Below are 65,278 nucleotides of genomic sequence, written 5' to 3'. Positions count from 1 at the left end.
TAACATCTCAGTTAGGTTTTATAGTGATACGAGACAAGCTGAATATAGAGATCTCCCCCTTTTCAAGAGATTTCTCCCCATTTTGTGAACTGCCAGCTGGCTGCCAGCTGACATGGGCGGCAGCTCATAGATGCCACCCATTGGGCGACAGTTTGTCTTCATGCACAAGCTTGCATGCACAGCCTTCCAAATTAAGGGGGGTGAGGAGGAGAAAGAGCAGTCAGGTTAGGTTGGGGCTGTTTTTAATTCCATTTCAGCAGAAATTATTAGAGGGAACTCTGGTGCTAGTGTCTATGGGAGCTGCAAATGTGGCGGTTCAGCCAGTAGGGGAATGATGGCTAGTTCATGGATTTGCCTAAACTCATCCTTCTGGCTTCAAATGGATCTGTGTTTATCCAAATAACCATTTTCAACGAAATATTGCGCTGCAATATTTTGTTCCAACAATTCACTGACATAATGCATTTGTGCAGATTTATCGCCTTCATGCATTAAGAAAGGTTTGCTTGGAAATTTAGGCCAATGAAGGCAGATAAAGCGGAGTAAATAAAAACACAGGAGCGTCTGAAGCCACAAGCGCAAAGGTCAGACAAATCCATGTAGTACTAAGCATCCTTCCCATGGCAGCTGAACAATGATAGTGCCTGAGTGCTCTCTAGTAATTTTAGTAGGAAACTATGGTTAATAGCATGTTTGCTTGTCACACCTTTGTACTTCTCAGATAGTTTCATCAGATGACCCACCTCAAAATTTACTTGCAAACTTAATTGTTCCCAGGCATGACCCCTAAACCGAGTCTCTGTGAAAGCATGCTATATGTTGGCAGCTGCCGAGCTCCTCTCCAAACACTGTGTGCAACTAGCAACAATCTACAGTAGAGGTTACTATTTGCACACCACAGAAAAAAAAAGTAGGAGTTAGGTGATGTAGATGTGACAGGAGAGGCATTGTTACTGGTGTAACCTTGGCAAAGGGGAAAGCGAAAAGTACACTGCATTCCTAATATATCTCTACATATGAAGTATTGAACGAGAAGAAAGGGAACCGAGGGGCCCGATTTTTATTAATCATATCATAAGAAGCTAACGAACATCAACACCATGAACAACATGGTGTTAAGACGTTTGTTCCCCACCTGCGGACAGTTGTTTTTTCATCCATCTTCATTTCCATTAATTTATCATTTCTTAATTCAATTAGTAAAGTACAAGTAATTTCCCCGTGTTGTTCATGGTGTTAATGTTTGTTGGCTTCTTATGATACATATTAAGGTGGAGGTATCACTGTCTCCATCTTGCGTGTAGTTCAGATTCTCTCACCAGGCGACGCCACTCAGTCATGTTTGGAAAAAGCGAAAAAAAATCTGCTCTTCGCCGCCACAGCATGCCCCAGGATGGCCCTCTTGCGACGCGGCAGGTGATCCGCCGAATTGAGGAAAAGTCCCCTCCCCCCTTCTGTTCACGAGTTGTGCCTCGCACCATTATTGTTTTGTTGCTGCGCATGGTGGCTTTCTCCCCACTGATACTTTCAACAATAGCTCGGTCAAACTTTGTAAAATCGTCAGTGCCGATGATGGTGGCAATTAGTGGTTCGCCACTGCCACTTTTGATGTGGCTGTCAGGTGAGTGCGGGTCGCTGCTTCGAAAGCCGTCCCGGCAGATGGCCTGCAGACCAGCTGAACAGCGGTCAGCAGTGGAGGAGAGGTGGCGGTAAAAGAGTAGGGGTAAAGGTTAGTATAGAGTAACAACGAAATATTTACAACAGAGTCGACTAAGTAAAAAGAAAAAAAGACCGTTTGTGAAGTAATTTTCTCGAAAGTTTGTCACCGGCCCCGCAAACCGGCACTGTTAAGTTGCGTGAAACAGCCGAGTGTCGAGGCCCTACTATTCGAAGAAGTAGCAGTGCTTTCGTAAGCTACCCCCTGTCCACGGGCATGGCTGACACCAGTTTTGTTTCGATGGCATGTGCTGCTTGACCTGATGCCTATTTGATGACCTGATGCCTTGACCTGAAGCCCCCCAGCAAGCTCGCTAACAATACATAGAACCCCTATTGCGCGCCTTGCAGAGGGCCAAAAAGGTTTTTTTTTTACATACGCGACGCATAGGCTTTGAGTGTAGCCAACTAAAGCACTATTAGCCTCATGTATACCAAAACAAATGTCTTAATTTTTTTCGCGCTGTTTGCAAATTGCATGAGCATGAATGGGGGAATGTAATGGGCTGGCGAAACTATTCCTAGGGCGTCGGTCATGTTATGGTGCCAGAGTACCGGTTCTTGCAATTGCCAAAGCTATGGAGCGTTGATATAAGCTTAGTATACCAGGAGACCACTTCCAGGAACGCCGACTGATGATAGCTCCGCCTGTCATGGAATAGTTCAAATCTACACCTTGTGCGATACAGTAGAGCGGATTAGTGGGTTAGTTGGTGAATGTTCATCTTGTAAAAGAGGGATACTGCGCTATAAAAACAGGGGCGACATAAATATAAGTGGACAGGACGCGCGCATACTCAACTGAATTTTATTGGGTGAAAGACGAGATATATGCAATGAACAAGAAACACCTCATCATGCTCAGTGGCCATCCAAAACGCTGTAGTCACATTCTTGCGTCCAGAAATTGCACCTCACAATCAGCAAGTATCACGGAAGGATCGCTAACACATACTTTTTTTTTTATATGCCTCGAACTTTTTGTTCATTGTATATATCTAATGTCATTATATATGTCAATCTCCAGCAACCGAAATACAAGCTGGCTGCAACAGTTCATGACGGTACTGGCAGCAGTCGTGTTCTTTTATTCTGTCCGTGTCTGCGGTTGCGCTACCCACATGAATGAAACTGCCTGTCACTTCAGGACCCATTCAAGTGGGAACAAATTTTTCCAACCACAGGTAACTGTTTTGAAATTTGATGATCCAGTTACGTTCAATAATTTTTCTCGTTCACTAAGGTGCATATTTATTGTTCTGTTCAATATAATTTGAAACACTTCGGAAAACCTTGTTTTTTTAGGCGTTCGCTTTGCCAGGCGTCTGAAAACCTTGGTACGTGCACCAACTTTTGTCAGTAATTCGCGCAAAACACGAAACAGCACTTAGTCCGAAGAGCAGAATGCCATCGGAACGTGGGCGTGGGACCTGGGCCGTAAGACAAAGAAGTTGCATGATCCTGTCCCAACTATCACCACCAGCCCATCCACATACCCCCCCCCCCCCTCCCCACCCCCAACCGTTTTCTCTAATGATGTCTTGCAGTCGCGGCCACAAGGAGGGGAACGGGTCGCCTCTGCATTCAGGTCGGGCAGCACCCTTCTTTTGTCGCGTGCATTTCTCGCGGTCTTATGGAAACTGCCAGTTGCGCCGCCAATTGAGATAACTGGAAGAGCGCCGGCCCCCGGGGAGTCGTTTCTCTCCTCCACTATCCCCCAAGCCCGCACCTTTCGAGATAGTATAGTGCGGTGCGCTATAATTACGCTACGGCATATATTATATATTTTTTTCCTTAGCATTTTGTGATCACCGGCCAATGAAACCATTACCGTGACTTACCGACATTCTGATTGAAGTTCAAACCGTTCTTTGCGGAATTTCCAAGGACATATATATATATATATATATATACATATATATATATTGTGTGTGTGTGTGTGTGTGTGTGTGTGTGTGTGTGTGTGTGTGTGTGTGTGTGTGTGTGTGTGTGTGTGTGTGTGTGTGTTCGAACACTGCCTGCAGTCCTGACGCCAGAGTGGCCTCAAGCAATCGAGAAGGCAGAGAGATGGAGATAATGTCAAGAAACGCAACATACATACTTGAAGGGCACACACAGACGAAGTCACTACTGACCTTCAGCGAAACACTATGGGAGGCAGTTTTTATTGCGATAGCATATGGTCACTCCAAGCGCATTTCTGCCGCCACCACCGACGTGATGTTCAGTGCGATAACACCGTCGCCGCGCGCCATATGTGCGGGTGAAAGCGCGCGAGGGGAGCCGACGATCACGGCTCAATCTGGCGTCCGCAAAAGAGGGAAGAGAGCTGGAGATAATAGTTTTGGAGATCACGTCATTCGAGTTCCAGAGCCGCGATGCAGTGGAATGGTAAATGAAGCGGTTGCACAGAACGTTTGTTTGCTTTAGGAAATTCACACGCGCTCACCGCTGCTAGCGCTCATCACGCCAGCATTATGATTACGATGTCCATCGCAAGCACTCGCGCACACACTTGCGCGCAGCCCTCAAAAGTTGTGCATGTTTCGCTGACGGCCGTTTTCGTGACACAGGTGTCCAATACCAAGTCCTCACATTAGCCTATGGCATAAGATCACATGATCTACACAAGCAGGGACTGCACAAATTATTTATGAGAAGTACTTCTTCTAATAGTCATCAATCTATATAGTGTAAATTGTGCACGTGTTGTCTGCCTTTTTCGCGCTGTCCATGCTTTCATTTTTCTCTCTCTCTCTCAACTTTTGTCTGCTGAATTCGGAGACTTTCGAACGTATGTGAGACTGTATTCTGTTGTGCACACTGTTGTGCATGCGATAGCGGAAAAGAATGGCAGAAAACTCTGCTCGGTCGGCTGCCATGCACCACAACAAGCAAACTGCAGTCACTACAGTGATTTTCAAGGGTACGATGATCACGCAAAAAAGTAAGTGGGGGTGGGACCATTATGCGAGTGTGATGATTACGCGGATAAATACGATATATCTTCCAACGAGAAAAGCACCTACTGGAAATCACGTGTTTCAAAACCTCACTGGGCATCGGAACACGTGACATTTGCTTAGTAGCACGCGGCTTGAAATGCAGTAGGTCACGCACCCATCAGCACTTTTCGCTGCAGTCTGTAAGGCTTGCTCATTGTTTGCTGCTAATCCTATCGTTCCACCGGCATCGCGTACAATAGTCAAACACAGTACCCTGCCACACACGTCGCACCTCATCGCATGGGGAAAGCAAGTTTCCCGATATCGTCGTACAAGCCTGCAAAATAGAGGGGGCGAGGGCAATTTGCAATTCTCCTTGGCACAATGGCCTAACCTGCTGGCGATCTGGCGTGCACTCATGATGTACCGTGCACGGCGCTTTCTTTCTTTATTTTTCTCCCCGCAGCCACAAGTTAGTGAACTCATGGAGGACTACATTGAAGGCGTGGTTGCAGACATGTGTGCTTGAAGGAAGTGGGGGAGGCGCCATGACTAGACTGAGCCAAACACTCAAACCAGGAGAAAGAATTCCCTCTGCGTTTTGCCCGCTTTGTAATGTTTAATGGTGCCACATTTGACAAATGTTGGAACTGACGTGAAACAGCTTGATGTCTTTTTGCACAGATGGCGCCACCACCGAAAATCACCTGTCAGATTTATTATTTATTTAAAATCTTCTGTTTCAAGCACTGCTTAGTAAAACTCGTGAGTGCTAGTAGTTACATGACACTCTATGGTTATAGTAATGTGCAACAATTGTTGTGAATTAGCGTGTACATGAAAAAGAATGTCAATTTGCACGGACCTGGTAAGCAGATAAATTAGCTAAATTCACTACTCCCCTGTAGATTCCCTAATTAATATAAGCCAATTTTCTCTTCATAGAATTTGAGATAAGGGCTTGCTGCTTGATTATTGAAAATTTCAGAGTTTCAGCTCGAATAGTTTTGTCCCGTCACCGGTAATGCGTGACCAAGTATAGTCATAAATTGCCAAATGTAAGTAATAATACCTCACGAACTGTTCATTAGAACACAAAACAACTTTGCATAGATAAGTACACTGTAGCCTAGAAAACCACTAAATATTGTTGTCCCGAGTTTAAAAGGAAAAAAGATATTCATTCATAAACTTTGTAGTTTTGCCCATTTTTATTGGTGCCTATATAAATTTCTAATTGCTTTACACACGATTTGTATTCATAGAAACCTTGTGTAACATTTCATTTAAAGACACAGCAAATTTCATTTTGTTATGTTGAACAGTTTAGTCGGAATGGCAGTACAGCGGAGGCTAGTACAGCAAAAACGCCGTTTTTTGCTCCCACTGTTTTGACTGCCGTTAGGTAACGCTTCAGGCTAGGCGATAATACTAGGTATCATTGGAAAGCGCAAAAAGTAAGCTTTCTAACGCAATAAAGTTCGCATTTGTCCAATGAGCGCAGGAAGCACAGTGCGTCCGCAAACAATGACTAAAATGCCGAGCGCGTGCCGCCGGAGTGGGGCCGCCACCTTAAGTACTTGTAAAAAAAATTATTCAGGAATATATTACATGAAAGGCTCAGCATTTTGCTCAGGTTTTATAAAAACTATTTCAGGGCCTCTTTTACAACGTTTGATTAAGAAGCTTTCTGAGGAACTCATATGGGGTTTCCTTGAGCTACTGGGTAACAATTTTCTCTTTCATAAAGATTTCTTCCCCTTGCAGGTTATTGCTAAACTTATTTAGCACATACTGTAAAGCAGAGACAAGAGCTAAATGAAAAAAGAAATGTAGTACATCAAGACCAGATTAATTCTAAAACACATCAAAAAAAAAAAAAAAAACATTGTTCCAGGCATCTCACCTTGTAAAAGATTTGCAAGTGCTCATTTTTGGTTTCCGCTTGGAGTAACGAGGCTCGGTTGATGTATGCCTCAGCCTGAACAGGGTCCTCATCCTCCAGGTAAAGGCGAGTAATTTTCAGGTATGTCTCCAGTTTGTAGTCGACAGAGTATTGCCTGCCATTCAAGGAGTTTGACATAAGCAAGGATATTGAGAATATGCCTCATCAATGCAATAAAAAGTATACTCATCAATGGTTTACATCTATGGTTCTCAAAATTTCACATCTCGTCCGCATTTCGATGGGGGCGAAATGCGAAAACACCCGTGTACTTAGATTTAGGTGCACGTTAAAGAACCCCAGGTGGTCCAAATTTCCGGAGTCCCCCACTACGGCGTGCCTCATAATCAGAACTGGTTTTGGCACGTAAAACCCCATAATAAAAAAAAAAAAAAAAAAAATTCACATCTCGTGGACCCTTGCCACTCATGGATAATTCAGAGACCTTTTTGAATTCCTCCCCCCTCCCTCCTTTTTTTTCCCTGCAAGAGCACACAAAGAAGACTGGAGACAAAAGCCACAAATAAATAAAAAAATGTGTTGCATTTTTGCTGCTGCCAGGATTAAACACTTTTTTTTTGTCTGTCAGTTGCAGCCTATGATCTATCATTTAAGGCAGTGGTGGTGGTGCATACTGAAAAGTAGGATGCTGACATCTGGGGCAACACAAGTTCCAAGTCTTATTCAACATCAACCTTGTTTTCAGAGTAAAACACAGCTTCAAAATTTTCACCACAAATTTCTCGTCAGATTACCTCTGGCTCCTTCAATGGACAGAATCTGCCAAAGGTGTGTCCACCATAAAGTGTCGTCAAAGACACCCTTGAGCCCTATATTAACTAGGGTCCTTCATCTCTGGTTTTCATATTTTTTAAAACTCGGGGGTTAAAATGGGAATTATATTTATAAAGTAAAATCGGGAAGAAATCGGGGTTTTTTTTTTGTTACTGGCCAAAGTTCGGTATTTTCCTGGTAACTTTCAGATTATTAACACGGGCAGGGGTCTCCTTTTGGACACTTTTATTTTTAAAGGAGAGATGACTCACAGGAACATATAACTACATGAGCTGCTCGCAAATCATGTGACTATCTCTACAAACTTTGGCGGCACTTTTTAAAGAAATCACATAAAAAAAATGTGGTTGATCCCTCTTATATAGGAATCGGTATAGAACACGAAAGTGAAACGTGTCTTCACAGAAGTAGTGTAATGTTTATTGCACATTGATATATAATGTCTATTGGTGTTTTGTGGCTAAAGCGCCCTTAGGCGTTGATGCACCCACGCTGACGCCTGGTGGCACGTCTCCTCCATCACGACTACCAACGTCGATGACCATGAGCAACCGTCGTGCATATGGAAGCTGCACTACGCTGCACACGCTAGCACAACGCGAAAGACGAAGCACGTAACTGACACACTAATACAACGCGCAAGACAAAGCACGTAACTGAATCGTCACCGAGTCAAATCAGCGCGTACAGCGCGTCGTAATTGCAGCCTCCGCGATCAACTTCAGAAACATTTTCAGAGCTAATTGCGGAGGCCACGCTCCGCTGTGCTGAGTACAGTGAACGCCACCTAGGTGGCGTTGGTAGTGCTTCTTGATGCCAGCGTCCCTTCGAATGCTGGCATCGAGGCGTCGTAGTGCTGAGACCACCGAAGCGTTCACTGTCAGTGCGCGTTAGTGTCATAATGCAGTACTTCTCTTTTCTGCTCGTAGGCGGCGGCACCGCCCCGAGCAAGAGCGCGGGTACACGGAGGAGTGTTAGATATATAAGGCGCGTCTGTGTAGCTCTCTGCAAATGCGTTTGTGGCGCAATGGGTTAAACGCTCGGCGATCTATCGTCGCGGACCGAGAGGTCGTGGGTTCGATTTCCAAATTTTGCATGTTTGTGGAACTTTTTCTTCTGGTTTCTTTCTTTGTATTATGTTCGTGTACATTGTAAGCTGACGTATTTCCGTGACGGAAATACGTCAGTGAAGTCTTGGTGAACCCCGGCATAAAACACTTTCGTGTTAAAAAACTACAAATCGAGATGTGATAGACAATCCCTTGTTTACTACGCATCGCACTTTTTTTTTTACAAAGGAGCATGCTTCACACAAAGTACGATTTTTTTCCTTGCCTTACCAAGTCTTTGTTTACTACATTATTTAATTTTGAGCATTTCTGTGTATATCCTAGACCTGTCAGGCCTTGTAATGTACCTTAGTTGTACTCAATTGAGAGTTGCGTACTTTGTTGAGACAGAGCCTATGCGGCGTGCCACTCCATCCCTAACTATTCAACACCCATTATCAGATACGGTAGTTGTTCGCAGACGCACCCTTAAGGGACCCTGAACCACCCCTCGGGCTTGGTGAAAAACAGTCCACGGATAGCATATGCTGCTGTGAACATCTCGGCCAAATTTTGAAGTCGTGCGTGGCTCGTGGATCTCGCAAGCAGAGCGATAAGTCACCTTTCTCTCGAATGCTCTCTTTTCAACAGAAGCCTGCTCCTCACTCTTTTCTGGACACTATATTTTGTAATATAGCAGATTCCCATACATGGCTGCTATCAATCAAGAAGGGTGTTTGAATCAGTGTGCTTCTTGCTACTGTTAGTCTGTATATTTATTGAGGCTGTTTAATAAACAGGCTGAAGTAAGCGAAAATCTGCTTTCAAATTTTCATAATAATACTAAGCCAACTATCATCTCGTCATGCTCGGCCGCCTACGTAGGAATTAAACTTTGGCCACCCTGCTTATCGGTGTCGTAGCCATTCGCTAATTTTCACTAGTTTTGAACACTCAACTAGCCTCGAACCACGCAAAACTTAAGGTCAGACCACACGCATGCTTGCCAGCACACACTCTCCTGGCCGCTCCTGGTTAGACGCTTTGGCAGACTACGCTTCGTAATGAGCTATTGATAGTGCTTCAATATGTGCAAGTAGGATATAGCTACTATCTGTCGATCAGGCTGGTGCAGGACAAAGCTGGTTTGCACCCTATAGCACAGCCAGAGAGGAGCATATGAGTGCAATTGTGCACTCTAGCCCTGTCGCGCACAATGCAAATGCTGTAGTTGTATGTAGCTGCGGTCTGCTACGTAGCGTAGATACCACGGCCGCCGCAGGGTGCTGCGACGAGTCCACTGGCCGAGCGCACTGCGGCTCGCTGAGGACAACTGCGTTTGGCACGTCGTAGGCACCAAAATTAGAAATAGTGGCGTTTACGTGAATATCCAAAATCAAAATTGAAATGCGCGCCACGGAGACGTTCAGTAAGCGGAGAGTTGTGGGCACACCGTGCTCTGCCATAGCCTTCGCAGTGCAAATCATTGAAGATGGAGCGGAAGCACCGCAAACAGTATGTTCGATTGCCAATAACTCCGCTTCTGCTGAACATACTGAAGAACTCTTTGTGGCAAAGTATTTCTGTAACCGTCTAATTTAACTTCAAATGCATTTATCTACTTTGATAAAAATTGGTTCAGGGCCCCTTTAAAGGGGGGCTCTGAAACACTTTTCTAACTAATCATACAATCGCATCATTATTCAATTATGTTGCCTCGCGAATCTCCTGCCACAAATTTTTTCAAATCTTTCAAGCACAAGCAAAGTTAGACGTAGTTATCAGACCGATCAGCGGCTTTCTCTCTCCTTTCATTTCCACTAGTGCGCTGGAAGCTACACAGGGGAGACGGCAACGGGGCTCAAGGGAGCAATGCCCTCTGGCCCCGCCCAAAGGTTGAATGCGAGATGGCTTGTGGCGGCACCCCATGGCGGCCGTGGTATCTACGCTACGCTTTTCGTCGCTGAGGCCATGCGTAGCAGACACAGCAACACACAACTGTCGTGTTTAGACTGGCAGTGCAAAGATGAAATGGTTTTTCTGTCTTTTTTAAGACCACAGACACATATATTCTTTATTTAACTCAAATTAGCAATAATTGTATTACTGAGAATGTTTTCACGATCACGAAATCAGCCAATAGCTATTGTGGGTGTCCAGCTGCGTGCGATGATGCCAAATGACGACATTGTGGAAGCAAGAGCAAGCGATTTTTTACTGCTTTTTACATGATATTGTAAATTCCCTACTGCATGCAGTGCAATAATATTTGGGTCCTCTGTTCACAGCAGCCTCGTTAACAGAGAGGCGAAGTTTTCTTACTATGTTCAAAAAGTGTTTCCGGGCCCCTTTGGCTAAAGCATGCAGGAAGCTTTTTAGCAATGTAAAAATTTATCTGCTGGTACAATGTTTTGTGCAAGTGGCACTTGGCATGTACAAATATCGTACAGAAAAGACATGTCTTCTTCCAGGTCATTTTCAGATAAGGTTCAGCGAATGAACAATAAACTGTTTTCTTGGCCTGAGACAGTGGGCTCAACAACACATACGGCATTATGCATGCATATAAGCTGTGGAGGTGTGGCACACAGCTTGAAGGAAGTGAACGAGGCAGACAGAATTCAAGGGATTTGCAAGTTCTGAAATCATGCAAAGGCTCATGCTTACCAGATGCTTCTCGGACACCTGGTAAAATTGCTGCAAATTACTGCTCCATAATTCTGGACCTGTTAAACCAGTATGGAAGGATTCTTTGCCAGGGGTCAATCACGTGTGTGCCCCTGTTCATTCATAGGGTTTGACATCCCAAGGACACTGTAGTGGTGAGCTCCGAATTAATTTTGACCACCTAGCATTCTTTAATGCGCATTTAAATCTAAGTACACAAGCGCTTTTGCATTCCACTCCCCTGGGCTTACATTCATAAAGCCTCTCTTACGTTAGACCATTTCCTCATTGGCTGGTACCTGGGTGCCCACCATTCATAGAAACAAAGGTAATGGAAACATGATTCCCACTGTGATGGCCAATCATATTACTTTCACCTGAGGTGTTTTGTGGATGCAAGCCCGGAACTCTTCCTTTTCATGCATTGCAAGCTGGCCAGCTGGTATGAAGCCATTGTTGTGTTTAGTATGAACAAGGGACCAGGAGAAGAGAAACAAGAAATGAACACAAGCGCTTGCTTTTTTTGCTTCTTTCTCTTGCTTCAGGCTGTGCACTGCAGCTACACTGCTGATGTTTTCACATCATGCTTTAAAGAACCCCTCACCAGGTTTGCCCATTTTAAACAGACAGGCATAGTGTATACAATGCACGCTGACAATCGCGTCTCCAAACTGTGACACCACTGCATGCCACAAAAAAAGCTGAAATTTCAAACCAAGGGAGCCGCGCTCCCAGCTGGAGAGCTGAGGTCAGACGCATAAGTGTGCCTACGTAATTCGCACTGCTGAAACGTCGCTCACCGCGACATTCAACTTCACAAATTATTCAAGGCTACAGCAGTTATTTGTTTCACCTGTTGCTTCACTAGAGAATTTCAGGAGGAGGAGGAATAAACTTTTATTGTGGAACCAGCACTTTATGATGGCCGGGCCTAAGCCTCCCATGAGGGGTCGTCGAGGGAGGGCTTGCCTCGCCGCTGCCCTACGGGCGTGCTGGGTCGCCCAGGTTTGGTCGTCGAGTTTAGAGAAATAAAGTTTGATTGATCAAAATCAAATTTGATTTTGGATGTTCCCATAAACGCCACTATTTCTAATTTTGGTTCAAGTTTAGAGAAATAAAGCTTATGTTTGCAAGTCTGTTTTACTTTGTGCCGTAGCAAAGATGTACTTCCATTTAGTCTGCTTGTTTCCATGCCGTGCAGTCACGCACGCAGAAAACGAAAATATATGCCATTTTCTACAGGGTTCCAGTGCACGATCGTGCCCTCCGACCTGCTTGTGTCTGCGTTACTGCTCGTGTGCCACTGACTTATACAGCTAGTCAGGTGTTCTCGCGCACAGGGTGCAAAATCGTGCGCTGCACGAAACTAGACAAATGCAACAGCTTGCACGCGAGACTCCCACCAGAAGTGTGCCGTGCCACATTAACGCAAGAGAGAGAGAAAAAGGAAGGCGGGGCCCCGCGACGTATGCATCACGTGATTCTTTGGCTCCGGTATGGGAGAACGCTGGGAAGAAATTTCGCCTGCGAAGGAAGGCTAGGCCGGGGGCAAGTGGAGAGAGTGTCTATGTTGGCAGTGAAGCTCACCTCCTGAAATCATGGGTTTGCGGCACTTCAAATATTTCGATCTCTGCTATTAATCAATCAATTTGAAAAAATTTTTGCAGTAGAACGCTTCCTAGAGGGCACCTAACTTCCAAAGTATAACCAAAATTTGCTATGTGGCCTGGTGACGGGCTCTTTAAGCACAATGTAAAAGCCAGAGGCCTTGGCTGAGAAACATTTTTAAATTCCCCATCCTTTACTTGCTGTGTGAAAGCACTTGAAAGAATCGTCAAAACAAGTGCACAATAGCAACTCCATTGAAGGATGCTTATGCTACTTGAAATGCATTTTTTCTCGATGAGCTAGTTTTACCGCTTCTTCTTTCTGGGGTTTTACATGCCAAAACCAGTTCCGATTATGAGGCACGCCATAGTGGAGGGCTCCGAATTAATTTTCACCACCTGGGGTTCTTTAACGTGCCCTACAATAGAAGCACACGGGCGTTTTTGCATTTCGCCACCATGGAAATGCGGCCACCGCAGCCGAGATTCAATCCTGCGAACTCGTGCTCAGCGGCGCAACACTTTAGCTAACTGAGCAACCGCATCGGGTAGTTTTACTGCTTGTCTGCAGCAATGCCTTATTTAAGAGTTACTCTCAATTGAATCAGTTACCTCATGTTTTGTGTTTTCTCCCACTTTATGATATGGTTTAAATATTTTGTTAATGATTGAAGTAGACTTTCCACTTATGGACCTATGGCAGTGATAACACTATACAGCTCACATTTGTCACCACTCTGCAACATATTTTTTCCCCCTAGGAAATACAATGGAAGCTGTTACGTGTCCTCTAGGGAGCGTCCTACCGCAAGAATTTTTCAACTTGGTTCATTAATAGCCGAGATAGAAGTAATTCGGTGCCATGAACCGATGAGTTCAAGAGGAAAACGTCACCGCCAACATACACACTCTCTCCACTTGGCCCCGCAAGCGAAATTCCTTCCCTGCGTTCTCCCATACCGGTGCTGGAGGATCGTGTGATGCATATGTCAAGGGCCCAGCATTCTTTTTTCTTTCTCGCGCTTTTTGCTGTGCGGCGCACTTGCGCCGACAGTCTCCCATGCGAGCTGTTGTGCTTGTTTCAATTCACGCAGCACAATATTTTGACTTGCAATGAGGTTCAGTTCAAAACGGGTTCATTTCGGCTCGGTAAGCTTTCAGGCCTGCATCGCGGCATCAATCTGCCTTACCAGTAGCCATTTTATGCTTACATCTACTCTCGATTACGGGAGAGCCAGCAGTTTTTTGTAATTCAATGCACAAAACAGCATTATGTTAAAAGAAGTAACTGGAATGCCAATCCATTTCGTCGGACACATCGTAAATTATCTCGAAACTGGTGCAGTGCTGAGAATTCATTCCAAATGAAAACACATTGTGAACTAGCTGGCAATAATTCGTAGATTCAAATATGCACCATAAAGTAATCAACAAGTTAATTAGCATAATTATGTTCTTTATTCAAATAAGCATTTTGATGTCTCATAGTAATGGCCGCCTTATTGAGTAAATTAGATCAAAGGTTAGCATTGTGCTATCTGCCACGAGCAATTTTTCAAAATTGTGTGCAGCTAAAAAAAAAAATTCAGAGCCCTTCTACTACTGTGAAGATGGAAGCCAGTGAAGCTGTGACTATTGTGGGTCTGCTATAGTGAATATTGCTATAGTTAATTTATATATTATCATTATTGACTATATTGAGCGTCTTCGGCATGTTCGTCGAAGAGCACGTGCACCAGCGTCTTGTTTTTGCCCGGCGCGATGGACAAGTAGTGCGTTTGCTGCGCCAAGTCCGCCCCATCGTCATAGACTAGCACATGAGCCGCAGCGTTCATAGTCGTGGCACACTGCATGGCATCATCAGGATCCTGGATGATGTGGTAAAATGAGCGTCCGTCCCATAGTGAGTCCAAAGGGCAACTACTGATGACAACGCTAGCGTGATCTCTACATCACGAGACAAAGGGGCATAACGATCGGTGGGACGTGCCGCCGAACGAGTATCGAGACACTTGTGAAAGAGGCATCGGCGGTGGCGAGGGGTATAACAATGGGCCATCCATCATCCGTTTTGACACCTGCACCAAGCCACTTTATACATAAACCAATATATATCTGCTGCCGAATATTGTTCTACACGTCATTTTGTACGCGGATGCGATCCGCCATAACCTAGACACCCTTATACAGGGACACAGACACGACGGACTTGCGTCCCCCGAGAGTTCAAGAACGCCAAAACGCTGCTGCTGTAGGCGGATGCAGAATGGCAATCCCAGTTCCAGCATACGAGTCACTTCATTAGAGAAATTATCGTTGCAACGGCAACAATTCGTTTGCGTCTCAAAAGTACAATCAACCAAGAAAACTAACTGAACCTACTGAACTAACTGATCCGATGACGTGCTTGGGCAGTTTTCATGCACACCTGTGCACTCGTGGGGACTGTTGTCGATCTTCGTCTCCTTGGGCAACATGTATTCAATGTTTCGTCTTCCAAGTTTCGAAAGCACAACTCGCTGTGTTTTCGAGCAAAAACAAATGGAATGTCTCGAATGCTTCACAAACGAGAACGATCACTGCCGTTCAGCCACCCAGCGCTATGCAACTCCAGAACGCTTTGTAATTGGTCCACGTGGTTGCTCCTAGCAACGTGGCACGGTATCCGTGCACCGCTGCGATTCGTAGCTTGGCTCCTAGAGTTTATTCACGTGTAACCCTTGTTTCGTTTTGCAACTTCAAAGTGATAATAAATCGAAGATACTTCTGCGCTCATCAAAAGGTAGTACATCGTTGCTCTTAACAGACATCTCCATTAGTACGAAAAAATATCCATGCTCTATCTTCTAAATGCAACTCCCTTGTTAATGCGCACCATGGCGGGGCGGTTTCGGTACGAAGGACTGGACGTCTTTTCACTCGCTGTTGGTAACGCATCGAAAATTTTTCTCTCTCGTCCACATAGTCCATGTCCTACATAGAATGGCACAACCCACTACTGGGGATTGGGCGGTAAGTAGTTAAGGCACGAAATCGCTTGTGCTGTATCACTTTTTTTTTTTACCCCGCTCAGATCGCGACACTTGCCGCGCTGCACAAAGCATGCCGACAGTTTGTCAACCATGTTGGCGTGATGGTTTGACCTGCACTACGGGCAGCGTTGCCGTATTACGATAAGATTAGTTTAACTTTCCATTCTTTTTGCCCTTCGTCGTTGGCTGATATGAAGCCAAGCCTTCGTTATTGCCTTAATCGGCCACAGCAAGTAATACCCTGTTCAGAAGGGCTCTTGAGTCATCGCTTCCTAGCTTTTGCATTTCCTAGCTTTTGCGAAATCGTATAATGGTAACGCTATTAAAGGACGTCGTCTCACGAATCTCATGCTGCAAAACTTTTTTGAATTCTTCAACTATATAAGTGGAGTTATCGTACCGATACTCGGATTTATATGTTTTCGTCTCCGCTAGCACGCTGGATGATACACAGGCAAAGCCATAGAGTTAATATAACATAACTCGATGGGCAAGGGCCCGGCCAAAAGTTGAGTGTTGCGGCACTCCGTGGCGGCGGCAGTAGACTACGCTACACAGCACGCCGTTGCCATCTCGGCGGCCACGTGCAGCAGACCAGATACGCACAGTGCACAGATGAAATAAGTCTCCTGTCTTTGTGAGATCGCAGGCATATATATTTTTCGTTTATTTTATTTAACTCAATTTGCAATTTTGTATTAATGAGAATGATCTGGCGATCACGAAATGAGCCAATAGTGTTGGTGGACCACCTGCTTTCGATGGCGCTGCATGATGACATTTCAGAAGTGAGAGCAAGCGATTTTTTGCTATGTTTTACAGTATATTGTAAATTCCCTGCTGCATGCAGTGCAGTAATATTTGGCTCACATGTTCTCAGCAGCCTCTACGACAGATCTGAAACGTTTTCTTACTACTTTCAAAAAATGTTCCAGGGCAACTTTAAAAACGCAGTCCACACCAGCTATATGGCATTTTTTATTCTACTCTGTTCACGAGTTACGCAGTTGTGAAGGCAGTTACACCCACACTAGGAGGCTCACAGTGCACTTCTATAAAGAAAGAAAGGAAAGAGGGCAAGGTGGAGAGGACAATAGGTAGGGTGTGTTGATAGTACATGATGTGCAGTTACATGCTCCATGCCTGGCACACCAGGGACAGCCCAGAATTGGAGGAGAATGTGGTGGCAATGGGTCTCTGATGGCTGTGTTTCGACTTCCTGACTAAGATTTAGTGAGTATTAGCCAATCATGTGGAGAAGTGCGGTAGTGCATGATCCCTGGTATGGTGCAGTTGCATGACCAAGTTGGCACTTCCCGATGTAGTACGCAGTGTGGTGCATGGATGAGAGTCGCACAGGTGAACAAGAGCTATAAACAGTGCACACAATGTGTACCCTTTGATTTTTGTTGGCTGAAGGTCAATCACATTGGAGTCAACCTGATAGAGAAGGTGGCGAAAGTCTAGATGGTGGTCAAGTGTGACAGCCAGGAGCCAAACGTGCAACACTCCCACATTTCTGTTCTATTCAGGAGGGAAGGAACGGATAGGTGCAGCTCTGTGCATCCTTATTGCAAAAGGGAAGTAGACAATTTCATTTCATTACAACATGACTCTGTGAAATTACTGTGACACTAAAGAAAGATGCACACATAAAAAAAATAATTCGGATAAAATTAGCTTTAGGGTGCATTGAGGAAGCATTTTTATGTTGGTGCCAATATTTTTCAATATAAAGAAATAAAGAAGTCAGTGTTGAAAGCTATATGCCTATCTTAAAGCTTTGCAACGTTGATTGGAGTACTTGATTTGCAGTTTTTTAAATATGCACACACATCTTAAATTTTAACTGCAAAGAAAGAAATGGCTTGAAGCAGAAAGCATGGAGTCTACTTACTGTTAATGTTCCACCATTCTCTTTGAAGAAAACATCTCTGTATTTGTTGCAGCACTACTGCAAAATGAGAGTGCAGCTGAAATCTGAATTGTAATACGAAAAGTTTTGGATATCATGCTGCACTATGAGAGTGTGCAAGGTACCTTGGTGGGGAGTTAACCATTAGACAATTTCAGAAGAAGAGTTTAAAGCATGGGTTCTCAAAGTGGGTTCCGCGGAACCTACGGGTTCCGCAGGCCCCTGCTCGGGGTTCCGCGAGCCACTGATAAATTTTCCCTGGTCCCGCTCTCGACAAGTGTCTAAAACGGCGAACACGAGGTGCGCTTGATCCAAAGAACCTCCATTACGAATGCCCGAGTGTCAAAAAGCACATCACAGTGCGTAACAGCAACGCGCGAACTGCGCAATAAATACGCAAGCAGCGTGTAGCCGCCCAACCTCTGAGAACGGGCAGCGCGCCTAAGCTTTCGCACTTGAATCTCGGAGGCCGTAACTTACCACCATGCGTCTTTCTCCTATTTGTAGATAGGGTAGGTGCCGATAGCGTGCGCACTGACCTCCAACGCAACGTATACGTTGGAGGAAAAAAAAAAGAAAAAAAAAAGAAAACGCGGAGCACCGCAAATGCGCGCCGCAGAAGAGCAAGAACGGCATAGCGTCCAACCGAAACGAAGCGGCGCAGTCCGCGTCGCCGTGGTCCTCAGCGGCAATCGTACGCGGCACGTGACTGACAGCAACGGCGAAGCGCTTCGTGCCTAATTGTGCCTTTAAAGCCTTTATTCTTGCGTTTATCGCCGCGCGTAACACCGCGTTGGCGGCTAGCCACGTGCCTCCGTAAGTGCGTAGTCGCTATCTCTGATCGCGTCGATAACCACCGCAGTTTCGTCCGCAGCGGTTGCGGCAAATAGTAGTTTCGTTTTCACTCGATGCGCGCGTCGGCTGCGTGCCTTCACAACTGCGTAGTCGCCTCCCATGGCAGCGTCGATAGTGACCGCAGTTTCGTCCGCACTTCTTGCCGCGAAAGGTAGTTTCGTTTTGACTTGGTGCGTCTGTCAGCCGCCTGCCTTCTGAACCGTAAAGTGACCGTCCATGATCGCGTCGATAGCGGCCGCGGTTTCGTCCGCACTTCTTGCCGCGAAAGGTAGTTTCGTTTTGACTTAAGGGCCGTATTCTGAAACGTTTGCCTAGGCCAAATTTCTTTTTTCGCTTTCAGGCGTGCGCTGATTGGCTGTTTTAGCAAAATTGGATGAGCTGAGCCTGCCTTCTGAACCGTAAAGTGACCGTCCATGATCGCGTCGATAGCGGCCGCGGTTTCGTCCGCACTTCTTGCCGCGAAAGGTAGTTTCGTTTTGACTTAAGGGCCGTATTCTGAAACGTTTGCCTAGGCGAAATTTCTTTTTTCGCTTTCAGGCGTGCGCTGATTGGCTGTTTTAGCAAAATTGGATGAGCTGATTGGGTGGTTGAGCCCGACGTCATTCAATTTTGTTCAACCAGCCAATCAGCGCGCACGCTGATTTCGCCTAGGCGAACGTTTCAGAATACGGCCCCAAGTTGGTGCGTGCGTCAGCCACCTGCCTTCTGAACCGCAAGGTCGCCGTCCATGAACAGCGGTTGCGGCAAGCAGTAGTTTCGCTTTTACTCAGTGCAAAGCTGTCGAAGATAAAAAGCACCGGCTACATCGCGATGGACGGACAATTTGTTGGCGAGCAGCTGAGTGGCGAAAAAATAATCTGGATGTGCGCCCGTTGGTGCAAAGCGCGTCTCAGATGAAAACGCGCGCCGCGAAGGATGTCGCGAGGCCTTCGCCGCTGCTAGCGCTAATCAGTCATGAGATGAAGAGAATTTCAGCTTCCGCACTGGTCTTGTGCTAAATAGAAACAAGATTTGACGATTCATTGAGTAAATAAAACCGTGTTGACGTAGTGCAGCATTTGTTTGTTTTCTTGATACCCTCGATAATTCGGTTAAATCGGGGGGGGGGGGGGGGGGGTTCCTTGGCAGGGTTCCTTGGGATGAACGTACCTGAGAACCCCTGGTTTAAAGTATGCCCTGATTTAAAGCTAAAACAGTTAAACAAGAATTATGACCATAAAACCAGAATACCTCGGAACAAGCGAGCTCACTAAAATGAATGAAATATACTTCAACATTACTGCCATGGCCACTCGATAAAAACGCAGATTTTGATGGAGCGGCCATGCGACTGCACTCACTTCTGCCCAGTTTCCAGTGGAATTCCAACGAGCACACTGGCTGCTTCTCTCCAACTGTCCTCTTCTACGTAGATTTCAGCTAGGTGTTGTCGAATGCTTGCCACCTGTACAGAGAAGTAGCTTGAGGTGATTTAAAAAAAAACATTTAAAAAACGTGTGACGGGCGCATACCGCGTCTGTCACACTGCCCCTTCTAGCCACCATAGTAAAACGCCGCCCGCAGACAGCGCTACGGCATTTTAATTTTTTTTTTGTAGAAAACGCAGACGCGCGGCCAGAAACAGAGCCAAAGCGGAAGGAAAAGCGTGCGCCGAATTGTAAACATGATAATCGTCAACGCTCGTCGCAATGGACCTTGTTGACGACACTAACAACGGCACATTGGTTCGCGATGCTGGGCTCGATTTCAGCGATTTAAGCTCTGGTGAGCGTGACACGCTGCTGAGGGCTCGCGCTGCCAGCATTGTTGCGTACTACGACGGCGGCCTCGACACCGGCTTTTCCGAGCGCGAAAGCAGCGAGGACTCCAGCAATGCGACGTCGGGCGACGAAGCTGGTCTGGACGTTCCGTCGCGCGGACCGGTCGGGCATCCCGCGACATCAGATGGACGTGACATTCACTGCTGCTTGCAATTTCAGGTGTGAGTTTAGCGAGCCAGTAACACCAGGACAGCACTACGCGATAACGTAACTACTGAAACTCGAAAATGCGGGGCGCAGAGTCGAGCGAAAACGACCCAGGTTATTATTTTAAATGCGAAGCATTTCTTGGCGAACATTTCCTACTTTGACAGTATCTATCTATCTAGCCGCCTACACCTTTGTGCTCTCATGGTCGTTTCGTCAACTTGGTACGTACCGAAATTGGCATACTAGGACAAGCGTGGACAATGTGATTTGGGCAAGGAACTTCGGTATGACCTTGAACTGATATAGCGATAACACAGAAACTAGCACAGGTTTCCGCACCCTTTAAACAAAGTTTCGCCGTATGCAGATTTCAACAAGATGCCTTGAATCTGCCGCAATTCTTTATTTATGACAAGCCCGAATTCCTGTTTTGCAAATTTGTCATGCAAGTCATAAGGTCATTTATTGCTGCTTTTCTTGTTCAAAGCAACTTGGCTTTCTCATGGTACTTACAGTTTACTGAACTGCCTCATTTGCTGCAATAACTGTAGTCCCAAATATTGATACATCATTAACTTGAAAAGCAGTATCAATTATAAAGTAATCTAGATAGCTTGTACACCTTCTCCGTTAACAAAAAGCAAGCAAAACTCAGGATTCGAAATGTGGAAGTTGTGTGACTGTAGCTTAAGCTTGGTGAACTGAGAGGTGCATACTCAGTGACAGGCTTCAGTACTACCAGGTGTTTTATTGGAACTATACAGAATTTTAAGAAATTGGCTGTGGCAGATAGCACAATTTTAGTCGTCGAGTTTGATTTCTCAAAGAGGTAGACATTCATTTTATAAGAAACCAAAAAGTGTAGCCGCCTTTAAAAAAATTCCACTAGTTAAGTTTTTTAACAAAGTACTTAAGAACACATATTGCAACATACTAATTGTAGCTGGTGAGATTGCAAGGCATATTCACTTGGAACAAATTCCGAGGATGGCACCATTTTCGAGATATGCATTGTGAAACTTGTGGTAAAAAAAGCATTGTTACACTTTTTTAACAAAGCACCTATTTATGCATTGAAGTACAAAAATAACTGGAACGCCAGTGTATTTCTTTGCACACTTTGGGAATTAATATCTTCAGACTGGTGTCACCCTGACAATTTGTTCCAAGTGAATATGCCTTGCAAACTCACTGGCTGTAATTTGTAGATTGCAATGTGCACTGTAAAGTAATTAGTTTTTATTTATTTATTTTATTTATTTGAGTACCCTAAGGGCATTACATAGGGGGGGATGTAAAAGGTTAAACGTAAGTTCAATGTGTACAATGTAAATAACATAGGAAGACATTAGGCACAATAAAAAAAAAATTATCTAAATGTAGAACAGAAACAAACAAAAAAAAAGAAAAAAAATGTTTTACAATATCTGGTATCGTGAAAAACGCGAACTCGGAACACAATGGGGACGGTCAGTCCGTATCAGAACATGAGTTAATAAAAATGCAATTGAAAAATATAGGTCGAAATGCAGATCAGATGTATCGCACATACATATCAGATGAAACGGAAAAAGTTTTATACAATACTAAGCACGTGAAAACATTGTTGAAGTAAATATTCAAGCATATGTGGGTTATGACAGGTTGACACACTCTGAGAAGGTTAGCAGTGCTGCGTGGAATGATGATTCCATAAGCGAGACAATGTTTGAAGGAAGTGAGTTCCCTTTGGCAATAGATAAAGCTAGAGGCGAATTTTGATAAACATTAGTCCTGGCAAATAATAGGGTTTACTTATCGGGACTTGTCGCTGGGCTAGTTGGTTCATCCTATTGCGTGAAGACGCAACCAAGGATGGAAAAAAGGATCAGGACAGGAAAGAGCGTCGCTCGCAACTAGTTTATTGAAGGCAGACAAGGGTCAAATTTATAGGAGAAGGTGGCCTTATGCTCACGTACATTTTATTATTTATTTATTATTTATTATAAATACTTTCAAGGCCCGAAGGCACTACAGAAAGGAGTGGTATGATTACAAACGTATGCAGTTAAATAACAGATAATGAGTTACAAAGCATTTTCCAAGGCGATCTTGAAACGTTCTGCATCTGCAATGGCAGCAATGGAGGAGGGAAGGTGGTTCCATTCAGTGCTTGTTCTTGGGACGAAAGAATCATGATATAAGTTAGTGCGACACAATGGTAGGCTTACTTTGAAAAGGTGATCGGTTCTAGCTGAAACGTAGCAAGGCGGTGAAAATAGAGCGAGTTTCAACACTTGATTGTAATGGTATATTTTATGAAAAAGATTCAGGCGGGAGCATTTGCGACGGAGGGAAAGGTCCGGTAAATTTAATGTTTCTTTCATGGACGTGACGCTAGAATGACGGGAGTAGTTAGACAGGATGAAACGCGCGGCGCGATTCTGAACTGCTTCAAGGGTAATTATGAGGGATGTTTGACTAGGGTCCCATATGGCGCATGCGTACTCTAATTTTGAGCGGACGAGGGTTTTATAAAGCATTAACTTAACGGTAGATGGGACAGTGGAAAAATTACGACGCAAATAACCAAGCATGCGGCTCGCATTGCTAGTCACATATTCAATATGAATATCCCAGGACAGATTAGACGTGATATTAACGCCGAGATATTTATAACAGTCAGTGGGGGGTAAAGAAACATTGTTAAGGTTAAGGAAGTAGGTAGGCATGCTTTGAGTAGAAGAACGCCTAGATATACGCATGCTTTTACATTTAGTGGGGTTGAGTGTCATGAGCCAATTAGTGCACCAAACGAAGACACTGTCGAGGTCACATTGAAGTTCAAGCGAATCTGTATTGTTAGTGATCTTTTGGTAGATTACACAGTCATCTGCGAATAGCCGGATAGTTGAAGTTGATACGCAGGAAGAAAGGTCGTTGATGTAGATTAAAAAGAGCAAAGGACCGAGAACGGACCCTTGCGGGACGCCAGATGTTACTGCAGTGGGGACAGAAGAGACGTTATTAGTGGTCACGTACTGGGTGCGGTTAGACAGAAATTGTTTTATCCATGTTAAGACATTGGGATCTATATTAAGCTGACTAAGTTTGAAGATGAGCAGGGCATGCGAAACCGAATCAAAAGCCTTCGCGAAATCAATGAATATACAATCTGTTTCAAATCCCAGGTCTGCATTAATGAACAGGTCGTTAGTAAAAGATAGCAGTTGCGTTTCGCACGAAAATGTTTTTTCGCACGAAAATGTTTTTCGCACATAACTTTAAGTTTGCATCATTAAGCAATCATATAGTGCAGAAACTGGCGTTCAGTGCTACGTAAAGCCACAGACGTATCGCTGACACAGATGTCACGTTTCATAGCAATGAAATACGCCTCCATCAATTCCCCTGCAAGGGAATCTTTGCTTTTTCCAAGAATGCGGATATTGAAAAAGTCTACCTCACATGTGCACTCACAGTGCATAGGTAAATGTGCACTAATCTTATTCTTGATAGACAGCTCATGTTCCCTAGCCCTATCATTGATGCAATGGCCTGTCTGACCGATATAAACCCTGCCTCAATCAAGTGGAATTTCGTACGTCACACTGACCGTGCAAGTCACATACGGCCTTGTAGCCTTTTTTCCACTAGCGGCTTGGCTTTCCGCTTACCCTTCAATTTTTGAAGGAGGGTTTCCACAACTGCGACCATGATAGAACAAGGGTATCCGGCTGATCGCAGCCGTGCAACCTCACAGTTAAAGCTTTCCTGCATTTTGTGAGAGCAAGACCTCACCAACGACGCCTCAAGACACATGGAGACTATTGCCCTTTTTACGAGCTTAGTATGCGCTTCGAGTTATGTGCGCGAATGTACGGGCGCATAAGGCCACCTTCTCATATATAAATTTGACCCTTGTCTGCCTTCAATAAACTAGTTACGAGTGACGCTCGTTCCTGTCCTGATCCTTTTTTCGGTCCTTGGTTCCGTCTTAACACTACGCAATAAGATGAACCAATTAGCCCAGCAACAAGTCCTGATATGTTACATTTCTTCCATAGTGGGCCCTTTGTAAAGGCGAAAGCCTTTTCGAAGGAAAGAGCAGGCTTCATCGTCGGGGACGGACAAGCCTTGATACAAAGAGACAATACGTCAGCTCGTCTTCAGGGTTTCATTTCTTTTCGAGTCCATGCACCGAATTCCGCGTGCCACGCGCACTCCTTCTAACCTCTTTCTCGTCGGCTTTTATGCGCCGCACAGTGTAGCAGACGACGCTACCACTATATTTGAAACAGGCGTTTCAACACCCTTCTTATGCTGTTCCTTCTTCTCCGGAGCCATCTCTACTAATTGCATCTATTGCCTCTGCTACCTGACACACAAGATACCCGACTTATTGCCTCGACAAGGGACTGGTGCCAGTCGAAGTTCAAGCGTTCTTTGGAAGTGTCAAGCCCTCCGTTGGACATGCGAAGGAGCTCTGTCGCCTATGGAAAGCGGAACTGTGGAGGCAAATTCGGCTTATGAACGATTATCTGAAGGTGTTCTGCCACCAAACCGACACTGGGCGGATTTCTGAACGGAAATTCAAGGTCTTCATGCAGGCGGCTGCCCAAACTGCCAAGTTCTTGTGGCGGTGTACGCTTAATCACCTGCCCAGGGAATCCAGGAGAGTAGTTTCAAAGCAAGCCCAGCTTCTTGTCCTGGGGGACCTCACGCTATCTAAGACATTTCGAACACACTGAAGAAAGGACCCAAATACTCTGTGTCTCCTGGTATACAGGCGCATGACTTGCTGGCACTCAACAGGCATGTAGCCGACAAGGCGGATAGTGATGACCACGAACGGTGCCTTTTGGATGGTGTGGACTACCTTCCGAAGAACGTTAGGCGCACACAGCTACGCCCTCATGACTCAAACCGTGACATTGTCACTTACTTCAAGGAATGATGATGATGGTTGGAGTTTATTGGCGCAAGGGCCAGATGTGGCCAAAGAGCGCCAAGGCGATGATAATGGCTTGTCAGTGGTATGAATAGTGAATTATAAGGTGTGAATAAAACAGATGTGGCATGGCTGTAAAGAGGCCTAAAAATAGACACTGTAAAGTGTGTAAAATCTATAGGTAATAAGATTATGGCAATGACTAATGAAGTGTGCTAGGGACACGAGAGATGCATTGTGAAAGAATGATGGTATACTAAAATATGCCAGAGGCGAAAATTTTCAAAAAGCACTACTGCCTTAACAGAGCCCTTGAAGTGCAAGGACCTGGAGGTATGTGCTATACTAAACTACTATCACGGCGGCATCCTCTGGAGAGAGGATGCACTACGTATATGTTGGGCTAATAACATGTAGCACAACATCGTTCAAAAAACCGAGGACTGCTTTGGTGTTAAAAAGCGGCTCTTCATCATGGGATGAAGAGGGATATGATAGCGGTATGCTACAGGAAAATGTTTCCTTCTCTCCGTTTCGGCCTCCCGACACTCCAAGAGGACGTAAGGACGGTCAGCCTCTCGCCATATCTACCACAGGTTGGTGGTTCACCACCAGTCAGCAAAAAACTGGGTGCCGCACGTGTGTCCTAGTCTTCCTATTCTGAGCCTACAGAATAAGACATCAGTTCATCATGTTTTCGTTGCGGGGGGCCAGAAACTTAACTGTGGTTTATTCAAGTGAAGCTTATTATTTGTTTCAGCGTCCCACAAGCGTTGCCAGTGGCTTCGCAGTTTCTTTCGCAAGAAAGGTTTAAGATCTGTTACAGGGATAGCAGCTGTAGGGTTAATAACGTGCGATGTTATTGATGTGGCCATTTGGTCGGCAAGAACATTGCCCTCGGTGCTTCTATGCCCAGGCACCCAGCATATGACAGCTGGTTAGATGCATATGCTCTACACAGAACAGAATAGAGCTCAATGAGTACAGGATTTTTCTGTTTACAGGGTGACTTCAAGGCTTTTACGACACTTTGGGAGCCTGTAAATATAATAGTTTTTTGAAGTTTTGATTTCTTTATATGCTTTACAACTGACAATAGTGCGTAGGCCTCCGCGGTAAACATACTTGTTTCTGGGTGGAGTACACTGGATTCCGACAGGGATGGACCGACGGCTGCATAAGATACACCGGCATGTGATTTAGAAGCATGTGTGTAAAATTCCGTGCACAAGTACTTGGACTGTAATTCTAGGAAATGCATTCGGATTTCGACCTCTGAAGTGCGCTTTGCAACTTCTACAAAAGATATACCGCATTCTACTACCTGCCACTCCCAAGGTGGCAACAGCTTGGCTGAAGGCATTAAGCGATGTTCGAGGAGTGGGACATTCATTTCTTCGCTAAGCTCCCTGACACGCAGTGAGAAAGGCTGTCTTACAGAGGGACGATTACGAAAAAGTGTAGCACATGTCATATCGTTAATGGTATTAGAACACGGATGCTCATGATTAGAGTGAACTTTGAGAAAGTATGTGAGGCTGGTGTATGTTCTCTGCAGATGGAGTGACCACTCATTTGCTTCGAAGTACAAACTTTCAATAGGGCTTGTTCTGAAAGCACCGGTGACCAGGCGGATACCTAGATGGTGGACGGGATCGAGCATCTTCAGGGCGCTGGGTGAAGCAGATTGGTAGACTACAGCACCGTAGTCTAACGAGAGCATATAAGGCTTTTGTGCAGAGTCATGAGGCACTTCCTGTCACTACCCCACGTTGTGTGCGACAGGATTTTAAGGATATTTAGCATTCTTAGGCATTTACCTTTAATGTGCTTTATGTGAGAAATAAAGGTAAGCTTAGAGTCTAGAATGATACCTAAGAATTTGTGTTCTGCATTCACAGGAACGCGTTCTCCATGGAGTTCAATAATGGGCGCTGGGCCAGGCATCTTTTTCTTGTAAACAGGACACAAGAGCTCTTTTGGGGATTGAGCTTAAATCTATTCTCATTAGCCCACTTAGACAGTTTGTTCAGGCCTAGCTGAACTTGTTGCTTACAGATCGACAGGTTACATGACCTGAATCCTATCTGCACGTCAACATATGCACAATAAAATAAACTTTGCGGAATACAGGAGCACAATGAATTCATTTTAACAATAAAAAGGGTGCAACTAAGGACGCCACCCTGAGGCACTCCAGTTTCCTGCACGAATTGTCTAGACAAAATGGTTCCAATTCTAACACGGAATGTCCGGTTAGAAAGGTAGCTTTCAATTAAGCTAAACATGTTTCCTCGGATTCCCATTTCGGAAAGGTCTCTTAATATTCCGTAACGCCACGTAGTGTCGTATGCTTTTTCCATATCGAGGAATACCGATAGAAAGAATTGTTTATGAATGAAGGCATCACGAATAATGCCCTCAATGCATATGAGATGGTCAGTCGTCGACCGGCCTTCCCTAAAGCCACACTGGCATGCATCAAGCAGTTTGTTCGATTCCAGAAAAATGTAGAAGACGGCGATTAACCATTTTTTCGAAAAGCTTACAAAGGCAACTCGTAAGCGCTATTGGGCGGTAGCTTGTTACAGAGGAAAGATATTTACCCTGCTTCAGAAGGGGAACAACAACAGCTTCTTTCCATGATGCTGGAAGGTACCCGGCAGTAAAAATTTTTAAAAAGTACTAGGAGCATCCTTAATGTGTCTGTGTGGAGGTTTTTAATCATGTCATACATGATTCTGTCGGCCCCCGGGGCAGAGCTTTTACACACGTTCAACAAAGCTTTTAACTCAGCGATACTAAAAGGAAGGTTATAAGCGTTGTTCTGTGTGCACTTACGGTCGAGTGCCTTGCGTTCAGCTATCTGTTTGTGTTTAAGAAATGATTCGGAGTAATGGGTCGAGCTAGACACACGCTCAGAGTGTTCACCGAGAGCATTCGCCTGGTCCACCAAGCCATTCCCTTGTTCATTGACAAGTGGTAATGGATGGGTTTCCTGCCCCTTTAGCCTTCTAAGGCCATTCCATACTTACTTTTGAGTGTAGGATGTTATGCCAACAAGAAACCTCTCCCAGCTAGCCCTCCTTGCCTGTCGCCGCATCCGTCTTCCCTGTAATTTTACCAGTTTAAATTCTATGAGATTTTCCGCAGTCAGGGAGCAACGCAGTACACCCCACGCTTCGTTCCGTTTCTTTTGTGCCAGTCTGCACTCCTCATTCCACCAGGGGACCCGTCTTTTACATGAGAGACCTTTTGTTTGTGGAATGAATTTTTCAGCTGAGTCGATTATAAAACCAGTAAAATAAGCTACTGCGTCTTCAATACTAAAATTGCTCATAAAATCTTGTGATAAGTACGTTGACTCTTTAAAACTTTTCCAATCAGCCGACGCTATTTTCCAACAGGGGCGTGGGGTGCACTGTCATGTTCCTGTATTAAGTTAAGCATTACAGGAAAGTGGTCACTCCCAAATGGGTTCTTGACAACATTCCAGTCTATGTAAGGAAGAAGGCTCGCAGTGCCAATCGCTAAATCTATAGACGAATATGAATTGTTATGGATATTGTAATAGGTGGGCTCTTTTTTATTAAAGAGGCACACACCAGATGTTACCAAAAATTTTTCAATAAGTCGACCCCTGGCATCACACCGGGAGTCTCCCCACAAAGTACAGTGAGCGTTAAAATCACCAGTTATAATATAGGGCTCCGGGAGCTGGTCAGTCAGCTTGTAGAAATCTGTTTTGCTAAGTTGGTAATGAGGCGGTATGTAAATGCAACAGATTGTTATTAATTTGTTAAAGAGAATTGCTCGCACAGACACCGCCTCAAGGGGCGTCTGAAGAGAAAGGTTCTGACAAGCAACAGACTTATCTACAATTGTTGCTACTCCACCGGATGGGGTAACAGCGTCGTCACGGTCCCTCCAGAAGATAGCATATTGCCTGAGGAAGTTGGGGTTTCAAATGTGTTTCCTGAACACACAGCACTTTTGGCTTATATTTGTGGAAGAGGGTTATGATATCGTCGAGATTATGGAGAAGTCCTCTCACATTCCATTGTAGGATTTGTGTGTCCATTTGTATAGCATTTTATGCTGTGTGTTCAAGAATGCAATGTTAGCTCACGGGCCTTTTCCAGGCGCCGTGACACGAGATGTTTTTTTTTTTTTTTTGGAGCGGGCGATAGAATCGCGCCGCTCCATAGGCGCTGGCTGCGCCCTCATGCTTGGTGTTGTGTCCATGTCCTCTTGTGAGGCGCTGGACACGCGCTCTTGCGGGCACTGTGTTTGCTTTGGAAGCCTCGCCTCAAAAGACGAGACCTTGGTGCCCACCAGCCCGGACGTTGATGGGCCCTTCTGAGATGGCGGAGCAGCACTGATTGCACCCGCCGAGGGGGCAGATGGCGTCACCACCGGCTCACTACGCATGTGCCAGACAGCCGCCGGGGGCCGTTGTGGCGCTGCCCCTTGGCGCGCCACTTCGGCAAAGCTGGTTTTTGGCAAGTACGATACCTGCCTGCGTGCCTCCTTGAAAGTTATGTTTTCCTTTACCCTAATTGTCACTATTTCCTTTTCTTTTTTTCAGGATGGGCATGACCGAGAGTATGCGGCGTGCTCCCCATCACAGTTAACACAATGTAGAGAACTTTCACAAGACTCGGAGGAGTGTTCATGAGCACTGCATTTTGCACAAGTTTGGTGGCCTCGGCAGTTCTGCGAACTATGGCCAAACCGCTGGCATTTGAAACATCGAAGAGGATTTGGCACATATGGCCTAACACGAAGCTTGATGTACCCGGCCTTGATGGACTCGGGCAGAACACTTGAGTTGAAAGTAAGTATCAGATGCTTGGTTTGGATTTCTTTGCCGTCTTGCCTCATCTTAATCCGTTTAACATTGATGACATTCTGGTCACTGAAACCCTCCAGGAGTTCAGCCTCACTCAGGTGCAACAGATCATCTGAGACAACGCCACGGGTGGTATTCACAGTACGGTGCGGAGATACTGTTATTTGGGCATCTCCGAATGACACTAGATTGGGCAGTTTCTCATATTGTTTCACATCACGGAGTTCCAAAAGGAGATCCTCGCTTGCCATTCTAGATGCTTTATATTTTATAGCCTGGTCCAAAAATATCAGTCAAAGACTTTGAGACAAGCAAAGGTGAGATTGTCCGTACTGATTTGTCTGGTTTTTCTGAGTGAATCACATGGAAGTTTCTCTTGGGCGACCAAAAAACTGGAAGACTTCATCAGTGCGCCCTCGTTTCAGATGGCAATGAGGGAGTGGGGGGGAATGAACTTGCCATAAGTATATATGGATTTTTCGGAAGCAACGCCAGCCACCCACCATGAAGCCCAACAAGGGGACGCTGCAGGGCCTGTAAACACAAGACCTGCAGACGCCAGCTGTACGTCACCACTATACCTGAATATGAAATAACCTAGGTTGGCTGTTCACACAGGGTTAACCCTTGCTGCCAAGAAGATCGGAAGTAATATAGAAAAGAAGAGAAGACAGGAAAGATTGAAAGTGAGAGAGAAAGAAGGTTGGAGAGGAGGACAGGAAAAGGCAACTACTGATATCTCCCGGATGGGTCAGTCCGGGAGTGCCGTCTACGTGAAGCCAAGGCCAAAGGGGTATGTTGCCTCCGCCGAGGGGCCATAAAAGTCCAAGCACTCAGCATTGGCTCAACCCCCAGGATCCCCTTTTCCCCGGACACGGCTAAGCCATGCACGGTTAAACGTGGGAGGGCCTAACCCTCGTGTGCTCGGGTCCGTGGCGTCGCCACACACCAAACGCCTGCTTTCGTGAAAAAGCTGCACAAGCAATCGACAAGAATTTCATCCCAGCATAAGGCTACATAAATAAGGTAAAGGCGAAGGCCATAGCGCTGTGTAAAGAGCTTCATCTCGAGAAATTATCTAAAGCTGTTAATGTTTCTAAGCGTACCTCCTTGTCAGTGTTCTTTAGTGTTAAAACCCACAAGCCAGATATGCCTCTCAGGTGCATTGTTAGTGAGTGTGAGTGTTGGCAGCAAAACGTTAGCCGTTATTTACTAAAGCATCGTCGTGCACTGGATGTAGATGACCCCTTTACTGTGAAGAATTCAACAGATGTGACGCAGTATTTGCAAAACTTGGAATCCAGTGGGTCTGCCTGCTCACTGGATGTCGAAGATTTGTTTTACTCCGTTCCACATGCAGAATTGTTTCCGATCGTCCAGGCCTACATCGAACAAAATGGTGTTCTACCTTTTGAGAGAGGTGCAGGCATATCTGTTGATAACTTTGACTTTACTAGAATTTTATCTTTGTTCAGCTCTTGTTATGATGATCGTGTTTATATTCAGCGTAAGGGTATTTGCATCGGTTCCTGTGTCGCGCCAGTGTCATGTAACATCTTTTTATCTGCTATTGACCGAGACTTGGCTTGTGTTTTTGACAATGCAAAAGGTTTTTAGGTATGTGGACGATTTCTTGGTGATTTTAAAACCTAACCTTTCCGTAACGACCACGAATACAGTGGAAGAACTTTTAGCGCTATTTAGACAACATGGCAAAGGGCTTTCCTTTACGCATGAGCTTCCTTTACATGACAAGCTGCAGTTTTTAGATTTGAGTCTATTCTTGTCTGAACGACACATTTGTTGGGTGTACTGGCCGCGCTCACGCAAAGAACATTTACCCTTCGACTCGGCGCATGCTAAGCTTGAAAAAAGGGCAATAGTCTCCTTGTGTCTTGAGGCGTCGTTGGTCAGGTCTTGCTCTCACAAAATGCAGGAAAGCTTTAACTGTCAGGTTGCACGGCTGCGATCAGCCGGATACCCTTGTTCTATCATGATCGCAGTTGCGGAAACCCTCCTTCAAAAATTGAAGGGTAAGCAGAAAGCCTTGCTAGTGGGAAAAAGGCATCAGGTTGTTCTGTACATGCATAAAGTGGCCCACAATCTAAAAAATGTGGCCAGTAGGTACAAAGTACCTATTGTTTTTTTCCGACTCCACGGAAGCTTGCTGGTTTGTGCCCGTGCATTGCAGACACGCAGAAGTTGACCAGCTGTGGTAAAAATCATACAAGGCCGTATGCGACTTGCGCGGTCAGTGTGACGTACGAAATTCCACTTGATTGCGGCAGGGTTTATATTGGTCAGACAGGCCGTTGCATCAATGATAGGGCTAGGGAACATGAGCTGTCTATCAAGAATAAGATTAGTGCACATTTACCTATGCACTGTGAGTGCACATGTGAGGTAGACTTTTTCAATATCCGCATTCTTGGAAAAAGCAAAGATTCCCTTGCAGGGGAATTGATGGAGGCGTATTTCATTGCTATGAAATGTGACATCTGTGTCAGCGATACGTCTGTGGCTTTACGTAGCACTGAACGCCAGTTTCTGCACTATATGATTGCTTAATGATGCAAACTTAGAGTTATGTGCGCAAATGTACGTGACCATAAGGCCACCTTCTCCTATAAATTTGACCCTTGTCTGCCTTCAATAAACTAGTTGCGAGCGACGCTCTTTCCTGTCCTGATCCTTTTTTTTCCATCCTTGGTTGCGTCTTAACACTACGCAATAGGGTTTACTCTATGAACGTGGTCTGCGCGCATCGAGATGTGAGGAGCGGGAAGAATATGGGCTCGGGCGAATGGGATGTTGCTGTGGTAAAGGCTATGGAAGAACGACAGCCATGTTAATTTCCTGCGCGTGTCAATAGAAGGGAGATTGAGGGATTAATCTAAGGCGAACACACTTTGATAGCGAGAGTGAAGACAACATGAACCACGCAGCTTTATTTTGGACTGATTCGAGTAGATTCGTGAGATTAGAGTTATGGGGGTGCCAAATTGTGGACACATATTCTAAAGAGGGCCTGATAAGAGAACTGTATACGTGAAGTCTGATATCTGTGTTCGCACGGTGTAAGCGCCTTTTTAGGTAGCCAAGTTTTTTACATGCTTTTGTGGTAATGTGTTCAATGTGGGCATTCCAGCTTAAATTGGAAGTAAACTGAACACCCCAAGTATTTGATTGAAGATTCTGCCAATAGTAATACCGCGTATTTTATACTGGTCAGAGGTAAGTTGAGTGATAAAAGCAAAATGTGTTTCGTTCTGGCTATGTTCATTTCCATCTGCCATGTGTCACACCATTCATTAAGTTTTGTTAAATCAGACTGCAGCACAGTGATGCCGGCCGGGCAGCTTATTTCATTATACAAGACGCAGTCATCTGCAAAGAGATGTGTTTGTGAAGTAGTAACATTAGTTGCGATATCATTGATGTAAATTAAACATATCAGTGGACCAAGGATAGATCCTTGAACTCCTGAAGTGACCTGAGTGTGGTTAGAAAAACAGCTGTTTAAACAGATTAATTGAAATGTGTTAGGAATTCCTCAATCCAGCGTGTCGTGTTAGAGTCAAGCTGTAGGTTTCGGAGTTTCTAACTATTAAGTACTAACTACTACTACTACTACTACTACTACTATTATTATTACTACTATTATTATTACTACTACTACTATTAACTACTACTACTAACTGAGTTTCTAACTATTATTGTAGGTTTCTAACTGAGTTTCTAAATATTATGAGGCACCCAGTCGAAAGCTTTAGAAAAGTCAATGAAAATGGCTTCTGTGCAAACCAATTTGTGTACCGAAATGTGAATATCGGTTACAAGTTCATATAGTTGCGTCTGACACGATCGATTTTGACGAAAGCCATGCTGGTTATTGAGGAGCAGACTATTTTCGTTAAGATAGGCTATAATGTGAGTGCACAGTATGTGTTCCAGTAATTTGCAACAAATAGATGTCAGTGATATAGGCCTGTAATTATTAGGGTCTGTTGTGTCAAAAGATTTAAATACCGGTATTGCTAATGCTGATTTCCAATCTTCTGGCAGGCATCCCGTATCTAGGGGTTGCTGAAATATTATAGATAACAAAACAGAAGAGTAGTGCGAGGTTAATTTTAGAAGTTTAGCACTTATACCGTCAGGACCTGGGCCGGTTTTATGAGGAAGCCTGTCAATTGCATGAGTGACACCATGTTCCAATATGATGATGGATGAGAAAGCGAATTGAATAGATGGTTGTTCAAGTATGTGAGTGTTATCAAGCGTCAGTTCGTTAGTGAAAACTGCAGAAAAGCATTTGCTAAATTGCTCTGCGCTATCTGTTGAGTTAAGCATGGCTCCTTCGGAAATTATTAAGGGAGCAGTGTGATTTGGCTATGGATTAACTATTTTCCAAAACTTTTTCGGGTCAGTTTTTATCACATTGGGAAGGGTGCAATTAAAAAACTTGTCTTTAGCTTCGAGAATTGCAGTTTCTGTATGGCACGCTATGGTTTTGTAATTTTGCCAGTCTTCTGGAGCATTTGTTCGGGTAGCTTTTCTAAATGCTCTTTTTTTCTTGTTTATGCATTTCTTCACTTCGCAGTTAAACCATGGATCGTTCTGCCTTGAGCTGATGGTTATTTTTGGTATACAAACAGTTTCAACTTCTTTGAGCTTATTGCGGAATAAGCACCAGTTATCATTTACCACTGTGTTTTGAAAAGTGTTCGCAAAGTCGGCTGTAGATGAGGCTAACATAGCAATCATTCTGCCAGAGTCGGCACGTGCGTAGTTGAGAATGCATTTCTTTCACATTATTTTGCTCGACAGGTTTCAATGCAAAAAAACATTGCACCACTCTATGATCACTTATTGGCTCTAGTACATGTGTTGCAGCAAGGTCTGGATGATTTGTTAAAAGAATGTGTAGTACGTGGTCACCTCGTGTCAGTTCGCGCACGATCCGAGTTAACTGATGAAAGTGCAAGGTTTATAGAAAATGAAGACATTCCTACCCGTTGCTATTCGCTTTCAAGGACGATGTCGACCACTCGATACCTGGATAATTAAAGTCACACCCTAATATCAATATGCATTTTGGGAACTGGGATATGATCTTGATATAATCTCGACCGGGTGAGGTGGGTCGTCACCGCAGGAATCGGGAGATGACGATGAAGGCGGGCATCGTGATGATGAAAAATAGAAAAGATTGTATTCACTTCGTTGGTACATGGTTTTGACTCTATCCGAGTCTCGAGCGGTTCTGATTAACACGGGGGCCAGGACGGCCTTAAATAACTCTCGTGGTAGCCGATGTCTCCTTCGGGGAACTTGTGGAAGTGTCAGTCCTCTGTCGGGTGGTCAAGTTGACGACCTCCTCTCCCTCGGGTCCTCTTTCTTGGTAGCTCGCCCTTTTCGTCTACTCAGGTCGTAGAGGTGTGACGCTTTCTCGGGGATGAAGGGGATTATCTCATCACGGGAAAGGCGCTTGGGCTCGTTTCCCACATTTTAGAGGTACAGTTTACAGGAAGATCACAACCGCCTCTTGGGGATGTAGATAATTGCCCCGACACGGGAACGTGCGCGGGTTTGGTTTCCCCCATTGACCTGTCGAATTCCTTGCCGATCATAACAGCCCGTCCGCCGCCACAGGAGGTCTCGAAAGGGTTGCAGCATCCAAGCACCTCGAAGAGACCGGTCGACCCCATGCCTCTGCTTCGTTTCGCCATTCGTTCTAAGGCAGGCGAGGTGACACCTTCTGGAAACAGACCACGCCCAGCCCAAGGCACAACAAACGGAGAGCACACCCAACTAGCCATGAGAACTGCCAGGTTCACACGTTCTTCACATAAAACCTTATCAGAATCATACCTGCAGTCCTCGTTCGAGATTCCCAAAAATGAACAAAAGGAGAAAACTAGACTTCAATGCATATTTCAACCAACCTAATACCTAACGTTTTTGTTTCTCTTGCCCGGGAAAGCCGCGTTTATTGAGACTGAGAACGCATTGAAAATGATCGAAGGGATAAATGCTGCTCAGCAATTTAGTTACTCGTTGGGTCAGTGATACCTGCCAGTACCAGCACTTCTAATGTCAAATGTACTGCGCTCTGATGACCGCTTCAACTCCTAATTAAGCTGATTCATAAAGTGGCCGTTAAAGCCAGAAAACAAAAAGCCAGGATACTCTATCTGCTCGCAACACCGTGAAATAAAACTGCTTCTCCGAACTCGCTTGAGCAAATTAAACTTCCACAATGGTAACCGATAAATCCACCTACCCTGTAAACATTGAATTATCCAAAATGATTTATTTCTACAGACCTCCAATGTTAATGCCTATCTACAAAATCAGCGCGACCACGAGCCACCACCGTCGCAAAACTCGCTTCGCAGTTTTATTCGCGTCACTGGCTCTCCTAACAATTAATACAATGAAACACCGAGATTAACGCGGAACCTTTGAAATTAAAAAAAAATAAGGTCTTAACTAACAAAAGAAAAAAAACTGCAATGTGCTCTATTTACAAATTTACACACGAGAACCTTATGGAGGTGCCCAATTCGACAATTACTACCTCTTAATGTGCACTCAACTAGGTCGCAATCTGCAAGTCATTGGGTCTCGCCATGGGCAATAAAGGGCGCCAGACATACACTGCCCCCTCCCGTCACCTGTCAATTCGTGTGGCCGCAGCTTTCTTTCGCGTCTCGGAGAGGGAGGCCGTAAACGCGAGGAGAATCGCCATTCTTCCTTTGTCCTCGCTCTCGCGGCGCAGTCCCCCTCAGTGACTGTTTGACTGGCCCTGTGTGTGCGCGCGTACCTCAGCCGAGTTGACCCTTTCAGCCGTATTCCTACTCGAGGAGACGTGCCCTGTTCTGTTGTCATCCGCCTTTGGCGACGTCTCCGTTTTCTTAACCACCATAACGAGCCCTTTGAAGTTCTACATGATGATCCTTTGTTTATGGGCTGCAGTGTGGCTTTTCTCGAATTTGCACTGCGCTAAATACTTCGCTCGTTTGCGCCGTCTGAAAAATTTTTGCATCGCCAGGCGGTCACCGAATGTGCCTCTGCAATCCCTGATCGTCCAGTTCCTGCCCTGTTTAGCCGCCATGTCAGTCTCCTCTCCTTTGGACGATTCCCAACCGTCGTTTAAATGCGGAGGTACAAGGGAGCTTTTCAGCGCCTCCTTGACCTTTTTAGTGCTGCTGAAAGAAGCCTTGTCTCCGCAAGGAACGTCCTCCGGAAGGGCCACGGTTCCCACTTTCATGGCGCAATCGGTCTCTTCTACCACGATTTCCTGAGCCGTGTTACGCGGGAGAGCTTGGACCGTAGAGTCGCCAAAACTGAGGCCCTTTTTCTTTAGCAGCATTTCCGAGCGATTTGAAAATAAGTAGAGTATTATTTGGACAGATTCTGTGATACCGCGGCTTCAGTCCTCAATAGTCCGAACGGCTCCTCGATCTTTACGCTGGCTATGGGCAAGCAAACACTATCCTCCTCAACTACTTGCCCGATCCACGCATATTCCCCGGTGCAATCCTCAGGTTGCACATACGCAGGGTGGACGATGTCCATTGTCGCAGCCGAGTCCCTAAGTACCCTGCATGGCGTTCCGTTTACTGCGAGGTCGCGAAGGTAGGGTTCTAAGAGCGCCAAGTTGTCGTCGTCATTCACGAAAGAAAAAACAATTCTAGGCTTTCTACAGCCGATCGCAAGGTGTCCAGGCTCCTGGCAACGGAAACAGACAACCAGTTTTCTAGCCTCAAACGCCTTTTTTATTTTTATTTCGTCTTTCATTGTGGTTTTGTTCTCTCCGGAATTATCGGTCGGCGCGTCATTGGTCCCACCTCCAGCTTTCTCATTGTGAAAGGGGCGCTTGTTTTCTCTTTTGCTGAATTTAGTGAAGGGCCTGCCGCGTGTTTTCTCGGATTCGCGACGTGCGGCAAATTCATCTGCTAGCACTGCAGCACGTTCCAAGCCCTTTTCGCCCGACCTATCTTGAATCCAAAGGCGCATCTCTTCGCTCAAGGACCCATAGAACTGCTCCTTGCAGATTAGCTCCACAACCCTGTCGTGACAGCCGAACGCGTCTTCCCCTTTTAGCCACTCAATTAAATTAACTTTGAATTTATAAGTGAAGTCTTGATAAGACTTGCCCGGTGTCCTAGCTGCCTCCCGAAAACGGCGGCGGAAAGCCTTGGCTGACAGCCGATATTTCCTTAGCAACGCAGCTTTTACTTTCTGATAATCCTCTCACTCGTCCTTCATTAGCCTTGCAATTATTTCGGTTGCTTCGCCAGGAAGAACGGTCAGAATCTGTTGCGGCCAACTCTCTAGTGCCAACCCGTTTCTCTCGCAGGTTCGTTCAAAAATAACAAGAAACAATCCCATGTCATCGCTCACCTTGTACGACGGCATGAGATCCCTTATTTTCACTCTTGCTTCACCTGAACGCCTTTCATCTATTGAGAGGTTATTTGCTGATTGCCTGGCCAGATCCCACTGCACGTCTAGTTCTTTTAGCTTTAGTTCGTGAGCTCTCCGTTCCTCTCGTTCCTTTCTTTCTTCAGTTTCCTTTTGTTCAGCTTTCTCAGCTCTTTGCCTTTCCTCTGCAGCGTTTTGTTCAGCTTTCTCAGCTCGTTTCTCTATCTCTTCACATGCTTCTGAAATTTCGTCCTCAAGAGCCCCGCACTTCTCAATCGCCTCAATAAGCTGCGGCTTTCTCTGACTTTGCCCGACCTCAATTCCTAGCTCTTCACAAAGTAATAACAACTCTGGCTTTTTCCGTTTGCCCAAATCCATGGTCAATCCCGAACGAGGACTTTCTTACTCTGCTGTGACGTGGGAAGCTTTCAACAGGAGCCTGCACGTACAGAAACTAATTCGCCATTTTAGAAAACACCAGAAGCTAAAACCTGGCAAATTCTCAAAGAAAGTCAAGCGCTCACCATTCTGCTGAAGCCAGGACGAAGGGTGGAGTATCCCATTGCTGCCAACCAACTGATATAATCTCGACCAGGTGAGGTGGGTCGTCACCGCAGGAATCAGGAGACGACGATAAAGGCGGGCATCGTGATGATGAAAAATAGAAAAGATTGTATTCACTTCATTGGTACATGGTTTTGACTCTATCCGAGTCTCGAGCGGTTCTGATTAACACGGGGGCCAGGACGGCCTTAAATAACCCTCGTGGTAGCCGATGTCTCCTTCGGGGAACTTGTGGAAGTGTCAGTCCTCTGTCGGGTGGTCAAGTTGACGACCTCCTCTCCCTCGGGTCCTCTTTCTTGGTAGTTCGCCCTTTTCGTCTGCTCAGGTCGTAGAGGTGTGACGCTTTCTCAGGGATGAAGGGGATTATCTCGTCACGGGAAAGGCGCTCGGGCTCGTTTCCCACATTTTATAGGTACAGTTTCCAGGAAGATCGCAACCGCCTCTTGGGGATGTAGATAATTGCCCCGACACGGGAACGTGCGCGGGTTTGGTTTCCACCATTGACCTGTCGAATTCCTTGCCGATCATAACAATCTGTTGTACAGCATCATTGAAAAAAATGAACAAATTCCAAACGCCTAACTGGTGGACGACAGCATGCAACAATGACACATTGCGTATGCCCAATGCGTGCAGAGACCAACTATTTCAAGGGGAGAGTAGACTTTCTCTAGAGACAGTTGATATTCCTTTTTAATGACTATAATAACTTCACCTCCTCGAAAACCTTCCCTGTCCTTACAAAAGATTAAAAAAGATGGGTCAAGTGCAAGTTCGCTGTTTGTGATGTCACTGGAAAGCCACGTTTCCGTACCTATTACTATATCTGTGGTGCAAGAATGTATGAGCGTTTTTAGTGTGTCAATTTTGTAATGAAGGCTGCGGAAATTTGCCCAGAGCAATGAGACGCATGTGTGGACGTAACCTTATGCCTTTCAGTTTGCTTTGGTCAAGTATTGGAAGGTTGGTTCCTTGCAGCAACCTGAACAACATTATTAGAGGGTGAGTCATACCGGTAAACAGAGCCTTTGAAATGCAGAGAGGTAAAACTAATTGAAAAACTTTCGTTTTCTTCATGATTGCTCTTAGCAAAGTCGCGCAACTTCCTGCAAGCCAACTGTACCTTAGGTGAAAAGTCTTCCATTATCCACACTCTAGGGGACTCGAGGTTTTTCAGTTTGTGGGCATTTTGTAGCACTTCTGTTTTTGATCTAAAGTTGAGGAATTTAATGATAAGAGGGCGGTGAAAACCATGACGGCGCTGACCAACACGATGGGCACTTTCAATGTCACCAACGTTGACCTTCAAGTGAGCTGAAGAAAATTCTTTCACAATGGCTTCGGATTCGACATACCCTTCATGGCCCCCTTCGGGTACACCCTTGATTATAAGGTTGCCTCATTCTGTTCCTTATGTCGCCAACAACATAAATGAGTTCATTTGCTTTTGATATGTTTATCTTAACTTCCTGAACAGAACTCTTGATGGCGTCAAAGTGCTTTTTGATTTCTGGTACACTAATATATATATATATAGATATATATATATATATATATATATATATATTTTTTTTTTTCAATAGCGTTGACACAGGTATTTTAAGGTTGCAATTTGTTGGTTCACTTGTTTTATACCGGATGACATTTCCTTGCGAAGCTCTTTCAGAAACGTCAGGACGTCCTTGATCCTGGGCCCGGAGTTACTTTCCACATCTCCAGCTCGAAGCAAGAGCAGAGCAAGACACGTGTACAGCAAAGTTAATGAGGGTCTGGGGCAAAGCACGCGAATAAAGCGCAAATTGTCATGGCAAAGTTCAACCCTACTTTGACTGGGCTGGCGGCATGCAATCAAACCGATGTGTGCGCGGTATGTGCACAGATCCACACCCATTTGTACATCAAAAAAAGGCACATGCACGGGGGATCAACGGCCTCAAAAATTTCCCAAGGCTACCTATGGCAGGAAAACGCACAACTTAGCAAATGCTTTCACTTTCACTTTATTACCTTAAAGGCCGAATATGACGAATATGAATATTACATAAGGGGTGGGTACATATACAAAAAAATAAGTTATTGGTTAAATATGGTAGTTATATAATCAGAAAATGTAGATGAGCAGGTGGTTGCAGTGACGTTATGTGGTAGGCCATTCCAGTCTATGGCTGAGCGAGGAAAGAATGATGCAGCAAATGTTGTGGTATGAGCACGTGGACGGGCAACTTGCACGGGATGACCAATACAGAGTGAAATGCGTGCCGGGGGGCTGATGTAGGGTGGAATACAAAGTGAGCTGAAAAAGAATTTATGGAACAAGCACATACTGGCAATTCGACGACAGCAAGCAAGATTTGTTAGACCGGACTTCGCTTTTAAAGCTGATATGCTGGTATGGTATGAACAGCACGAATGAATGAATCTAATGACTTGATTCTGTAGTGATTCTAGTGAAGTTATCAGATAGATTTGGTTAGGGCTCCAGATAGGGGATGCGTATTCAAGTTTTGTTAGTACCAGGGATTGGTATGCAAGTTGTACATTTGGTGGTGCGTGGCGCAAGTGCCGTTTTAAAAAAACCAAGAGTTCCGTCAGCTGATGATAAGATGTTTGTGACATGCGCATTCCAGGTTAGGTCTTCACACAAGGTTACGCCCAGGTATTTGTAAGAACTGGTTAATTCTACTGCGATGCCAAAAATTAAGTAAGGGAAGAAAAGGGGGTTGCGCTTGCGGTGAAATGACACGTGTCATTTTACAGGGTTTAGTTCCATGAGCCATTGGCTGCACCAGTCTTGTACACAGGTTAGGTCGTTTTGGAGAGCTAGCTGATCGGATGTGTTAGTAACCGTTCGGTACACAACACAGTCATCGGCGAACATGCGGATTATTAGATATGGACCCTTCTCCTGGCATCACTAAAGTTTCCCCACCACATCAAAACGCAGTCGCATTCCAATTAGGGTGCGCATCAACCACGTTACCGGACCCGTCGGACAGGTTGGCGACCCCCACCTCATGCGCCGCACATCAAGCTATTGTCTCTCCCCCTGCTCGACTCTTCCCGACAGTGCAACGGGAGGCGGGCACGGTTCCAGGTAGTTGACCTTGGTCCCGAGCAAAGCGGTTTTGCAGCTCTGAAAGGTCGTTCGAGAGAAATCCGTCTCCTCCAGCTGAGCGCTTCCAGGTGAGGAGGCAATGCCGGAGGCAAGTCAACCATCGGACAATGGAGCCCTTGGAGCGTCCCCATTGGCCGAATATGACGGCACTTGCACGGGCCAATACCATGGGAGGAAAATGACGACACCTGAGCTGGCTCGACGATTGGCCAAAAATGACGTGACCCCAAGAGACCGAAGAGGTTAAGAGAGACAAATCGAGGAGAGGGACATTCCTCTCCTTGTCACGGGCCGCAGCGTCCGATTTGCTGCCGGCCGTCGATCACTTTATGACTGTTCCTTACTTTGTATTATCACGGTAAATAAACCCTCCAGTTTCTCCCAAGTCCGCCTCAACGTCCACCAACTCCCACACTCAACGACCACCCCGCAGGGGCGTCTGCGTCAGCAGGCGTTTGGTGTGTTGCGACACCACGGACCCGAGCACATGAGGCTTGGACCCTCCCGCGTGTAGCCGTGCGCGGCTTAGCCGTGTCTGGGGAAAGGGGGATCCTGGGGGTTGAGCCGATGTCGGGTGTTTGGACCTTTAAGGCCCCCCGGCGGAGGCAACGCACCTCTTCGGCCTCTGCTTCACATAGACGGCATCTCCAGACTGACCCACCTGGAGGAAATCGGCAGCACTTTTTCTTTCTCTTTCCCTTTTTCTTCTATTATCTTCTCCTCACTTCCAAATTTCCAGGCGGCAAGGGTTAACCTTGTGTGGCTAGCCAGTCTTGGTTATGCTGTATTTGGTTATAGCAGTGATGTACAACTGGCGTTGGCAGGACTTCCATTACAGGAACTCCTGTCACGTCCCCGTGTTGGGCTCGTTGGTGGGTGGTTGGCATCGCTGCCGAAAATCCCAGCTGAACTCATGGACAGCGCTTTCCCTAAACTCCCTGATCGCCCTCAGAAACAAGGGCGCACCGAAGATGTATTTCAATTTTTTGGCAACAGAACACAAAACTTTCCACGATTTCACATAATCCACTCTGATAAGCCTGAAAAGACGGTGAAAATGGTCTCACCCTTCCTTGTCTCGAAGTCTCTGACTGAAGTTCTTGGCCCAGGTTACAAAGCATCGAAAATGGCAAGCGGTGATCTGCTTCTGGAGCTCCGCGATAAGATACAATACGAAAAACTGCCAAAATTAGTGTCATTTGGGGACATCCCAATAACACTGACCCCACACCGTACTATGAACACCACTTGCGGCGTTGTCTCAGATGATGATTTAATGGAGCTAACCGAGGCTGAACTTTTGGAGGGCTTCAGTGAGCAGAATGTGATAAACGTTAAAAGAATTAAGATGAGGCGCGACGGCAAAGAAATCAAGACTAAGCACCTGGTGCTCACTTTCGGCTCAAGTGTCCTGCCCGAGTCCATCGAGGCCGGATACATCAAACTTCGTGTCAGGGCATACGTGCCAAATCCCCTCGGATGCTTTAACCCTTTCAGCCCTGGATTTTCTATTTCTTGCATATATTTTTTTGCTTTGCATATTTTACACCACAAGGACTCTAGAAACATGCCTGAGCAAAAAATAAGTCATTTATGTTATTATTTGCCGATTTACAGTCATGTCGTCAAAACCGCACATCAGGGCTCAGTGGTTGCGAAATGCAGTGAAAAGCTCATTTATTCAGAGGTGGAAAACACAATAATCGCAAACACAAACTTCACTAATTGTTCATGTGGAAGCCTCTGAAGCAGTTTTTAGCCTTGGCAAGACACAGGTGCACGTTACATTTTTCGCACATGATACGGGTTTGTCCTGTGCATCCCTCAAGCTTACAACGATGTTCCCTGCTGTCAGTACGAAGAGGCCAGTGTCCCACTTGATCAAACCTGACGTCTTCTACGGGCCTATTTCCAGCATATCTTGCTTTTTTCGAAGTCACCAGAGGGGAGAGTGACGGCCTTCGTCGCTTTTGCACCTTTGGCCGGCTGTCGGCTTGTGCAAGTGCTTCAGTAATATGGAGGGTGAAGTCCAGTAAGTCCAGTTGCTTGCCAGGCATCAGTCCTCGTGCAGCTGCATCACTTCTATACTCCAGCCATGCGTTCATAACTGAGGTATTGATAACGTGAAATATCTGGCTCAGGCTGCTCAAACTCATCACCACTGTCTGAAGATCCGTCGATTTCTCCCTCCACATCAGACAAGTTTCCATTATCAAGTTCACGGAAAATTGCATCCGTGCATTCTTCCAGATGCCTAGAACGCAAGTTCTGGTGGGAACAGAATGAATCTGTCGGTATACACGGTGTAGCGCCCACCGACGCCGCAACGCTGGGCGTTTTGGTCGGTGCTCTCAGCCAATGCCTTGGCGCCGGCTGTCAAAGAAGTGAAAAATAAGGAAGCGCAGCGCGTGCTCGAGGCGCAAGCTCGGCACGCGCAGTGTCGTTCCAGAAGCTTGCCACGCTGGTCGTCGCAGCCGGCGCTCGGCTCGCCGCCTTCGCCCTTCTGAGTAGGAACGACGGCACTGCTCGTACAGCCGTCGTACTACCCTCTTCCAGTGGCTGACCGCACGGTGCGAGAATCGCTGCCTGCGTTCCCACCGCCAGCGCTACCCGCATCTCGTCCTATGCCCGTCAGCCACCATCAGACAAGCCTTCCTCCCTCGACTTGTCCCGATACCGTCTCGTCGACCACCTTATGCCCTACCGCACCGTCCCCGGCCTCCGGCTCTGTTCAGAAGTTTCTTTCGGGCGAGTACGCGCACAATGTCCTCGACACGACCATGATATTGGCTACGTCATCGTCCTCATGTCCCTCTTACAACGGTATAGGCGTGCCTGAAAAAAAAAGAAAAAAAAAACACCCAATGAAATCGGACGCAATGACAAGCCGACGGCACGCCATATACAACCACAAAGCCCTGCTGTCGTCAAAACCGCACACGGAAAAAACATCTTCTTACAAGTAATATCACCATGCAATGACGCTTATTCAAGTACATGCGTTCTCTGCAATCTATTTAGAAACTATAAAAAAAACCGCAACGTAAACTACGCAGGGGTTATTCAACTATAAAAGAAAAAAAAGTGCACGTACCTGACGGCGCGTCTGCCATGTTTGTTGTTGTCATTTCTTCTTCCTCGTTCGACACGGCTCCGTAGAGTCAGGTGACTAACCATGGCAATGGCACTAGCACTTTCAATAGTACGATGCGGGAAAAATACAAGCAGTTTCGGTTCTTTTTTCATGCTGAAAATTCCGATTCTAAGTCATGTCGTCATTTGACGACGCCAGGGCTGAAAGGGTTAAATGCCAGCGATTTGGCCACAGCTCTCAGAACTGTCGAGGCCGCCAAACGTGTGCGAAATGCAGTGCTCATGAACACTCATCTGAGTCTTGCGAAAACTCGCTACATTGTGTGAACTGTGATGGACAGCACGCCGCATATTCGCGGTCGTGCCCATCTTGGAAAAAAGAAAAGGAAAATCTAACATTCAAGGAGGCACGCAGGCGGGTATCCTACCTGCCCAAAAACACCTTTGCCGATGTGACGCGTCAGGGGGCAGCGACACAATGGCTTCCGGCGGCTGTCCGGCCCACGTGGAGTGAGCCGCCAGCGACGCCATCTGCCCCCTCGGCGGCTGCAGCTAGCGCTGCTCCGCCATCTCAGAAGGGGCCATCGACCTCCGGGCTGGTGGCCTCCAGGGCCTCGTCCCTCGAGGCGAGGTCTTCACGTCACACCAACTGTTCACAACAGCGCGTGTCCAGCGTCTCGCAAGAGGCAATGGACACAACAACCTGCCAGACGGCGCCACTAGCGCCCAAGGAGCCGCGAGAGTCTCGCGATCGCTCTAAACAAAAAAAAAAAACGCCGCATCGCGGCACCCGGAAAGGGCTCTGTGAAGTAATTACTCTTTCTTAACACACAGCACAAAAACCACATTCAACATGGATACACAAATATTACAGTGGAATGTCCGAGGACTCCTCCACAATCTCGATGACATCAAAGAACTCCTACATAAGTATAATCCAAAGGTGCTGTGTGACCAAGAAACACACCTCAAACACACGCAAACAAATTTTCTCTGACAATACACCATTTTTCGTAAAGACCATGATGACACGGTCGTGTCTTCCGGTGGTGTGGCTATTGTAGTCGACAGAGGTATTGCCTGCCGGGAACTAAAACTTTCTACGCCCCTAGAGGCAGTTGCTGTCTGAGGGGTGTTGTTTGACAAGCTGGTCACTATCAGCTCTATATACATCCCTCCCAATTCTCAACTACATAAAACTGAATTTCAAAACTACATAAATGAACTTCCGGAGCCATACATAGTTCTTAGAGATTTTAACGCACATAACACCTTGTGGGGAGACTCTCGGTGCGATGCGAGAGGTCGCCTAATTGAAAACTTTCTCTTTTCCTCAGGAGCATGTTTATTGAATAAGAAAGAGCCAACGTACTACAGCGTGGCGCATGACACATACTTGTCTATAGATCTAACTATAGTATCCAGTACATTAATTCCGTATCTGGAGTGGTCTGTTCTCAAGAACCCCTTTGGAAGCGACCACTTCCCAATTACGATAAGCTTAACAAAACAAATGAATGCTCCCCACACGTTCCCCGTTGGAAGGTTGACTCAGCTAATTGGGAACTTTTCTGAGAACTAACATATTTAAGCAAAGATGGTATTGACTCTTTTAATATAGATGACGCTGTGGCATATTTAACAGGTTTTATTATTGACACTGCAAAGAAATGTATTAAACAAACTAACGGATTGACTCATAAGCATAGTATCCCATGGTGGAACGAAGAATGTCGGAAAGCACGCAAAAATCAGAACAAAGCTTGGGGATTGCTTCGCAATTCTCCAACAGCCGAAAACCTTATTAATTTCAAACAGGTCAAATCGTAAGGCAGGAGAACACGTAGACGTGCAAAGAGAGAGAGTTGGGAGAGGTACCTTTCCGGTATAAATTCTTACACAGACGAGGCGAAAGTATGGAATAGAGTGAATAAATTAAAAGGCCGTGAGACGAACCCACTGCCCTTAGTGAGTACCCAAGAAGATGGCCTGGAAGATCAGGCAGATTGTCTGGGCAAAGACTTTGAATATAGTATCTCCAGTACATCTCATTACACACAAACATTCTTGAGATTCAAAGAACGAGAAGAGCGGCAGCCCCTTAACCGCAAAGGTTCTTCGAGCGAGGCTTATAATTGCCCGTTTACCTTAGCTGAACTTAAGGCATCTCTAGCTTGTTGGAACAACTTGGCACCAGGCGGCGATCGTGTCATGTATGAAATGATTAAGCACCTGCATCCTGAAGCGCTGAAAACACTCCTGTCTCTTTTCAATGTCATGTGGTCGGCTGAGTATATCCCGTCCTCGTGGAAGGAGGCTATAGTCATCCCCGTGCTTAAACAAGGCAAAGACCCGTCCCTAGCGAGCAGCTACAGGCCAATAGCGCTAACAAGCTGTCTGTGCAAAGTATTTGAAAAAATGATAAATCGGCGCTTAATTTGTTTTCTAGAAAATAACAACCTACTAGACCCATTTCAATGTGGTTTCAGAGAGGGAAGGTCGACAATAGACCACCTTGTTCGTATTGAGTCTTATATTAGAGATGCTTTTATACATAAGCAGTTTTTACTCTTGGTCTTTCTAGATCTAGAGAAAGCATACGACACGACATGGCACGTCGGGATTCTGCGAGATCTTACAGTCGAAAGCTACCTGTCTCATCGCACGTTTCGTGTAAGAGTGAGCAATGTTTTATCTAGAACATTCACCCAGGAGGCTGGCGTGCCACAAGGGGGAGTGCTTAGTTGCACACTCTTTATGGTAAAAATGAACTCGCTGAATACAGTCATTCCACATAGCATGTTTTATTCTGTGTATGTCGATGATGTACAGATAGTTTTCAAATCATGTAACATGGCTTCTGTGATCGACAGGTGCAGCTTGGATTAAACAAATTGTCTAAATGGGCGGATGTAAATGGGTTTAAAATAAATGTATAGAAAAGTACATGCATTCTCTTCTCGAACAAAAGAGGTGTGACACCAGTGCCAACTCTCACGATCAATCGAGAGAAACTATCCGTGAGCAGTGAACACAAATTCCTGGGAATAATTCTAGACTCTAAGCTTACCTTCATCCCCCAACTTAATTTTTTTTTATCTGAAGGCAAAGTGTCTGAAGACGAAGAACCTTTTAAAAATTCTCTCGCGAACAACCTGGGGTAGTGATCGAAAATGCCTCCTGAACTTGTACAACAGTCTCGTCCGTTCGCACCTTGATTACGGGTCTATAATTTATTATTCTGCAACACCAAGTACAATAAAAATCCTAGACCCCGTCCACCACCTGGGTATCCATCTGGCGACCGGTGCTTTCAGGACAAGTCCAATCCAGAGCCTGTACATAGTCGAATCAGTGGTCCCTTCATCTGCAGCGGTCATGCAACAGTTTCACATATTTTCTGAAAGTACAAGCGAACATTGAACACCCTTCTTATTCAACTATAAATGACGTGACCACTGCCACACTCTTCCATAATCGACCTGCAGCGAGAAAGCCGTTCTCTTTGCGTGTGAGGAACCTCAGTGAGGAAATGGGTGTTCTGCTGCTTTGATCATCACCCTATGGCTCCAGTGAAACTGTTAACGCCGTGGCAGTGGCAACTCATAGATTGCGATACATCGTTTGTAGAGGTCACTAAACACGCGCCAGAGGCACACATTCAAATGCATTTCTTAGAACTCCAGTCCAAGTACTCGTGTACAGAGTTTTACACAGACGCTCCCAAGTCACATGCCGGGAAGTCTTATGCAGCCGTTGGCCCCTCCTTCTCGGAATCCGGTGTACTCCACCCGGAAACCAGTATCTTTACGGCTGAGGCCCGTGCACTGTTGTCGGCTGTTAATCATATAAGGAAATCAAAACTTCAAAAAGCAATTGTATTTACGGACTCCCTAAGCGTCGTGAAAGCCCTGGTGTCACTCGGCAAACACAAAAATCCTGTACTCACTGAGCTCTATTCCACTCGATGCAGAGTGTACATTTCAAACCAGTATGTCATTATATGCTGGGTGCCTGGCCATAGAGGCATCGAGGGCAATGTGCTAGCAGACCAGTTGGCCACATCAACTACATCGCAAGAATTAATCCTGCCGCTGCTATTCCGTCCACAGATCTGAAGCCTTTTTTGCAAAGGAAACTGCGAGGCCACTGGCGGCACCTGTGAAACACTGAAACAAATAATAAGCTTCACATGATAAAGCCACAGATATGTTTCTGGCCCTCCGCAACAAAAACACGGCGAACTGATGTCCTATTCTGTCGGCTCAGAATAGGACATACATATGGCACCCCCAGTTTTTTACTGACCGGTGATGAACCACCAACTTGTGGTAGATGTGGTGAGAGGCTGACCGTCCTCCACGTCCTTCTGGAGTGTCGGAAAGCCGAAACAGAGACAGAAATATTTTCCACAAGCGTACCAATATCATGTCCCTCTTCATCCCATTATGTTTCTTGGTGCAGAACCACTGTTTAACACCAAAGCAGTCCTCGGTTTCTTGAACGAAGTTGTGTTATATGTTTTTAGCCCAATACATTCGTAGCACATTTTCTCTCCAGAGGATGCCGCTGTGATAGTAGTTCTGTATAGCACATGCCTCCAGGCCCTTGTGTTTCAAGGGCTCTGTTCAGGTAGTAGTGCTTCTTGCATATGCATATCTTGCATATATTATCATTCTTTAGCAAAGCATTTTTTATGTGCATAGTACACGTCACTAGTAATTGCCATTATCTTACTATATGTTGATTTTATGCACTTTACAGCGCCTTTTAGGCCCCTTTACAGCCCCGTACATCTACTTCTCAGAATTCATCACTTCACTGCGAACTAACAAACACTGGCATGGCGCTCTTTGGCCATACCTGGCCCTTGCGCCACTAAACCACACACATTCATTCATTCATACACTCAACGACCAGATCCAATAACTGGATGGCATCGGTGAGATAGATCATCGCAGCCTCCAAGAAGATACAATAGGATGTTACAGGAAACGTGTGTGGTAAGTCGTTTATATATATCAAAAATAGAAGGGGACCAAGCACAGATCCTTGAGGGATGCCTGATGTTACTGGGAGGGAATTAGAAGCTTGGTTATTGATAGACGAACTGAGAGCGGTGTGCTAAAAATTCTTTTATCCACTGTAATACATTAGGGTGTAAATTTAACTAGGAAAGTTTTAGTAGTAATAAGCATTTGCGAGGTACTTTGTCAAAAGCCTTTGCGAAGTCCAGAAAAATTGCTTCAGTTTGAATGTTACAATCAAAATTCATATGCAGATCATGAATGAAAATGGCTACTTGCGTTTCGCAGGACAAGCCCTTGCGAGACCCGTAAGGGCTTGTACTGCTTGCAGCTTGTGGCCGCAAATCCCAACGAGCTGATGCAGTGCTCGTGGTTTTATAGGTACAGGTGGCACTGCCCCCCGATACCGGCGACGCAAGCTCAGTGAAGTTCGCTGCGGAGCCAAGATAATCTTCAGATGATGCAGAGCTTCGGTGATCGATGATGGGTGGCCAGGCAGCACACGGTGGCAAGCACGAGTCAACCTATGGCAGTAAAACACACTACTTAGCCCATGCTGCTTGTGGCCGGAAATCCCAATGAGCTGATGCAGTGCCGGTGGTTTTATAGGTCCAGGTGGCGCTACCCCCGATACCGGTAATGCAGGCTCAGTGAAGTTCTCTGCGGTACCCAAATAATCTTCAGATGATCCAGAGCTACAGTGATTGACGATGGGCGGCCAGGCAGTACACAGTGGCAAGCACGAGTCAACCTATGGCAGGAAAACGCACAGCTTAGCACATGCTGCTTGTGGCCGCAAATCCCCAGTTAAAACTTCATTAGTGGGATTTTGTTGATTTGTCAATTGGTGGATTTCAATTTATTGTGCAAGTAGTGTCCGCCTCTTTGAGAAATCCAGTTCAAGGACTAGAATTGTGCTATTTGCCACAGGTGATTTTTTAAATTCTGTAAGGCTGGAAAAAAGCCGGGACATAAAAGACGCATGGCGAGCATAATCTCACTTAGTCTATAGCTGCATAAAAAAGGCATATATTCATATATTAATTTCAATATTGCTACACAGCAAAGGTGCAACTCACCTGTTCTTCAAAAGACACAACACGAGGTTGGACTTTATCCAGTGTGAAATGAGAAACGCATTTTGAAACATCATCCGGTAGTGAAGACAGGTGATTGCCAACATCAGTAAGGAGTTGTCGAGATATCACAAGGCTCACATTCTCATTAACAACTGTAGATGTAACAGAGAAAATACTATAAGCAAGGACTCCCAAAACTGTTTCATGCTGTACCACAGACATAATACACTGTATCATGACAGAAAGGCAACAGCATTTTTAGTGCAAAGCTTGGCTTTGAAAGCCTGTCACATAAGATCTGCATAACTGTGCACTAAGTCCTAACCTTTCAAGTACATGACCAGAGAAGCCTTCATACCCCTCCCTTCACTCCCTCACACTCACTGCATGTGACAAAATTCAGCTTCATATGCTGTTTGATGCTTTAGCATTGCTGGGTTACTCTGTAACAAGAGGTTCTGACAGTGAAGGTGGAGCAACCTCACGAGGTCGACCTCACATAGTTAGGCGAGGTTGACTGGTAGAATTTTGCGAGTGAAGTCCAAGATTTTGAATTCAACCACATGCACAAGTTTAAGGGTGTGCCATGTCGAATGTTTGGTGTGGTGAAGTCAAATACTTCTGTAGCTTCTCAGGTACAGCATAGCTGGAATTTTTCACTTATATCACTGAAGTATGAACAAAGCAACAGCAGGGATAGTGCCTGGCGAGGAAAGTGGTTGCTCTTTCCTCCTGCAAACACCGCAAAAAGCAGCAATTGCAGGGGGTAGATAAATAAAACCCACCCTCGAAACCCTTTCTGGCACATCTCTGTCTTCTGTCCTCAAATTATCCCATCCCCTGACACACTGTGTGCTGGCCCTTCTGGCAGTTTCTCCTGATCAGCACTCTACCAGCTAACCTCCCCTGTACAGCCTTTCGTGAAAGGAACCTGGTTGCTTCTCCTTGTAGCTGTTATTTTTTATGAATGAATGGCCTCCTGCAAATAAAGGATTTTCTTTGTTTCTGATGGTCTCGCTAACTCACTCTTGCCACTTTTTGCTGAAAATTTTACCCAGTCCGGAGCACACCTTTTCAAAAAATGACCAGCACTAATATTTGAGGCTTGATCGCAGCAGGCCCCCGGTAACACTAGAGCCAGCTGCCGGGAGCATTACAACTGACAGCAGAGCTATTTGCCACTGCATCATTATAAGGACAATAGCACAAGTTTTGCAGTTGAAACCTCCAACTGAACAAATGTTTCTGCAAAGAATTATATGTAAATTGCCAGCATCACTGCTTGATGTGCCTGCATCCCAGGTATCCGAACATGTTTACAAAAGTTTATGCATGGTAAAAACTAAGTACAGGCTGGGACAAAATAATATGAGACCTGCGAGCGTATGCAAAACTGCATTCTTGCGCCCTTTACTAAAGAAAAGTAAGTGCCTCCTGTCGAGATATGGCACTGCGCATGCACATCAATTATTTTAATCACGTGACTTTTCGCCAGCCTGCTGTCAGAATCGCAATTATTGCAGGAGATTACGCTAGGAGAGCAATGTCCTTTTCGGTCGGTGGAGTGTGCAGTGCATTGTCACATGTCACAACATCACGCATTCGCAATGCATGTCTCGACACAAGTCGCTTGCATCGTTAAAGGGCGCAAGAATGCAGTTTGGCACATGTTTGTTGATCCCATATTTTGTCCCTGCCTGTACATCTAGCAGTGAGGATACCACCTTGAAATTACGAAATGGTTTAGGACCTGACCTCAACAAGGAGGTTGAGATAGATTGATGGCAATCACTGGAAGCTGATGCAAGTTTTGAAATCGCCTCAAGGGGTGATGTTGAGTGAGGTCATTAATGTGATTTTCGACTGAGCTTTGCCAGTTTTTTGCCTACCTTTGGTTCTTATTAATCAGTCTTGCATTCGGCAAATTTTTAAACAATCTATACATATTTCTTGAACGTGAAAACTCGCCTCTTCCCACGCGAGAGCACCAATAAGTCCTACATGTCTGAACTACCGAGCGATGAGTTTAATTATAGGCCAAAGCAGAAATGCGGCAAGTCCGGAAATGAATTGGGGAGGCGAACATTCTTTCAGAGTCGTATCCGAGTAAATGCATAGCAAGAAGCTTGGCGCGCGGTGTACGACCACTGCGCTAACAAAAACCGCAGTTATAAGAATGTCATCGCAACTCAAGTAAAGCGCCAGATACTCTTGCAGCACAGTGCGTAATTGAAGAGGGCTTAATTACTCGCATTTGTACACTGATAAAAGCTTACTGGCACTTACTAGCTTCGACGAAAACTTTTAGTCCTTCTACGAGTTCCTGTCCAGAATTCTTCAGAATGCTCTCAAGAACCGCTCTATACCTGTGGGAGAATTGTGTAAAAAAATATTCAGAAACCCACGTAATAAAATAAAATCGTCGGGTGAAAGAGAACTCGTAAAGACATTAGCAGTCTCAACCGCTGGGCCCCTCTCTGTCCCTGTTAGCATTCAATAAGAGCACAAGAAAGGGCGAACTTGACACAGCAGCGAACTTGACTGTTCCAGCTGTTCCCACCTTTCTGCTTGATCTTTAGGCGAAACCTCCAGCGACTGCCAAGCTAGAGAGTTGCTGTCGATAAGCTGCCGCAGACATTCTGTAGAAGCAACGAGAAAACGGGGCAGTAGCAGAAGTAGCCGGCCTGTAACAGCACTATTTTTTGTAAGTAGTGGCAGCGTCTTGTATTGGCACTCGCGAAACAAGCCAACGCCAGTATCAGCTGGTTATGGTGTTCTGTGATATTTATTAAAGACAATCATACGTCGAGTGGGCCGAACCAATGCCTCCCGAACGGCGCTCTCCCACGTGTGGAAAAATTGTGCGAGGGCGCTGCGAGCGAACTGGATTGGGGCAGAGACGCCCTCCGCGGCATATTCAACGTACTTGATTAATTGGGCTTGATTTCAACTGCAAATCTATGTGTTGTTGATCTATGTGTTTCTGTGATCTATGAAATTTATGTGTTGCAAATCTGTCGTTGTCAAGCGCGTCGTCTGCTAGCGAGCGCGCGTTCGCTACACGGAAGCAGACGCCCAGTTTTTCTTGCAGAACGTCTGTGCAGTACATTTTTATATATATATATATATATATATATATATATATATATATATATATATATATATATATATATATATATTTAGTTGCTTTGGAGCGCCCATGACTCTTGGCGGCTGGTACCAAATGTAGTTTCAGCCAGGTGAACCGCTGTTTTTAACAGTCTTATAAAAGTAACTGGTAATAAGCCTCATATCTGCAACATGAAGCTACGTACGTAAGAAAATTTTATTGATATCATGTCATTTTACGCGCGCTTCTTGTTGGTGGAATATTTATCAGGGACAATGATCGAAGAAAACAATATTAGAGTGAAATAAACCAGGTTTATTAACTGCGTGGCGCGAAGAATGACCCATGCATTTCTAGGTAATTAAAATCAAAGGGTACATAGGCATATATGTTCATGATATATATGTAAGGGGAATATATCAAATATTCTAAATGCCCTAATTGAAAAAAATCTGGGTAGCTTGCACTAGTGGTGCAAGGTTAAAGACACAGCGGAGCTGATCGGTTCCTAGCTGGTCCTGGCTATCCGAAGTGATGCTAAGTTATATGAAGTGTTTAAGCATTTCCTCGCGGGGAACGTTCGCCTCGCGAAGCACTTGCAGTCCGAGCACACGTAGGGTAAGTGGGGCGAAAGCTATGCACAGTCAGCGAGAGGAGGCGCTGGCACAGTGTACGGGCCTTGTATTTACAAGGATTAGAGAAAAAATTAGAGAGGAGCGGACTTGGCTTCAACCTTTCCTATTCCAAGCAGGGAGAATGGATTAAGCAGTCATTACCAGGACTGATGTATGCAGATGACATTGTACTTATGGCTGACAGCAAGGAAGACTTGCAGAGATTAATGGACATCTGTGGTAAAGAGGGAGATAGCTTAGGTTTGAAGTTTAGTAAAGAAAAATTGGCAGTCATGACTTTTAATGATAATCAGGGCAGCGAGCATAGGATACAGGAGGTTACGCTGGAGGTGGTGGATAAGTACAAATATCTTGGAGTGTGGATAAACAATGGGGCTGAGTACCTAACGGAACATGAAAAATATGTGACGGCTAAAGGTAGCAGAAATGCAGCTGTGATGAAAAATAGGGCACTGTGGAATTACAATAGGTACGAAGTGGTGAGAGGGATTTGGAAAGGGGTGATGGTCCCTAGTTTGACTTTCGGCAATGCGGTCCTGTGCATGAGATCAGAGGTTCGAGCAGGTTGGAAGTTAAGCAGCGAGGGTAGGTAGACTGGCTCTGGGAGCACACGGAAATACACCAAATCAGGGGGTACAGGGTGACATGGGATGGACGTCATTCGAGGGCAGGGAAGCCAGCAGCAGATAGAATTTGAGGAGCGATTGAGAGAGATGGCAGAAAAGCGGTGGGCAAGGAGAGTTTTCAGTTATTTGTACATGAGGAATGTTGATACAAAATGTAGGAAGCTGGCCAGAAAACTGTCAATCAAATATTTGGACTGCAGGAGGGGTGCAAACCAGGAAACAGCGGTTAAGAAAAAGGTTAAGGAAACAGAGAGGGGTCTGTGGAAAACGGGGATGCAGACGAAATCAGCACTGGGCACATACCGAACTTTCAAGCAAGAAATTGCCAAAGAAAATATCTACGATAATTCTAGGGGAAGCTCTTTGTTGTTTGAAGCCAGGACGGGAGTATTGCGGGACTAAGATGTACCGAGTCAAGTACCAAGGTATAGACACGTTGTGCTGTGCGTGTGGAGAAGAAGAGGAAACGGCTGGAACACCTCATACTTTTCTGTAAGGGGCTTAACCCTACAGTGCAAGGCAACGGGGCTGATTTTTTCAAAGCATTGGGGTTTAGGGACAGTGAAGGCAAATAGACTTTAAGCGGGTAGAAATAACCAAACAGAGGTTATCTGATTGGTGGATAAAATTAAGGCAGGGGTGAAATTTCACCCCCACAAAGTACAAATTATCTTAATAGTCATGGCTAGGTGGCGTATGTCACCGCCCGATTTAAAGGGTTCAGCCTCATCCATCCATCCATCCATCCATCCATCCATCCGGCGGCGCGCAGCAGACGACACGCCGAGATGGACGTCACGGCGCATGCGTAGTAGCGCTACAGTGCTATTGACCCTTTTCGCGGAGCAGTTTGTTTTAGAGAAACGAGATGGCGCTCACGGCGGTTCCACAACTCTACAGCGAGGTAGTGCGGCAGGCTTCGGGTGGGAAGGGACGAACGGCAGGGAGCACATCGTCACGTGTCAGTGGCGCACGGCGGGTGGAGAACCAGCTAGCGCGAACTGGAGGACGACAATCGCAGGCGGGAGGCAAACGTGTAGAGCGAAGGGTCCTAGTGGTGGGGACTCCAACGTAGCTAGGGTTAAGGAGGGCGTCCTTACAACAGTGAAGGCAGACGGGCGGGTGAGGGTGGAGGCCCAGTCAGGGAAGTGCATGGTTGACGCAATGGCAAAAGCTCAGAAGGTGGTATCGGACAACCTCAAGCATGAACATCTGGTCGTTATCCCTGCTGGTCTCAACGATGTGCTGAAGGGGAGGAGCCAGAACAAACGGACAGTTAGACGTTGGGTTGCGTAAACTCAGAGAAACCTCTGCGAATGTGCATGTGACCATATGCACAATCCCACATGTCCGGGGCCAGGCTAGCGGGATGGAATGGAGGGTGCTTGAGGCTAACCGGGTCATTAGGGGTCTGAGCAGACCACTTGGGTACGGCATAATGGAGGTAAACAGGGAAGTGTACGAGTCTGGCTCCCACCCTTTTGCACGGGATGGCATTCACTACAGTGGTGCCACGGGCGGGAGCGTAGGTAGTAGGATAGGGCGCCAAGCTACGGCTTTTTTGGGGGGACCCAGAGCCCTAAGACCACCAGTGTAGACGAAGACGGACCCAGAGAGGCTCCAAGAATTCAAGAAACGTAGAATCGGTAGAAGAAATAGACGTAAGCACCAGGGGCAAGGTCATTCTGACATAGGGTACATTAACATGCAAGGTGGCAGGAATAGGCTGAAGTGGGAGGAGATAGACGAGCAACTAAGGCAAGAAAAGCTGATGGTATAACGGGTTTGTGGAGACACATCTTAGGGACATGGAGCAACCTCCCTGTAATCCTGACTATGCATGGGAATATTGCAATAGAACAGAGGGCAGCAGAAAAAGGGGTGGAATTGGTGCATTCATTCATAAAAGTATGAACTGGCAAAGGGTCAAACGAATGCAAGGAGCATTTATGGCTAAAAGGGAAAGTTGCAGGAGAGCAGACACTCCTTGGCTTTGTATACCTGTGGACAGGAGCAAATGCCAAAGAGGAAAACAAAAAAATGCTGGAATGCATATCAAGTGACTTTAATGAGCTAGGAGAAGGGTGCGAGATTATTATACTAGGAGATATGAACGCACATATAGAAGACATGGACGGGTACACAGACTCGACAGGCAACATGATGCTGGATATGTGTGAAATGCAGGACTTAGTTGTATGCAACAGTACTGAGAACTGTGAAGGGCACATAACATGGGAGGGTAAGGAGCCTGCAGTCGACGATAGATTATGCACTAATGTCACATAGGATGCACGATAGGCTAAATGTAATGAGCATAGATAAATATGGCTCCAGAAGTCTAGGTAGTGATCACAAACGTATTAAGGTGAGCTTTAGAAGGGAAATGAAAGTAGGTAGGAGGCAAGATGAACAACCAGGTGGGATATTTTACTCGGAAAAGCAGCTTGAAATAGCAACCCAGCAAATTGAGGAAGTAATTTCAGAGGATACAAAAACAGAATGGACATATGCAAATTTAACAGGACTATTTGAGCTAGAGCTTACTAAGGTACGAGTCAGGACAAAAGGGAACAGAAGACGTAAACCCAAGAGCTGGTGGGATGAGGAGGTTAAGAAGGCCATAGAGAAACGTCAGGAAGCATCCAGGGAACAGATATTCAAAGCAGAGGGGTGAACCAGAAGCTGATGTAGGCAGAAAATGGAATAACTTCTTAAACTGTAGAAGGGAAGCATCCAATTTGATCACTGAGAAGATCAGAAGAAAGGGGAGCCAATGGTTGTCAGAAGTAAACAAAAAGGATAGAAAAGCAGCGAAGAAATTTTGGAAGCATCTCAACTCCTTGAGTAATAACTAGCCTAGAGCAGAGGTTATAGTTACAGCTCAAGGTGTTCGACTAGAGGGAGATGAGGCAATGGAACATATAAGAACAATGATGACAGAAAAATTTAAAGAACGAAACATAGCATGTGCTCAATCAGGTGAGGATGGACTAGTCGGTGCAGTGGCTCCACTAGCACAAAGCGAGTGGGAAAGGGCAGAGAAGAGGGTTCCTAGTAGCACGTCGACAGGTCCTGATGGCATCCCAATTATGTTGATAAAGACATTGGGCCCAAAATCTAAGAAAGCATTAAGAGAGGCAGTGAGCAAAATGTTAATGGACGGTAAAGCCCCCGACGGGTGGAGACTGAGCAGGATGAGCATGATATATAAGGGAAAGGAGGACAAAGCCGACATAAACAACTACCGTCCCATAACAGTGACGTCAGTGGTTTACAGGGTGGTGATGCAGATTATAAAGGACAGACTGCAGGCATGGGTGGAGAGCGAGGAGGTGCTGGGGGAACTACAAAATGGGTTCCGAAAACAAAGAAGGTTAGAAGATAATCTGTTCTCATTGACACAGTGTATTGAAATAGCAGAAAAGGAACACAGGCCCCTATGGCTAACCTTTCTGGATATCAAGGGAGCCTATGACAGTGTAATCCAAAAGGATTTGTGGGACATACTGGGCACTCTAGAGGTGGAAGATGGAGTAAGAAATCTTTTAAAAGATATCTATAAAAGTAACAAGGTGCTTATAAAATGGGAAAACAAGGTATCTGGGCCTATAGAGATACAGCAGGGGCTTAGGCAGGGGTGCCCTCTGTCACCTCTGCTGTTCATGCTGTATTTACAAGGATTAGAGAAAAAATTAGAGAGGAGCGGACTTGGCTTCAACTTTCCTATTTCAAGCAAGGAGAATGGATTAAACATCATTACCAGGACTGATGTATGCGGATGACATTGTACTTATGGCTGACAGCAAGGAAGACTTGCAGAGATTAATGGACATCTGTGGTAAAGAGGGAGATAGCTTAGGTTTGAAGTTTAGTAAAGAAAAATCAGCAGTCATGACTTTTAATGATAATCAGGGCAGCGAGCATAGGATACAGGAGGTTACGCTGGAGGTGGTGGATAAGTACAAATATCTTGGAGTGTGGATAAACAATGGGGCTGAGTACCTAACGGAACATGAAAAATATGTGACAGCTAAAGGTAGCAGAAATGCAGCTGTGATGAAAAATAGGGCACTGTGGAATTACAATAGGTACGAAGTGGTGAGAGGGATTTTGAAAGGGTGATGGTCCCTAGTTTGACTTTCCGCAATGCGGTCCTGTGCATGAGATCAGAGGTTCGAGCAAGGTTGGAAGTTAAGCAGCGAGGGGTAGGTAGACTGGCTCTGGGAGCACACGGAAATACACCAAATCAGGGGTACAGGGTGACATGGGATGGACGTCATTCGAGGGCAGGGAAGCCAGCAGCAAGATAGAATTTGAGGAGCGATTGAGAGAAATGGCAGAAAAGCGGTGGGCAAGGAGAGTTTTCAGTTATTTGTACATGAGGAATGTTGATACAAAATGGAGGAAGCTGACCAGAAAACTGTCAATCAAATATTTGGACTGCAGGAGGGGTGCAGACCAGGAAACAGCAGTTAAGAAAAAGGTTAAGGAAACAGAGAGGGGTCTGTGGAAACAGGGATGCAGACGAAATCAGCACTGGGAACATACCGGACTTTCAAGCAAGAAATTGCCAAAGAAAATATTTACGATAATTCTAGGGGAAGCTCTTTGTTGTTTGAAGCCAGGACGGGAGTATTGCCGACTAAGATGTACCGAGTCAAGTACCAAGGTATAGACACGTTGTGCTGTGCGTGTGGAGAAGAAGAGGAAACGGCTGAACACCTCATACTTTTCTGTAAAGGGCTTAAGCCTACAGTGCAAGGCAACGGGGCTGATTTTTTCAAAGCATTGGGGTTTAGGGACAGTGAAGGCAAAATAGACTTAAGCGGGTAGAAATAACCAAACAGAGGTTATCTGATTGGTGGATAAAATCAAGGCAGGGGTGAAATTTCACCCACCACAAAGTACAAAATATGTTAATAGTCATGGCTAGGTGGCGTATGCCACCGCCCGGTTTGAAGGGTTCAGCCTCATCCATCCATCCGTCCATCCATCCTACCTCTCCTCAGCGACCGCGCACGAATACGAAACCATTGCCGCTTCTACCTTGCTTCTGTGCGATCAGCTGTCGGAAATGCAACTGAGTTTTGCTAACTCACTGTGCTCCAATCATGCTAGATTGAATCATGTGGATTGAAGACGTGTGCAGTAGCTGGCTGCAAAAATAGTGACTGGCATGTTAAGGAATGGAATGAATCGGCGGGGCCAAGTTCGCGGACCGCTGCTGCAACTGTCCGAACGTGTTACCGGCACTTCGTGGTGTACGGCTTTCCTCGAGGATACAGAAATTTGCTCATCCGCAGCCTTGCATCGCTAACCTCCAAAGAAAGGGCTTCATCCCCGGAACGTCGGCAAGAGTGAGTACCACTCGTTAAACAATGACAATGGGAGTAGCGCCGCTTCCTGTCATAGTAAGTTTCGCACACGTTATCTATAGACATCTGTCCCAAATGGAAGGAAAAACTTACGGCCACTCTATCGCCGACGTATCAAGAATGAGTGAATGGGCGCACACTTAAATGTATGCGCACTGTATACGCATAATAAATGACGGACTACGCCTATGGGGCACGAATGGTCTAAGCTGAATGTTTCGTGACGGTCCACAAGAGTAAGCGAGTTACTGGCTGTAATATATTTGCTACAAGGTATTACAATGTACAAAACAGCTACGTTTCAAGCCTTGTGCGCAGCAAGAACAAATTAATCGGAACTGAGCACACTCGCGAGCGATTAGGCAGAAAATAATCAGATAGTGGCCGCACCGAGGAACTTCACTGAGTCAGAACTGACAAGCCACTGCTTCAAAATATTTGCCGAATAAAGAAAAAAGAGGAAAACACACTAATCCTGACTGAATTCATAATCGGAAAGCTTGGATAGCTTGGAATACTTATTTAGCCCCTTTTATAACAAGCACCATATACGCTGCTTGCGCCGTTTGGACATAGCTTAATCAGCTCCGAAAGCGCTTTTGCATGTTCTCTGAAGCTGTGATAAAAGCTTCGTGTCGTCCACCTAGTCACCGTCTACGATATCTCCGAAAACAGAGGTTTTCTAAGCCGCGCCGGCGTCATACACTTCCATTGTAAACAAGGAGGCAACGGAGGCAGTTGAGGCAAGCAATGGACGCGTCACCACGTGATCAAACATGGCAGCGCCCACGGGATCGCCGCGAAAAGGGTCAATAGTGCGCCGACCGAAGAGCGTTTCCAATGGGAGACGCTGGCACCGCCGGTGATGCCTTCCGCCGGAGACCACCAGACGGCGACACACTTTGGGACCGTGCTATTGTAACCGTGCTAACCGAGCGGGGTATCAAGCGCGAGCGCCGCGCGCGTTGCATGCTCGTCGGTCGCGCTTCGAATGCACTTCGGATGCGTGTTCGTAAGCGCAGTCGGTTGCAGTGCGTTGTTGCTTTGGAGAAAGTAGCGTGTGGTACGTACGCATGTCATTTCTGGGTTTCTTTTCTGTCCGCGTGGTTCGCACTTGTGTCGGTTCACATAAAGTTCCTATATATAAAGGGAAACTGAGACATCCACCCAAATGTAGCAATTCCTACAATGGAAACCCAACCGGGTTGCAACACTCCAATTGCTAGTAGATACAGCGCTCGACCGCTGGCGCCACGCTGCGCCGCTCGCGCGTACTGCGTTTATAGGGTGGTTTCTTTCGTCGAGGGCGTTCAAACGCAATCATATGGTTCGCATGAATGCAAGCTCTGGAAGCGTGGCTCTATGGCAGAGTGGTTACGGCGCTCGCTTCGGGAGCGCGCCTACGCGGTACGAATTCCGATTTGGCTAGAATTTTCTCTTAATATCACGCTTTTCCTTTCTTTTTTTTTTCCTCTCTGTTTGCCAGCGCGGTCGCTTGAACACCGGTGCCACGGCGGCAGCCGTGGTGCCGGGCGCCGACGCGAAGCGGCGGTCGTTGGGGTGTTGCGGAGCGCAGCGTAGCAACACCCCAAATAAAAAGATACTGCTCCAGTCAGGTAGACTGCTCCCTCCCTGATAGTGAGATTATATTTGGATCACCAAAACAGTGATGCGTTTATAATACCACCGATCCCAACAGCAGGCTAGTCACCACCAGCCCAGCGTTTTCTCCGTCAACGCCTCCGTTCCAACGGCGGCGGCTAGAAACATGGTACGCGCGAGCGGCGCAGCGGCGCCAACGGTCGAGCGCTGTATCTACTACCAATTGGAAATACGCAACCGGGTTCCTCGAAAGAGAGCCTCGCAGTTGAAGAAAAATTCGTCCTGGTCCGGGACTCGAGCCCGGGACCCCCGCCTTTCCGGGCAGCCGCTCTACCATCTGAGCTAACCAGGCGGCTAGCAGATGGCAGGGTGAAGTCGAATTTGTCGACAGCTCGAAGCAAAGGCAAGTGTATGACGTAATAGTTCAGCGGAAATCCGCTAGGTGGAGATAAGTAATTAAAGGGAAACTGAGGCATCCACCCAAATGTAGCAATAATTGCTACAATAGAAACCCAACCGGGTTCCTCGAAAGAGAGCCTCGCAGTTGAAAAATTCGTCCTGGTCCGGGACTCGAACCCGGGACCACCGCCTTTCCTAGAGAAACGAGCTGAGAAAGCTGAGCAAAACGCTGCAAAGGAGAGGGAAAGGCAAGAGCTGAGAAAGCTGAACAAGACGCTGCAGAGGAGAGGGAAAGGCAGAGAGCTGATCAAAGGAAGCTGCAGAAAGAAAGGAACGCAAGAACAGAGAGCTGCAGAAAGAAAGGAACGAGAGGAACAGAGAGCTCACGAACTAAAGCTAAAAGAACTAGACGTGCAGCGGGATCTGGCCAGGCAATCAGCAAATAACTACTAAGTGGTTCATTTGGAAAGGAAAGGGGTTGGCGCTATCTTCTGCAGCCCTTGAGGGAGCACGGCTCAGCGCCAACGGGAGGGATAGTGGGAGGAGAAGGAGGGTATAAAGGAAGGTGGGTGTCGCCATGGCAGGGGCGAAGCAGACCGGCGGGCAGGAACGTGGTCACGCCATCCGGAGGGTAGGGCCTTGACAGCTCGCAGCTGGCCTGGTGTGGTCAGCCAGTCCAAGGCTGGGTGGTGGGGCAGGGCCGGAGGGCCTGCAAAGAAAGGAGCCAGCACCCATGGGTGGCCGCAAGGTCATCCATGTGTGCTGGCGGTGTTAGAGAGTTGTTGAGAGCCCTGACGAGTCCAGTACTCACTACTCTGAGCAGGCCGGAGGTGGTTCGACGGGGAGAGGATGTCCTCCTGTCCTGTGGGGGAAGTCCAAGGCGGCGAAACTCCTGCAGGAGCAGTCCACGGTTGTGTTGTGTGCCGGGCAGGCCAGCAGGAGGTGCTCCAGTGTCTCTGGTTCACCACAGGAGGCGCAGGCAGGTGAGGCGATGAGGCCAAGCCGATGGCGTCGTGCGGCTGTCCAGCCAGCCGATTCTCAGCCGGAGTAGTAGCGACTCTCCCTCCGTGCAAGGCCGCGTTGCGGTAGCTGCCGTGGGGGGTGTCCCAACACGCGTTTGTCAGGATGGGACACCTGGAGGTGCCGCTGAAGCCGGAGCCTCGTGAAGTCCGCGGCTGTGACTGCCGCACTCAAGGGGACGTCACCGTGGTGGGCACTCTTGGCTAGGGCATCAGCCTCCTCGTTGCCCGGGATGCCTACATGAGCAGGGATCCAGTGCAGGGACCCGGGCAACCTGCATCCTGTAGTGCCGCCAGTCGCGTTGAGAGGAGGCGACCCCAGGCTCGCCCTCTCCGGCCTCTGCAGGCTCAGAGGGCTGCCTTGGAGTCGCAGAAGATTGCTGCTGGAGTCTCTGGGGTTCCTCTGTGAGCAGGTCGACAGCAAGGTGGAGGCCTGCTACCTCCGTGCTGTGGAGCTCGCATAGGCTGGAAGGCGACACTGCCTACTCTTCTGCAGGGCAGGTATGATGCACGCCGCCGTCGACGAGCCTGTGTCGGGGACCACGGAGCCATCGACGAACACCTGCAGGTGGCCCTCAAGGTCCTCGTGGAGGAGTGAGGCCGCCGTCTGCTGCAATGCGCAGGTCGGTGATCGCCGCTTGGTGATGCCTGGTAGCTCCGTGGTGATGGCGATAGGAGGTCTCTGGGGTGGGGGCAGCTGCACTGTGTTGGGTGGGGGGTTCCCGATCACCTCCTCGTACAGGCAGCACAGCCGCCCCATCTGCGAGGAAGGCCGTGAGCGCAAGCGGGTCAGCAGGCCACCTCCGTCTGCAGCATGGTGGAGTCGGTCGATGTGCCGCAGGCCCTGCTGTAGGAGCAGCAGCGGCAAGGGCCACGCTCCAGCCTCGGCCAGGGTGGCAGCGACCTGCGAGTTGCGCGGAA

At 46.3% G+C, this 65,278-nt stretch overlaps 1 pseudogene; it reads right to left on the bottom strand.

The window, feature by feature from the left end:
• Positions 1 to 6,513: 6,513 nt before the first annotated feature.
• Positions 6,514 to 54,354, bottom strand: LOC119436424 (COP9 signalosome complex subunit 4-like; annotated as a pseudogene).
• Positions 54,355 to 65,278: the final 10,924 nt, after the last annotated feature.

The sequence above is a fragment of the Dermacentor silvarum genome, chromosome 1 (assembly GCF_013339745.2).
Source record: "Dermacentor silvarum isolate Dsil-2018 chromosome 1, BIME_Dsil_1.4, whole genome shotgun sequence".
Taxonomy (NCBI): Eukaryota; Metazoa; Arthropoda; class Arachnida; order Ixodida; family Ixodidae; genus Dermacentor; species Dermacentor silvarum.
This window is presented reverse-complemented; position numbering and strand designations above follow the sequence as displayed.